General features: G+C 36.3%; 1 protein-coding gene across 1 annotated transcript; it reads left to right on the top strand.

Moving 5' to 3' along the window:
* The first annotated feature begins 18,703 nt into the window (after positions 1–18,703).
* Positions 18,704–65,344, top strand: LOC126367096 (uncharacterized). Its single transcript, XM_050010501.1, has 5 exons — positions 18,704–18,885; positions 56,562–56,634; positions 62,891–63,075; positions 63,300–63,678; positions 64,223–65,344. Exons 2-5 carry the CDS (start codon positions 56,611–56,613, stop codon positions 64,274–64,276), a joined length of 642 nt encoding a protein of 213 aa, XP_049866458.1. The 5' UTR covers positions 18,704–18,885; positions 56,562–56,610; the 3' UTR covers positions 64,277–65,344.
* Positions 65,345–72,089: the final 6,745 nt, after the last annotated feature.

Here is a 72,089-nt window from a genome sequence, read left to right as displayed (position 1 = left end):
GTGGAGGTGTTACAGTAGCAACCCAAAAATACCAAAGCCTGTGATAGGGTTAGCTACAAATTTCGTCTTATTACAATGACATAAGTATACAGTAGGTAGACAGCGCGGCGTAATGTTACTGCAAAAAAACTTAAAATAGACATTAACGGATTGGTAGTTAATGTAATATTATGTAGTTAGTAATGAATACTAAAGTCAGTAACAACATTGTAAAAGCTCAGCGTATACACTCATACAATCATTGAAATCAATAGCAAATATATTAGCAGGCGGCACGAAAACTACGATGGAGGGGTTGGCAAAATACCTCCACCAACTTGCAATGGTTCAGCGAGGTGGAGTAGGCATGCGTTGCAGCCTTCGGTTGGTTGATTGGAGGTCTGTATCCAGCAGTGGGACGTATGAAAACTAGTTAATATTGTTTCGTAATAAAAAATGCAAATAACTAAAAATTAATATAATTGCTTATACATGTCATCATACATCATATCCGCCTTAGGATTTCTATATCAAATGTGGCTGTGAGTTCTAATACTTACATCATCATCATCTTCCTTAAGACAATCCGTGCTTCGCAAGGCACGTCAAGCTGTTGGTCCCGGTTACTACTTATTGATGTAAGTACGTAATCGTTACATGAGTCATGTCAGGGGCCTTTGGCAGCCCAGTAACCTGACACCAGGGTTGATGAGGTTGGTAATCCACCTCACAACCCACACGATAGAAGAAGAGATCTTCCTTAGCGTTATTCCGATTTCACAGGATTCTGATTGCATTTCTGATATTCCCCGCGAAGAGAAAACCAGGCTAATACAGGCTAGGTCGAACACCTCCGAAACGCGTTTCTCGAGAATGTGGGATTTCTCACATTGATTTTCTTTGCTGCTGAGCATGTGATTCTTCTTATCGTGTGAGTTGTGAGGTGGAATACCAGCCTCATCAACCGTGGTGTCAGGGTTATGATTGAGCCGCCAAAGGCCCCTGGCATGGCTCGTGTAACGACTACTCACTTACATCAGTAAATAGTAACCGGGACCAACGGCTTAACGTGCCTTCCGAAGCACGGATCATCTTACTTTCGGACAATCAGGTGATCAGATCAGCCTGTAATGTCAGCATGTGATAAAAAACAGTTTAGGCCCCCTAGGATTTGCACCAGCAACCTCACTCGAGTCAAGCGTTCTTCCTACCGATCTACCACGGCTCCCTAATTACCTTCTAATACGGCATTTAGATTAACTTCAAAAGCTTTTAAGTAACCTGTAATTTCAAACGATGTCGAACAAAATCTAATCTAAAATACCCATAATATTCAAGAAGACAATTATAGGCAGGAGCTTAACGTTTATCATAAAAGCACCTCGTAAACTCATTCTCTGTGTAATTTATATGCAAACTTGCGATTTGAAAGTAAGGTGCATTACTGTCTAGCGCATTTACAAAGCTAGTTGGTTCAAATTGTGGCTGGGGTTAGTACTAAGCACAGTGGAGCGGAGGCGATGGCGAATGATGAACAATTGAGATAAATATTTGGAAGATAGCCATGGTCTTATGCCATGCCTATCTGTCCTAAGAGTTTGATAACCACGGCATACGACCATATCATGTGTATAATATACGCGCATCATGCGTATATTTTTACCCGACTACGGCGAAGCAAAAAGAGGTTTATATGCTTGAACGGTATGTAGTATATTTAAGAGATAACCGTGGTTATCAAACTCTTAGGACAGATCGGCGTATGACCACGGCTATCTTATAAATATCACTTTAAGGAATAATTGTAGAGAACCAAGATGCTTGGGATGATTGTAGAGAGCAGAAGTGTGAATTTGTTGAATTCTCCTTTGTTGTGTTGTGTTTGTTGTAATTGTCGATTGTTTCTTGTTACATACTTTTTAGCTCGCGATTTTTCCGTAGTCAGGTTAGTTTTTAAACTTATATCTTTTGAAATAAACATGTAAATAACCTTACTTACTTAGACTTGAAAACTGACGAGTGGGTTGGCAATTAACTCAAACACATCCACAGTGGAACAGCATAGTGGAATATGCTCCATATCTCCTACAGTTGGACATTTGCTTGAAATGACATTTGAAGGTGAAAAAACCCATATACCCATTCCCAGTGCATGAACTTAGACTAACTAAATGCGTAGTCTAATACTAGCGAGTAAAATAAGCGCGCCACCTCTTGGTGCTAATCGCGCGCCGAATAAGCGCACTGCCCGCCCGCCGGCTCGCTATCACTCGCCGTAGTTTGTGTTCACTGTATTTTATTTTTTACAATATCCTTTATTTTATGGTTGTGAACCTTCCGATACAATAATTACACAACTAACCAGTGCAAAAGCGTTTTTATTCGAAGGACGGCTATAGGTATTATGTTGGAGTGAAGCGGGTCTCACTGAGCCGATAGTAATAAGCGCTGTAAGAAGGAAAACATTGACCACGCTAGCGGAGTCGGGAGATCCCTGCTATCCGCTATCATTCCGTTCACGGCCTTACTCTTTATCGCGTCTAAAGGCTGGTTGCTTGAAACTAAGGCTATGAGCGGTTGATAACAATAATCATCAACTTGCTAGACATCGGAACGTGGACATTTCGTAGATTGAATAATGATAGACGGCTAGACGCTGGCTGGTGCAACCGAATTCCATAATAGAGCAATAGATCGACTTTAGGTCAGTTGGACATTGATTTGTAAGTTATTAAGGACTTATTAACGGGCTTCGTGGGGAAACGTCTAATAAAAACATTTCGTTGCAAGGTGTGGTGAGAAAATTGCACGATGTATTCACATCGCCTGATTGTCCTAAATAACAGCATGATTCAGATAGCAGATGATTCCGAAGGCACGTTAAGCAGTCAGCTCCTGGTAAGTATGTAGTTGTTACAATATGAGCCATTTCAGGTGACCTTTAGCAGATCTATAATAACCATGTCACCATTGTTGAAGAGGTCAGTTATTGACCACAATCCAAACGAGAGAAGAAGAAGAACGTATTAGGTTTGCATTTTTTTTGGATTCATTATAGGATAATCAGAAATAAAAAAATAAAATAAAAATAAAATCATTTTATTTCAGGCATGTAACCCATATTTACATTAGAAATTAAATTAAAATTACAATTCAAAAATTAAAATTCCAAAATCAACAAAATACAATGGTAAACATTCAAGCACTTTGTTCAATTGAATGAATGTGATCTTTAGTTTTATTCATTCTCACTATTGATTGGCATTTATTAGCATTATTCATCATCCCCCTAGAATAATCCCGTTTTTCACAGGGTCCACTTACCTAACCTGAAGATTTTACAGGTCCAGTTTTTTTACAGAAGCGACTGCCTGTCTGACATTTCGACCTGCAAAGGGAAACCCGCAGGTTTTTTTTTCAATATATTGACAGGTTTTGTTACAGAAGCGATTAATTATAGGACTGCAAAAAAAAATCATTGCGAAAATTAAAACGCTGCTTAAGAACATACTTCGTGACTGATTCAAAAGTGTGGGCAGAATTTTAACTGCCGACTTTGTAATCAGTTCGCGGTTTTGTCCCAAATCTTTTATCGCCATATAAGAGCATATATTTTTGGCTCAAGACATGCTCTGCATTGAATAAGGTATGAACTATGAAGTAATAATTCGCGTAATTCACCGGCAAACGAGGTAATGGGATTATTATAACCTCATTGGAAGTACTGTAATTGAGGATGATTAAGGTAGAAGACCGAATATGACTGCTTAATGGATGGTTGTCTTCCTAATTGATTTGGTTTTTGACTGAAATTGGATTACATAGTAGTAATTAGTTAGAAACCTGCGTACCTATATTGATTCTCGACTGCCTGTTCGTTACGTACAATTGCAATAAATAGGTTGTCGGTTTTTTTATAATTATCTAGACACCTTCGTTTTTAAGGTATGATTAATTACAAGTTATGTTGGAAAAAAGGCACTGATGTATTAAGTAAAATATTTCTTTAAAGGCAATACAGGACGGAAGAGGCAAGTCATAGATGTTGTAACCTGGAATCTGGTAGAGGGCAGTAGTAATCAGAGGCGGAGGACAGGAGTCCTAGTACTGCTTTTAAATAGACTACACTGCCCCATTTTTCCCTAAAAAAGTAGCATGGAGAATGCTACACCGACAAGAGCGTGGCTCTTAAATTAATGATGGTGATGTTTTAGTTAAATACTTATACATGTACAAATTTGTCATAGTTAAGTTTCGGATGGCATTATAATGAGCAATTAGCAAGTCCCGTCGATTTTCATTGATTCAGTGAGGATGGCGCAGGTACCTTTTATACTTCATGTATATGGAATGATCTTTATCTTCTTCTTCTGTATAATATAAATAGCCTAGTCTGCTGGGCACAAGGCTTCCCTTAATCAACTGGAGGGGGTATGGAGTATACTCCACCACGCTGCTTCAGTGCGGGTTGGTGCTAGGGCAAGTAGCCCGCTATTGAGCTTCTTCTGTATATGTGTAAAACTAATGTAATATAAGACATTTTATAGAAATATATACGAATAAGGAAGTATTAAACATAATCACGACTTCTAATGTTAAAAGGTAATCAACGTTATTTTTATGCGCTTAGCACTCAATCACATTTACAATGCATCTAGTTATCATACCTATTAAAATATCTAGACTTACAGACGGTTGAACGTATAAAAATAAATCGATTTTATTCATAGTTAATAGAAGCACATTGTCAGCATGAAATCAGTAGGCGTTATGATTGTCACTGCCAGAGTTGTATATAAACTGTTGCCAATGATATTTATGCATTTACCATTACTAGATTCGCTATGAATCTAATTTAATAATATTGTTTATGAGACGTCATGTATGAGGAGCTCGGTGGCGCAGTTAACGCGCTCGGTCTGCGATTGTTGAAGTAAAGCAACTTTCGCAAAAGGCCGGTCATAGGAGGGGTGACCACAAAAAAAAAAGTTTTCATCTCGAGCTCCTCCGTGCTTCGATAGGCACGTTAAGCCGTTGGTCCCGGCTGCATTAGCAGTCGTTAATAACCATCAATCCGCACTGGGCCCGCGTGATGGTTTAAGGCCCGATCTCCCTATCCATCCATAGGGAATCTTTATCATTTTACCGGCGAAAAGGGTAGAAATAAATATCATAGATTTATTATTTGTGTGTGTGGTTTTTTTCAGATTACATTTCAGTGAGTGTGTTCAGGAATTGCACGAACTGGGGGATTAAAATTGCCACATCAAAGCAATTCATCTAAGAAAGCAATATTGCACTTTGACATTTGCGCATATAAAAGTAAGTGCGCAATGCAAACAACTGTCACACAGCAATATTGCTTTCTTAGATGAATTGATTCGATGTGGCCATTTTAACCCTCCAGATCCCGCCTGCACCATTCCACCATCGAATGACGTGACGCGGGGAGGGATTCTAGCTATGTGGTCGAGATTTCTCCTCTTCAAACCGCTAGATTCGCTTTTTTCTTCAATATGCGAACTGCTAAAGAATGAAATTCTCTTCCTGTGACATTGTTCGTCGATACATATTTGAGGATTTTAAGGCAAGAGTGAATAGGTACTATTTGAGTTTGCGTGCTCCACCTTAGTCCACGTCGCTGCTTAGGACCAGCTTGGATTGTGGTCAAACGCACTTAAATCTTTTAATAAAAAAAACTGTTACTCATGAAAAATAATCTTTTCATTATTTTCGAAAGTAGTGAAAATTTACCGAATTATCATTAATAGAAAAGTACTTACATAGGTTTTGGTGTTGGCCTTTGTTGTAAAATTCAGTATAAAACAATAAATGCTCTTCCTTAGATCATGGTGTGTCGACAAACAAGTATTTAGATCGACCCTGGTCTCACATTATATTTGGATGGTCTTCTATTGATTTAATCATATCCAACAAACAAATGTATTGTAAAATGTATATTAATAACCAGCTTTGTATTGAAACTCATAAGGCGTGACAGTTCCAAGAAGTGTCTCTCTATGAGTTTGCGTCTTTGGTAGTTAAAGCTTATTGACGAACATTAAATGGGAGGCTACAATTTGCCTGTTATTATTACCTGTCAAATTACCATACAATGACTTAGCTGCCTCCGAAATGCATGGCTGTTAGCGCGAAGGCCACGTGACATCGAAGCTCTCATCCGATTAAAACTCAAGTCCTATGATAATAAATTATTTATTGAAAGCGATCATGATGGCATTTGGCCGTGGCTTTTCTGTTTTGGGGATCATTGCGACACGTCTATTGAATTGAGCATCAGATACGGACTCTTTTGCATGTCATATTTAGCAGATAACCCTCTCAATGAGCATTGTTTATTAACCTTTACAGTATACGGAAGTCTACACTTATTGATCAGTAATTTATTACAACGAATTCGGATTGTTCAATCGCAACATATTATTATTAGATATTTAATGCAGGCTAAAATAATTAATCTTGTATTAGATTGTGTTTTAGATTAGTTTATAAAGAGGTTGGTGCAATCACGATAAGTGATTCAATACATCAAAACAAGTAAATTGATAAAAGGTTTCATTTGTTCTTTAAAGGAACAAAGAGCATTTATTTATGATCATTCTTGTCGTCATGGTAACCAATCATTATGTTGCAATTACAATAAAACATTTTGGCAGCATGTATTACTTGTGTGGTTGTTTGCACTCTATTTCTATGTATTTAATCACTTTATGCCTTGAGTCGCCTATTATAATTAAGAGGTTCTTCAGCTAACAAATCACTTATGCTCTTCAGATGGCGCATAACATAAATTAACTTATAAACGCCGTACTTTGCGGCCCACAGGCTGCCTACAGCCTACTCGTTGCTTCTATAAAATAATTACGTCACATTTAATTAAATTATCTTGCTGGATGGAACCTCGGAGCATGCGATAAATCACAGGTCCTCTGATGTCACCACCAGGTCAACCAGTGAAGGTGTAGAATGCTGCGGTTGGTAGTACCACGCCTAGGCGTTTAACTTGCCAGTTTTGGTTGAACTCTGAATTGTACGTAATAAGAACCTACATGCATATACTACTTTGTGGTACCGCTCGATATTGTGAAATCTAGGAATACTTGGAACGGTGTAATTTCTTTTGAATAAATAATTAGATATATACGTATGTTGTGTGTGTCTATTACAGAAGCGTGCATAAAATTTTTCATTCGAAAGCCTAAAAACCACAAATGCGGAAGTTGAAACTTGTCTTTTTAAATTTTATTCAGCGTAATGCTTTTTTTTCTGTCGCGTGGGTTGTGAGGTGGAGTACCAATCTCATCAACCCTGGTATCAGGGTTACTATTGAGCTGCCAAAGGCCCCTGAAATAGCTCATGTAACGACTACTTACTAACACCAGTAAGTAGTAACCAGGACCAACGCTTTAATGTGCCTAGTTAGCGTAATGATGAAAAACAATACATTCATTAACCACGAAATTAAGCTTGAAATTGAATTAAGTACAGAAATTCCAATGTCAAGCTCAAACAGATACCATAAACATCAACAGACATATATACGTTAGACTGCTGGGCACAAACTTCTCAATGAACCGGAGGGGGTATGGAGCATACTCCACCACGCTGCTCTACTGTGGGTTGGTGGAAAAGACACCAACGCAATATCAATCGAGTTGACCTCAGTTGTACCGTGATTCATCACACCGATTAATAAAAGCATCGGATTGGATTACCAGTAAGTTCAACCTTCAAGGTAGCACTGTCCAGATAGTGACGTATTTGGGTCGCTACGCGTTAGTTTTCGTAAGCATTACTTATTTTCGACAGAAAATTCCTCATGATAAATTGGTAAGCAGTCTCGTAGGTTATAGTTCAGATACGGCTGGCTGTCTTGATTTTGGTAGGTGTCAAAATGATTGACTGCAACCGTAGGAGGGCGCCAAAAGCTGCATAATGTTTCATTGCTCTACTATGAATATGTATCTTTATGACGTGTTGGTATTTTGTCATGAATGCCGAGTGCTTTGTGGAGCGTTTAAATGAAATGTAACACCTTTGAGCATATAATAGACGCTATATATGGGTCTGTACTTAAACATTTGCTTACGTTTGGTTTACTGAGTCTACACCTTTATACAGGCTGTTAGTGACATCGTAACAAATACTGAGGGGGATGATTCAGAGTTAATATTTCCGTCGCAAAATTCATTTTTTTTTTAATATTTTTAAATCTATAATTTTGTGATGGTAAATTCCACTTGATATAAATGTTACGATGTCACTTACAATCCGTACAAACGTACAGGTAGCCATACAAGTACCTATGAGTGCTAGTGACACCGTAACAAATACTAAGGAGGATGATACTGACCACGATTCTGAGTTGATATCAAGTGGAATTTCCTGTCCGAAACCTCATGAAAATTTGTGAGTTTTTTAATTATTTTTAGTTCCATACTTTGCGACGGAAAATTCTGCTTGATATCAACTCAAAATCATGGTCTGGATATATATTATATATATATCTCTCAAAGTTTTCGTTACAATAAACAGCTGAAAATATATCTTTCCGGACATGTCGTAAAAACCGAATGAGATTTGTAGTCTTTCCAGGATGGGCGATGTGTTGATCATCTGTCTCCTTGCGGTTCAACATATCAATCCTAAGATTCTGTAATAAAACGTCAAGATTTGTTCTTATAACATACGGCTCTGCTCACCCCATTTGTGTTACGAGCGCACATTTATGTATGTATGTACGTGGGAGGAGCTCTATCGTGGATACTTACGCCTTCTACAGTATGATATTGTTTTTAACAATCGTAGCGTTACAAACAATAATAATATCATTACCATAGAAATGCTTCCATCATTGACAAATACAATATAACAAACTGTTTACTCTAATGAGTAAGAGAAGAGCCTATTGTTTTCAATCGTTTCCGAGACAATCGTAAATTCTTCCTGCTTTCAATGAACAATTGGAGGAATCATGCTGTGGATATCCATGAAATGTGTAAGGTTATTAATTACCTGTGTTTATAACAATCTACTGTTAGGTACTTGGATGCTAAGACAATGCTCAGAAGACATCCACGTTCGCGCCTCTTAGACCTGACAGATCGGTTGCAAACGATTATGAAAAACGTCAGTTTTTTTTACGTGACTTGTTGATGGCATTAACTACTTGGCCGGACAAATGGGAAATGCTGAAGGTTCGCACCCGGTACAACGTTTAAGACAAAAGGCCTGAGGGTGCCCAGTTGGCCGCGAACCTGGGCTCAGGGCGTCGTCTGCGAGGAAAAATATTTGAAAGAATTAATTGACCCTAGTCGATAGCGATAAGTGCTGATTGAGGGAAATTGTCTACCACGCCAGCGGGGTCGGTATCGGGGTCCTGAAGTGTTCGGTGTCGCGAGCTGATTGGCTGCCTCTATGGCTAGAGTAATCTGGTCGTCGGGATCGTATATTACGTCCTTCGGACGCCGATACTTTTCAGTACCGTCCCAAAGCGGGATGTATTCGGAAGTCGCAACTACCAGGGGATTTGGGTGGTGCGAAGCAGAATCGAAAGACAAACGACAGTGTAATCAAATAAAATGTATAAAAATAACATAAGATGACCTGTCAATCCCATACATTTTATTCGATTCTGAGAGAAGCATATTTGAGAAAAGCGTGTGTTTTATTTAGTAACAGATTCCGCCTATAAAAAGACTGATTAGATTAAATGTTACCCTTTAAAACAGTACTAGTAATCATAATCCGAAATACACAACCTTTCAACAAAATTATACATGCATAGTATATATTTGGCAGTTAAAAAATTTAAATAAAAAATCTATTACTAAATCACTTTTTCACGGTTTCTGCATAATACAAGAGGAAACATTAGCGCCTCAAGGAATGATCTGTTAACATTCACCTTGGGTACTCATTGCCTTCATTCATCGGATTTAGTCCATCAATATGAACCGACTGGTTTTAAATTGTATTTGTGTTGAAGAGTGTATTACTCTACAACGGTTGTAAATCTAGGTTTATTGGACTTTCTGTGGTAATATTTCAATATGAAATCACGATAATAAATATTGTGATTTATTTTACTGAAATTTAGTAGGCATATAGAAAAGAGGCCAAACATTTTTCCAAAGGTTTAAAGAGATTAAAAATTTCGAAACTGTTTGTTTGCTTTATATATTTTATGACGAGTTATTTCTATTCTAGCTTCTGATTGTCTATTTAATTTGGCGTGAAAAGCTTGTGTAAAAACGTATTATTATTTAAGAAGTGGTTGTTCAATAGTAAAGTTTAAGTGACAAGACAGCCACAGACAGACCTATGATGCACTTATCGATTCCACCTGACGTGAATTGTAAGTCGTTTGTTTTGACAATTCAGGCATAATGAACAGCACAGTGTGACGGTACATTTGTTTTCTTTTTTGCAGACCATAATGTACGTCAAATTGTGCAAAACAAGACCATTTCAACCTTTATCCGTTATCGCTAGTGGTTAACCAAACAAAATATCAGGTGTAGGTGGCGAACCATTTAGCTCATTGTAGAGTAGTCGAATTATACAAGCCGACAAGTCAAGCTGTAAATGAGGAAGTCAAAACTCGAGCGATTTATTTAAAGAGTATTCAGTTTGCTGATAAATTATTCATTGTAGAGAGGACATAGTGCAATGATATATATTAACCTGTTTTGCTTTATTTGGAAAAAAGATTTTGACTTATAAGTATTATAATTACTTGGCTCGTATTACGGAGGCTGACTAATACCATTTATTAAATGCGAATGACGAAGCTAAACTCAGTTCTTTGTAACGGTTACTGATAGGTATTCTTGTAATAGCTGCTTGGAACATTACATAGATTGTCCTTAAAATCTTCATCCATCAATATTTCATTCTTATGAAGTACTTAATATCAACATACAACAATATAGCAGAGATTATGGAATTCGGTTAGCTTCGATCCTGACACACTTCTCTTGCTTCCTCCACATTCATCAATTGTTTCATACACGCACGGTTCAGAGTAGATCGTACTGAACCTTTCCTAAGGACATCTCCAATGTGGTCAATGTTCGTCCTTCTAGGACTTAATATCAAAAATATTAATGTAGTATGTAGTAAGTCTTAGTATGTTGATCTATTTTGAGCTAAAATGGAACACCTTCGTTTGCGGTCAGTTCTTTTAGGTATTAGTAATGTGTTTTTAAGAGTTGTATAAATTATCATTTTATATTTTGTATATCACACAAATTCATCTGCTAAATCAGGCAATCCTACGCTGTACGGGTATCACCTAATTAATCAAATAGAGTGACAGCAAATAAATATTTATGACAAATATTTATCAATTACAACACTTTATTCTGAATATGGCGTGGGCTGCATTAATAACTTACTTAACTTTGTTACTCAAAAATATTTTTAGGACGGGATATAATGTGGTGGCAAGTGAATTACATCCTACATTCTTCTAAATACTTTGGCCTACAGATATAATACAGAAAATTGGATGATAATGGGAGAGTTATGCACACTGCTAAGGAGTGGAATTCTCTGCCGTCTTCTGTATTTCCGAATGTATATAACCCGGGTGCTTTCAAGGCCAAAGTGAACAGGCACCTTCTGGGCGAGCTCGCTCCATCTTAGGCCTCGTCAATGCCTTCGGGCAAGTCTGGGGCCAAGAGCAAGCCCATTTAAGGTTAAAAAAAAGTTCATCATAGTTTTCAGCCTAAGATGGTTAATAATTTTATGTTTACGTATAAAACCTCGTCCAAAAGTTGGGAACCACTATGTAAACAAACATATACTAGGTATTCGCGCGGACTTCGGTTATCCCGCCCAGCACGTTTTTTCATTCCCTTTTCATCCTCTAAGGGGGTGTTTCCGGAATAAAAACTATCTTGTGTACTTTTCTAGGTCTTAAACTATCTCCATATTTCACCTAACTACAAAAAAAGAAAAGGTTACAAACAGACAGAGTCACTTTCGCAGTTAGAATACTAATGTGGATAATAATTAAAAGCTTTGGTTTTGTTTCTTTGAAAAATTGTTTTGTATATTTATACGCTAGTTATTAAGTATACACAAATCGTGAATGCGGAATATACTCGGATGAAAGTAGAATGAAAATCGATCCGATGGTTCTCAAGTAATCGGAAGAGTAAATAAGAGACGCACATTACATACTATTGGGTAAGCCCTTAAAGCCCCGGTTTGGTCACGGTTCTAGCTTATAATGTTTAGCCAGAATTCAAATACGAAAACGTATTGCAGTTAACAACATTAAAGAAAAATATTCAGTACAATCATGCAATTGTAGGTTCAAAGCAGGTTTTCAATGCCTGACAAATTTTTAAATACTAATATTTCGTGATATTGCTCAACTTCGGTTATTGATCCTAATTTGTTTTGATGGTCATAACGCAACAAATACTCCGTCCCAAAATGTCAGATTTCAACAAACACTAGGTATAAACTTTTACGATTAGTTTCTAAACATACCACTTAATACGCGGTTGATTTTGAAACAAAGTTTTTCAAATCGTTTTATCGACGTTTCGTCAGACTATTATAGTCTTGGGGGGCCAATTTTTGAAATCACTCAACGGTATAGTTGAATTAAATGGTTGAATTGAATGAATGGATTCGGTTTATAGAAAAATTACTACAAAATCGTTGAGCCAATGCTTATTATTTTATAGTGACGAGTACACGCTCTGTTTTCTGAAATAGATTGAACGCTCTTGCCTTTCTGGTTTTTAGATAATCTTTGGCAAATTTTCCAAGTTACTATTGAAATATAATTATGCCCAGAAAATGTTAGCAACGCCTTAAGTAGAGATAACCCTGCTAGAGTTATTAAGGGGAACTTCGTGCTTCATAAGTCATAGGGGATCATTATTTTTAGTCCTAAGAGGGTTTTAAAAGAGCTTTCGTAGGGTTCCTCTGGAGGACCAATTTGTCTGGTCTTCCATTCAAGCGACCAATAGTCATGATAATATGTGTTATGACAAAGCACTGTAGTTATGTCGAAAATGTAACAAAACTAGCGGCATGTTATGGCAGCTTCAATGTTGGTCCTGCACTCGTCAAGTTTCGTGTTAATTAATATCTACGTTAGGAGCAAATACCTATACTTTATTGCGTTCATCAAGTCTCGTATTAATTTATATCTATACTGACGGAGCGAATTGGTGCACTTTATTACGTCAACACGGCCATATTAGTGTACTTCTGGTTTAACTTGCGGCATGGCATGTCTTTGTGGGATAATGTCGCAGCGCATATAGGCAAAAAACAAAAGAAGTGTTATCCCAATGGGATTTTACTATTACGTCTCATTTACGTGTTCGCGAAAAGTACACATTTTCCGGAAAGAAAGTAAAATCGAGTAGTCATTATCAAAATTATCGATATTTACGATTTCGCTCGTTCAAATTGTAATTAATTATTAACCAACGCACGCAGTACTTAGTTTAGCAAACTCGTACGTGCGTTTCACGTTACGAAAATGCTAAATCCGTTCCCTCTTTTATGCGGAACGTAATTAGTGCTGTTTCTAACAGCCTACAGCTTTGTAATTAAATCTGTTATTACAACTTATTATGTTTTTAATGTGCATTTTACGGTACAGCACACTAGCTAAACTCACATGAAAGATATTTGGCAACTGATACGGAGCCTCAGTTTTTCAAGAGTTGGTTGTAATACGAGACAGACAGACAGCACATTAATAATTGACGTTAGTTGTGTGCTACGTGATTAAATAATTATACATAACTACATTTTTTTCTAATCTTCTTATCGTGTGGGATGTGAGGTGGAATACCAACCGCATCAACCATGGTGTCAGGGTTATTATTGAGCCGCCAAAGGCCCCTGACATGGCTCATGTAATTATTACTCACGTAAATAGTAACCGGGACCAACGGCTTAACGTGTCTTCGTGCGTGATCAGCCTGTAATGTCCTAATCAAACTAGGTTTTTTTCTAATAGGATGGGGTATTTTGTTTAGATGTCTCAAAGACGTTGTGAGAACCTGCAGTAGTTTTAGGCGGATGAGACGTTCGTTCGTAAAAAATGACGATTCAATATGTAATTATATTACCTACTGAATAAAGATATTTTTGAACTCGAATTTCAGAAAGAAAAAATATGGAAATTCTTTAAAAGTAGCTACGTGTTGTATGAGTATATTTAATTATAAATTTTTGTATCGGGTGAGAGATTTCGCAAGGTGTTATGGCTGAGGAGAAGAAATGACAAGAAACTGCAACAGCAACACATCTTTTAAAAACCAATGAGGATATACATTACAAGTTATTTAATATCTAGAGGAACACATTCAATACCAGACCAGACATTTTTATCATTTAGGTAGTCATTAATCTTATAATAAGCTTTTTTACATAAAGTAAGCTTCACATGAGCTTTAAATTTATTTTTTGACAAATTTAACATATTTTGCTCGAAGCATTTGTTTGGCCAAATATTTAATGTCATTTGCGGAAAATCTACAATAAGTCACATCAAAAGCGTGAGTTTGGGTATGTACTTACGTCAAAATATTTACGAACGCATTAAACTCGAGAACGGACGTCGTATATCCTTAAGGGGCATCGATCGGTCTTGTTTTTGCCATTTACTTTTAGAGTTACTACAAAAACAACTCCTCATATTTCCGTAAACAAAGAAGACATTGTTTTTCAAAACAAATGAGAGTAAAACGAGATCGAAAGGCTTGACTGAGGTAATTATTTTGTTTATTACGGTATCTATCATACAGTTTCTTTTCCTGGAAATAAAATGGACTTACTTACTTGATTCGTCGTAATGGAAGCAGTTTTAATTCGTCATCATACTTGCAAATAACATAACATAGCATGAGGCCTGTATGTCCGAAGAGGCAGGTAGAGACGTATAGAAATACACCCGACGACCCGATTGGTCCCGACGATTACTCTAGCCTTAGAGGCAGCCAATCAGCTCGCGACACCAAACACTTCAGGACCCCGATTCCGACCCCGCCGGCGTGGACGACGACGCCCTGAGCCGAGGTTCGCGCCCAACTGGGCACCCTCAGGCCTGTTGTACCGGGTGAGTGCCTACAGCGCTCCACATTTGTCCGGCCAAGTAGTTAATGCCATCTGCGTCAAATCTACAATAAGTCACGTCAAAAAAAAAAAGAAAAAGTATAGCAATACACCCACTTTTCGCCAACTATTGTCCCATAAGTAATATAAGTCCTATGTAATACTTATAATAGGTACTTACTTCGATATTTTTTTACTTTTTGCTGTACTTACTTGGATTAGTGTTACACAGAATATGCTGTGTACGCATATAATTGGCAAGAATATATACCGTCTTTCTTTTTATAATACTGTCTGTAAAAGTTTTATATGTATTGCTGTGTGTGTACTTAAATATATAAAAAAAAACAGAACCTGTTCAATCTTTTAATCGCAATCTTAATTCATTAGCATTTAAATCGGAATATTTATTTTCTTGTTAGCCGGTCACTGTCTGCGCCGGTCTCGATAGGTTTCTACTTAATTATCTTCCAATAGGTTGAGTCACAACTGTAGTCCTCATAGGGATAAGCAGCGACATAGGTTGTCTACCGTGGACTTTATAGCAATTGTGTTTTCGTGTGATAAACAAGTTCGTGACAGGTGACCAGCGCATTATCTATTAATAGATATCACAATCGTGTTAGATAGGGTATGAATTGTCGCGACAAGCATTTTTTTTTTCATTAAAAAAATGAGTGCGTTTGACCATGATCCAGTTTGGTCTAAAGCAGCGATGTGGTCTAAGATCTCTTCTTCTATCGTGTGGATTGTGAGGTGGAGTACCAACCCCATCAACCCTGGTGTCAGGGTTATTACTCAGCCGCCATAGGCCCCTGACATGACTCACGATGATGATGACGATGATGGTCTAAGATGGAGCACGCAAACACAAATAGTGCCTATTCACTCTTGTCGTGAAAATTCCCAAATTGTATGTAGAGGAACACTAACGTAGAAAAAGAATCCATTCTTTAGTGTTTTAGCAGTAGTTTGTATATGATTAAATATGAAAATTGTAGTTACCTAGACTAAAGATAATTCGTGGGTCATTCTCAACAAAAGTTTTTGATTACTTACCGGTAAGATCTGTAGACAAATTGTAACTTATTTATGGAAATAAATTCATTTTTATTATGATTATCATCCTTAGAAAGGAAACTGTTGTTAGCAGCTCAAGACATTTACACCTGCCATTTTTATAATACCATGACCGCCAATCAGTCACCTACTCTATCTGACCTATACATTTTGTCTTAACATTTTTAAACACGCTTGGATAGTTGGATGCTTTCAATACACACTTTACAAGGCCAATTGGAACGAATTAAATGTCATGTAAACAGCCTCCGTGGTCTAGTGGTTAGAGCGTAAGGCTCACGATCTGGAGGTCCGGGTTCGATTCCCGATGGGGACATTGTCGAAATCACTTTGTGAGACTGTCCTTTGTTTGGTAAGGACTTTTCAGGCTTGAATCACCTGATTGGCCGAAAAAGTAAGATGATTCCGTGCTTCGGAGGGCACGTTAAGCCTTTTTTTTTTTTTTTTTTTTTTTTGACGTGTCTTATTGTAGATTTGCCGCAGATGGCATTAACTACTTGGCCGGACAAATGGGGAGCGCTGAAGGCTCTCACCCGGTACAACGTTTAAGACAACAGGCCTGAGGGTGCCCAGTTGGGCGCGAACCTCGGCTCAGGGCGTCGTCTGAGAGGAAAAATATTTGAAAGAATTAATCGACCCTAGTGGGTCGATAGCGATAAGCGCTGAATGAGGGAAATCGTCGACCACGCCGGCGGGGTCGGTATCGGGGTCCTGCACGTTAAGCCGTTGGTCCCGGCTATTAGCCGTAAAAACACCTTCACCAACTCGCAGTGGAGCAGCGTGGTGGAGTATGCTCCATACCCCCTCCGGTTGATTGAGGGGAGGCCTGTGCCCAGCAGTGGGACGTATATAGGCTGTTTACGTACGTTACGTAAATGTCATGTACACATTCATCTGAAATGGCACAAAATTGCATCAATTACTAATGCAAAAAGTTATTTATTGGACACGTGCAACTTTAAATTGATATTAATTACGTTTACTTGATCACGGTTGTAAATCTGTCCAAAACGAAAATGTTTGCGATTCCGGTTGGTTACTTTGAAATTATTTCCAATGCTTTGATGTATGATATACGTACTTAGCGGACATGAAGGGAAGTTGTAATTGTGTACTTAGGCCGCTTAGCCATTGCGATGATCGGCCAAGCTGCAAACTTGTTTTTGACATGACTTTTTGTAGATTTGTATTGAATGGCTTTACTTTTTATGAAAAAAAACCTACTTACTTCGGTATATTTCCATCGTGCTCTGATTGTACGTGCGTAGCCTACCGTACTGTGTACTCGAATGATTGAATCAGCTTATGTTTCTGTCTTCAGTATTACTTACTCTTAAATTACTTTATATTCTTATTTTTATTTTATTTAATAAATGTCCTTTAATAATTTAATGAATGATAAAATGAATGAATGATAAATGAATTTAGAGGAAGCAAGAGAAGTGTATCAGGATCGAAGCAAATGGAATCCCATAGCCGCTGCTTGCTCCGATGGGAAATGAGCGTCATTTTTATTTTTATTTTTTTGACGTGACTTATTGTAGATTTGCCGCAGATGGCATTAACTACTTGGCCGGACAAATGGGGAGCGCTGAAGGCTCTCACCCGATACAACGTTGAAGACAACAGGCCTGAGGGTGCCCAGTTGGGCGCGAACCTCGGCTCAGGGCGTCGTCTGAGAGGAAAAATATTTGAAAGAATTAATCGACCCTAGCGGGTCGATAGCGATAAGCGTTGAATGAGGGAAATCGTCGACCACGCCGGCGGGGTCGGTATCGGGGTCCTGAAGTGTTTGGTGTCGCGAGCTGATTAGCTGTAAATGAGCGTCAGTTTATGTATGTAAGTACTGAATATAAAAAGATTGCTCCTTTCGCTATTAAAACGCTAAAACGCCTGATGGTTTCCTCTGCGTATCGTTACGTACAAATTAGTAAACGTAATTTGAATGTCAAATCTGATTGCAAGTTTGCAACTTGTGATTATTGCATCTGCTTCCAATTTTGTCTGGGTATTAGGTGACGAAATCTTAGTTTAGTTTAGGTTATAGGTAGAATCGAATAGGTAAGTATTAGTTATTATAACATTGGAAATGTAACAATGATTTTCTTGCAGTTGTTAGATTAGTGATTTTTCTATTCACAACAAGACTTTTGTTAATATAGGTACCAAAATTGATTAAGTACTCGTACACTTAGAACTATGGAACTTTAGTTATTATCGTATTACGTGTTGACAATACCTTATGTTATTGTTTTGATAAAAATACTGAGCCAGACAAATTAAATGAGGATCGCTCAGAGTTCTTATTCTGAACAACTTTTTATTTATTTATTTTCTTCTGTTTTCATCGTGAGGTAAAAAAAAACCTATCTATTGTGAAGATTTATCCACACTTTTTTAATTCCAATTGTGACGTCACATAGTTTGTCGTATTCACTTCTACCTATTCCCGTCCCGTTCCCGCGGCACTTTTTCCACATGTTTATAAAGAGACTACAATTATTTTCGTCCACGGTTGCCTATCGGTTATCAGGCGACGCTTGGAGGTGCGCGCGCGCAGCGGAGGAACAGTTGATGTTCGTGCGTTGAAAGGAAGAGACATCCGCTAGTAACACTAGTGCGCGGAGTGCCTACAGTGATAAATATTTACGAGTGCCTTTTGTATCAAAAACTTTGGAGTGCTTATGCGACGGTGCTTGATATAAGAGGGTGCGTTTGTGTTTTGTTTTACCTATAGTTTTTTTATGAAGGTTTTTTTATAGAGGCATGCTGCGGTCGATTTTTTGTTGTAGATGTGGCTTGAGATCGCGTCTTATATGGATGCTCTGTATGCGGTTTTGATCTATGTGGGTTGTATGAAACAAAGGTAAATAAAGAGTACAGGTATTGTAGGTTTTTTAAAGAACAACTGGTTTGCTCGGTTCAAAAAGTACTTCATGGAATTCGAGTAAGTTTAAAAGCTCTATGACTTGTTGTTCGTTATATATTATAAATTATGCGCTGATAGACTAAATTTGTTATTTTTTTAAATTTATTACTCAAAACATTCTACAACATTTTAAAAAAAATAAAAAAAAATATATACACTGTATTAATTTCGGTTTTACACTAGAAGTTCTTAATGCTGCGAATATATGTATAAGATAAACTAAATTATGCAACAATAAATTAAGATGAGGCATAAATGTATGAAACTTTCTCTACGTAACAAATGCGTATATACTAATGTTAATCATTGTCCATGACGAGAATTTAATGTACAATTTCATAATCTGCATATGATAACTATATCCCTTTGGATGTAATATATCTTTCTATCAGTGATGTCAGTGGCGGCCCTAGCGAGAATTCAAATTCAAATTCAAAAATATCTTTATTCAATAGGTAACATAGTTACACTTTGAATCGTCAATTTTTACATAACGAACGTCTCATGCGCCTAAAACTACTGCAGCTTCTCACAACCTGTATAGCCGGAGACCTCATAATGACACCCCTCAGCCTCTTAAAATACAAAATGTTTCGATTAGTTTACGGTCACTGTAATTTACCTATTTAAATCTTTTAAAAATGTTGTTTACGGCCACCCGGTATGAGTTTCAATGTGGCTGCAATATAACCCGATAAACTTAGTTTGCGGCCAGGGTGAACCAGTCTTGGTTGATTCCCTTATTTCGGCACACCTCGCACCGCCCTAGCGCCCTAAGTGATGTACCGTTCCCGGAAAAGATCCCAAAGAATGGTTCAGAAAAGTTTCCAGAAAAAGTTCCTAGGGAATTTTAAATTAAGTTAAATTAGTCTTCTACTCGTCTCTGTACGGTAAATAGGGCAAAAAGAAAGCTTTAAAATGACAACTTACACTTACACTTATATTCGCACTTGGTACCTATATGGGGTTACATGAACCATGACCCCAAACTACTGAGCTTGTCACCACATAGTTCATCATACATCGCCTAACATGATGGTCATCAATTCATCATGTTTGCCGAGCAGTCGACGTCGACCGGGATGATATGCGAAGAAATCAAGTTAAAAAAAAATACTTATTTTAAAATAAATTAGTATTATAGATTAAATATGATATTTTTTACGACTATTGAAAAATAATATTATTGTTGACAATGATAATCATTAAGTTATGACATAATAATCGGCCGCCATATTGATAATTCACTTGAGTCGCGCATTTTATGTGTTCCACTGATCTTTATCAAAATTAATGATAATTTGTAGAGTAGTTGACTAATCAGAATATATGAATATCTTACTATATGACAACATTATCGTTGTAGGATTGCCTCAGATGGCTATTCACTTTACTTCAATGGATGGTATTCACTTGGCCATCAAATGGAGAGCACCGAGGGGTCTCTCCAGATAAAAATAAAATGACACAATATGGCCGGGTAGGCGCATCCTTCCGTGAACTCCGGTCGTATTTTGTCTGTATGATATGAATATTTTGGCTGCCATGTCAACACCAGTCGGTACAACGACATAATATATCGTCTAGACTCGATAAAATAACCGTGACTAATAACTTATTGTGCATGTGAGCCCAGCGGGGGCAATGTTTGGGTCAGAGATTTAACCGCAAAATCTTGTGACAGAAACTGCTTCAAGCAATTAAAAATAAATATAACGAAATATGTGATGGAAAAGTTGTCCAGGAGTGGACACCTCTTGGATGCAGAGGTAGAGGCAGACCCAGGAAGCGATGGAGAGACGACCAGGACGCGTTGCAGACGGATCGGAGAGAGATCGCTCAGGACAGGCAGAAATGGAAGTTCAGAGAGGAGGCTTTTGCCCAGCAGTGGGACAATCCAGGCTAACTAAAAATAATATGATGGAATTTAAAAAAAATAAAAAAATGTTCACGCTACATTATTTTAAGAATGAAAAATGATTGAGAGTTTAACTTACATTGGAAAAAGCGAAAAGCACAAGCGCTACCTACTAAGCTTTTTTTCCATAAGTCAAGTCAGTCCCACTATTTCACTACACCGTGATGGTAGGATTAATTTAACTAGAACAATTTTTTTCGCTACATTGCACTCACGAGAATTAACCTTTCGACCTCTCTACTTATTGCACGTCAGAGATTTAACCGCAAAAGCTTGTGGCAGAAACGGCTTCAAGCCATTAAAAAAAATTATAACGAAACATGTGATGGAATGTTCACGCTACATTATTTTAGACAGAGTTGGTAAAAAAAATAATAGTTGGTAATAAGTAAATAATTAGATTTTAAATTAACAATACTAACATAGTTTATTAAGCACAATTCTTATTAACCTACTAATAATCTATGGACTTTTATACATATTTGTGTTGGTCTGAAATAAACGTTATATTATTATTTTATTTAAAAAAATGATTGAGAGTTTAACTTACATTGAAAAAAGTGAAAATCGGTAAAGAATTCAAATCTACATAGACATAATATAATATTTTAAAAGAGCAGGCTTCCATAGTTATGTGACGTCAGCCTGGCCCATTCTAGACATCTGAAAATATGCCGTAGGATGTTTGACCAACAGATCAGAGATACGGTATACCTGCGTATCCTTATATGATGAAATTCAAATCCCAAAGGACAAAATAAATCACGTTTGACAGTGCAGTGGAACTGAAACTAACAACCTTATGCTTATTATGCTTAGTACGCATGCGTCAGTAATTAAGATGTTTACGCCCGCGGCACGAGCTCCGCACCGCCCGTGGCGCGAATTTATATCAAGGGCTTCGACTAATAGCCGTACGTCGTTTATCCATGTAGATAGCATGCGCTGCGTCTATTGGTCAAAATATAAATCGCGGAATCTGTGCCGCTCTTGCTGATGTAAATCCACTAGCTAAAATATTGTCTAAGACTATTCATGTAACTACATAGTTAAATTTGTATAATCCAATTAGTCTCGTATGTAGTATCTACATTACATACGGAATAGCACATAAACTATATTCGAAATTGCTAGGTCTCCAACTAACAAAATTTTAATTACTAGGTCACGATCCGCGAAAACAGATTCGGTGGTAGATTTTGTGTGTTACTAACATTGTTTACCGACACAACACTACCGTATTTACGTAAAGATGAACTCAATAGTCATAGATAAAGGATTACCTCAAGTTTTTGTTAGTTACTACTCGTAAAAAACTTTATTACTGGTTTTTAAAGTCGTTTTTATGTGACCGTAGAGCATGAAATACTCATAGACGTTTAAATGGCCTTGAAGAAGTAAAGAGTAGTGAATGACCGACAGCAATGTCAATTATATAATATCGTCACTGGAAAGGCAAAATTACGTAAGCGCCAAAATAGGTATTTTGGGTTTTTTATATATTCGGAATCAGCGTTTCATTCTGCGTCGATCTGTCTGGGTAGCATTGCGATACGAGCACTTTTTTGGCGCTTACGTAAATTTGAAAATAGTTGACTTTTTTCAATTCCAGTTTCTTAAACGACAAGATTTTGGTGTTTTTTTCGTGACTGGTGTATAAGTAATATTGTGGTCCTATATAATAACTACATATTAACTTTAAGTAAATTTGGCATTCTATAGTTTGAAAAGTATAATTTTATTAGTAATTTTGGACTACTGAAAATAAAAAATAGACTATGTATAAGTCATTTTTATTTACAGCTTTTAAAATAAGTAAGGCGTATAAGAAAAAAATGTCTTAGCATGTTTATGCAGTGAATGGCGTATAAGTAATTTTGACTTACAGTATTTAGAATAAGTAAGGCGTGTACGTAAATTTGCCTTCGCATTTTTATGCTGTTATTAAGCAAGTTTGTCGGCTAGCAGTAAGTTTCCCAGGAAGTTTTTTTTTAACAATAGATCTAAAAGTAAAACTATTTTAGAATTGATTTTATAATTTATTAGCGACCCGGCTTCGCTCGGATGCAATGCTGAGGAAAAATTAAATTATTTACGACATCACATTAAAATCCTCAAAAATAACAGTATTTCTACACTATTTATTGGATGTTATTATACATACCTATAAACTTTCCTCTTGAATCACTCTATCTACTAAAGAAAATTGCATCAAAATCCGTTGCGCAATTTTAAAGATTTAAGCGTACATAGGGATATAGGGACAGAAAAAGCGACTTTGTTATACTTTTTAAGTTCTGTCGTTTGCATATTTAGCGCCAATTTTGAATTGAGAACTCAAAATTCAAATTTGTTGGAATTTCGAATATCAAAACAATTGAAAGCATTAGGATTAATGCAATTGTTTAGTCACAGCGTTGGTTTGAATCTGTCAGGTCACGTCCGAAAATGAATCTTACAAAGAAAAATTTTCTATAACTTTCGAAGAGGCCTACTGCGACTTCAGTGTTTCAAACAGTTAAAATCTCTATTCCACGATGAAGTGCCATGTCTGCGAACCATCGAACGCTGGTACCTATTTAGAATTCGAGCGTGGACATCCGCCTTCACTGAAGATAATATCGTTGCTGTGAGACAACTAATCCTCAAAAATCGTCATGTGACATACCGAGAATAGAGGCGTTATTAGGCGTTTCAGGGACAACCATTTAAACGATATTGAATGAGGCTCTTGGTGTGAGAAAACTAGTTTGCCGTTGCATCCCGCATTTTCTGACGATCATAAGGTAGCCCGCGTCAGATGGTGTAAGAAAACTCTTCAGAGGTTCAACCGAGGAGAGTCAAATCACGTGTACGACATCATCAGTGGTGATGAATCTTGGATTTATGCTATTATCCTGATTCCAAACAACAATCCACAGTTTGGGTCTTCCAAAACGAGTCAAAGTTGTTCGCTCTCGAAGCACTTCAAAGAAGATGGTGGCTACCTTCGTGGAGAAAATCGGTCATGTTGCGACAATTGCACTTGAAGATCGTAGGACGGTTAATGCAGATTGGTATACCACAAGTCATCGCCGAACTTCGAAAATATAACCCAAAGCGACGCATGATGACGCGCAGGAGTGCAGGATGCTGCACCATGACAACGCAAGCTCACACACCGCTCGTCAAACGATTATTTGAAGCAGGAAAACGTAGAAATTCTTGACCATCCTCCATACAGTCCTGACCTAAGCTCCAATGATTTCTTTACATTTCCTAAAATTAAAAAAGAAACTCTTCGCGGTCAAAGGTTCCAGTGCGGTGAAGAAGCGGCCAACGCTTTCAAGTCAGCCATTTCGAACACTTCTACTTTGGAGTGGAATAAATGTTAAATAACACCTGGTTCGAGCGAATGGAAAAGTGTATTAAACTTCGTGGTAAATACTCTTAAAAACAATAAGGGGAATTATTGTGGAATTAAAAAGACTTGACCCTTCCAGAGACTTGACTCGACTTAGAGCCACGTATGCTTGTCCTAATTCAAACAATTTTGAGCCCAAATATACTACTGCATGGTCGACTGTGCTGCCCTGCATATGTTATGTTATGTTAGTGGGCTCTGTTTTCCGCATTTAGACTCTAAGGTGGCCCATTATGCGTGTAATTGTTGACTACGTAAGCCAACCTATCTCCTTCCAGAAGCTCAGAAGCCTCCTGGGGATTTCACAGGCTTCGCGGAGCGACCCCACCCAGCGATCCACTGTGCTGCCCTGCATATTATGGACGGTGGATGACAATGACAAAATTAAGGGCAACATCCTTCTTTCAGTCATTTTGTAATATCGTCCATCTTGGATTTGAAATTTTGACATAATGACAGTATTCTACTAGTGTAGTCCTATCTTTGATACCCATATTGAGGGGGTTGTGGAAAAATATGTACCTAGTCCGCTATTTTGGAACGGCAGCCATCTTGGATTTTAAATTTTGACATAATCACAGTATTCTACTTGTGTAGCTATTTCATTTGATACCCATATTGAGGGGGTTTGGAAAAATATGTAATCCCCCATTATGTACATCGGAATTAAAGGTGCGTACCAAATTTCAGATCAATCTGACAACAGGAAGGTACTTAAATTGCAATATCTAATTTTGATACAAATATACCGTACGGGTTTAGCTAAATAAAACCGTTTAACCCTTTCACGGACAGAGACCATGGGTCATTGGTGGTTCATAATAGGTAGTATGGCACCTTGGAATCGGAACGTCCGTATACGTTCTGTCTTTGAAAGTGTTAAAAAGAAACTTTTACAAACAGATAACGGGTTGTACGCTATTATTTATATTTTATGAAACTTTATTTCTGGCACTTCAGTATTTTAATAGCCATTTTTATAAATCAATTGAAGTAATAAGTAGTTTAAGGAGGTATTAAGAATAATTATTTGTCTCTTACGTCTTTTTACCCATGTAAGATATTACAAAAACTTACTTTAAAGAATTTTTGGTGAACTGACATAATCAATCGATCACTTTTTAGGCAATTTTTACATAATGAGAGCAGATGTGTAAAAGTCGTTACAGTAACTTTTACTCCGCTAACATTACAGTATTATTATATTTAAAGAAATATTGTCGTTCTCGTATGCATTGTTTTAAGAGCTGTAAGTAATTTTGCTTCCAAATAATATTTTAACCAGATGGCGGTTAAGTAAATTTGCTTTACTGTAAACTGAAGTCATTTTTACGTAAGCGCCACTATATCCTAAAATAGCAATCCAACAGTTATAATATGTATTGCTGGACATAGAAAATTAAAAAACAATGTAACCTTACCTTGACATCATCTAAATTGGATAATTGGGTAAAAAGTTATGATAAAAAAACGAAAAAATGAAACTTTAAACGGCTTTTTCTCGAAATGGCCTTTTGGCGCTTACGTAATTTTGCCTTTCCAGTGACGATATCTAAGTATATCTATACAAATCGAGTGCGTAATTATCCATTGGTGCATCAGCATCAGTTCCTGCACACACCATTTTATTTTAAGTTATACCTGTCATTTTCTTATCCACTGAAAAAGAAAGAGACAGGTAATCGACATGCATAAAATTTATGGAACACACGTCGATTTAAGCAGAAACCTAAAACAACCGACTAAACATTTTACATCGACCAATAACCCAACAGAATTAAGTTGACAGCACACGTCAAACGGTTTGCATACCAGCGAGATACCTTTTTGATTCGCCCGGGTTATTCATTAATTTACTCATTCTTCCTAAAATATACGACTGTCAATCATCCGTCTCTTTTCTTTTCGGCGAATAAGAAGATGATAGGTATAACTGAAAGTAAAATTAGGAGGTGTCTGCAGGAATCGGGGCCAATATTTGTCTTATCAACATAACAAACTTCGCCATCGCCGATTGATAATTTGATACAAATAATCATGCAAACGTATTTTTTCTGGCTTCGCGATACTTTGCTTAGTATGGAGATCATCGTATTTTATTATCAGGTTAATTGTAATTAGTCTAAGCCTACACATGATCATTGTACACATTTTGAGACGAAGAAAGTCGAAATATGAAAAGTGTATTTTCTTCTATTAATGATTGAAAATAACTCTGATAGGTGTTTTGAAAAAGTCAGTAAGTAATAAGTTTTTAAATTCTCTCATTCTAACATTTTTAAGTAACAGTTGCATAGGTATATAACAGAAAAAATGAAATAGGAAATTAAAATATTAAATACCCATCTAAAAAAATGTTTATGGTCATAACTGTAATAGCGTTTTTATAATTAATTATTGGGAAACTGACATTGACGGCTCGTCTTAAAAAAATAACCATCATTTTACTTAAAATATAGTTTTTTACTGTTTTTCTAAGGTATATATCAACAGCCTCCGTGGTCTAGTGGTTAGAGCGTTAGGCTCACGATCTGGAGGTCCGGGTTCGGTTGCCGATGGGGACATTGTCGAAATCACTTTGTGAGACTGTCCTTTGTTTGGTATGGAGTTTTCAGGCTTGAATCACCTGATTGTCCGAAAAAGTAAGATGATTCCGTGCTTCGGAGGGCACGTTAAGCCGTTGGTCCCGGCTATTAGCCGTAAAAACACCTCCACCAACCCGCATTGGAGCAGCGTAGTGGAGTATGCTCCATACCCCCTCCGGTTAATTGTGCCCAGCAGTGGGACGTATATAGGCTGTTTATGTTATGTATGTATGTTAAGTGTTTTTATTATTTTTTTTCCAAGGAATTTATTTACGTGGCTTGCCGTTAGCTACACATACTGTTATTACCTTACACATGATTAAACAGAGTTAACTGATTCTTTGTTATGAATCGGTTCAGCATTGAAAAGTGTAAACATATCGTTTTCCGGAACCATGAATCAATTAGAACATTGATTGACTCATGGGCTGTTGAACACTACCAACACATCACTCTTTTCCTATTATGTGTATATTATTATCCAATTTTGCAGATACTAATCGAACACTTTTTAAGATGTTACGCATATTGCGTACGATACTTGTAACTTCCGATACTTACAAAGCAGCGGAATTGAATTTAGAGATTTCACGCTTACTTGTTGAAGTAATTAATCAATTATAATTATATCTGTTTATTTATAATTAGGCAACGTAATAAACAACATAAGCTGCTTGCGACTTGCATATAATTATGATAAATGCATGTTAGTAATTTATGCTTAAAAATATTTATAAAATTGGCATGCGTTTGACCACAATCTCACGGTAAGTAAAGATGTGGTCTAAGGTGGTACACGCTAACCTACTAAATGCCTATTCACTTTAGTTTTGAAGGTTCCAAGATAGCAGTGACAGGGACCCTCAGATAACGTTGGGTCATTTATTCCATAGCCGGTGTTATAAGGATCGAAAATACGAAAAATTTCGTGCGGATTGTGGGGATATTGACAATTTACTGGTGAAATCAGTGGCGACCCTAGCAAAATATTTTGGTGGTGCGATATCTCAAAGTAGCACCCCTCAGGCCGTTAAACTACAATATTTTTCGTATCATTTACGGCCACCGAAATTTACCTATTTAAATCTTGTGTTTTTTTTAATATATTTATTTATTTTTTTAAGCGGTTTTATATGTAGATATAATTATTATAATATTTTTCATATATTGCACCTCTTTTTGTTCTCCCACAGATATTGTTTTTACTCAGGGTTGGCTGGAAGAGATCTCTCTTAGAGATAAGTTCTCCCTTGTAAACGTCCATTTCATTGTGATGTAACTAGTTGTTAAGTGCAATAAAGTATATTATTATTATTAAAAATGTTGTTTATAGCCCGGTATAAGTTTTATGTGGCTGCAGTCTAACCCGATGAAGTTAGTTTACGGCTAGGGTAAACCAGTCTTGGTTGATTTTGATGAACCACATTTCGGCGCCCTGTGCGGTGGCACACCTCACACCGCCCTAGGGCCGCTACTGGGTGAAATGTGGACGTAATTATCCCTAGACGCCTATGGATGTTTTTAAAAAGATACCTTATACGTATGACCTTGGCATTAACACCTTGCTTATATAAATGAAAGAGCAGTACTAAATAATGTTTGCCAACCCGATCATCGAACTTTAACTTAACTCTACCGACTACTATAATAATTGTACTTCAAGCCCATGGGATTTTAGAGGTAATGAATCGTTTCCATAATGAGTTCTAATGGTACAAAAAAAACAATTTTGACCCCGAGTAAGGCTACGCTCAAGAACTCAGCAATTTAACATGTAGTTTTTCCATTATTTTTTTATAAGAAAACAATACAAAAACACCTTTGTATTCAGCGAAGCGTATTACCGCATTTATATACAGATTAAATCTGAAAATAGCTAAATTAATTACTTATTTATGGTTAAAATAGGCAGATGTAAATATCCAGTTTTTATTGCTGTTTTTGTAACTGGTACAATACAAATCGAATGCGTGTTAATTATGCTTCGCAAAGAATAGTGATATATTTGCGTAGGTACGTTACGTATATATATGTGTTATTCAATGCGATATTTTGATAGTTTCTTTAGCTATGAAAATGAAAAATTTAACGAAACGAAAGGCACATTATAAATATGACCAAACGAACAAAGGTTCCCAAACTAGGCGGAGCCTGTACCTTGGAAACCCGTACAAAAAGGGGTACATTTACATGTACCCCTCCAAATGTCACCCACATTGTCACCCCATTCACCCGTAAGGGTGACATAGTTTAAGAAAACATAACAACAAATAGGAAATTTAAAGTTAAACTTACGTCTAAGTGTTAGAGTGAAAGCCTGACACGCCTGTTATAATAGATTTTAATAAAGGAATATAAAACCTTTTTAGTCTAAAAAAACATATTATTAATGCATTCAACTGCTTATCATCCGGTTGGACAATAGAATATTAACTAATAAGCATATTGGGACAGATTATGAGCCAAAGCAAATTGTCCAACTACTATATCTAATATACATATTAAATTATATCTAAATATTGAAATTATGAGACGAATATAGTCATATTTTATTTTCGTTGATTGAGGGGAAGCCTGTGCCCAGCAGTGGGACGTATATAGGCTGTTTATGTTATGTTATGTTAATTGTACAATGGAGATTATTAGGGGCTAAATATGTATCTGGTCATAAGCTTGCTAACACGGATATGATCTAATAAACGTTTCAATTAAAATGCATAGCTGCAGAGAGTAAGTAGAAAGCTTGTTAGGAACCGCATTATATAAATTGAACACGCAAATTGTTCACACTTTATTAGCAAAATAATTAATTATTCCTATCCAACAGAGGGGAAAATATTGTAACACAGTTGTAATTCTTAATACTTGTGCATAATCTTTTATGGATAATTTTATGATTATAAAATGCGATAAATTCAATTCTAACCATTCGGCTATGCAATAAAGCCATAAATTATTTATATCATAATTTATAAGTTATGTTATGCTAGGGTAGATGAAAATAAATATAAAATTGCATAAAAATAACTATAAATTTGTTTTGAATACGCATCTTCAGAATAATTACGTTTTGAAGCTATAGGTACTTACTTTATAACCTTTTATTATTTGGAATGGCAGTTCAGAGGTTCAGCCAAGTTGCAAACGATTATGTCTGGCTTATAGATTGACTTAAACATGTCGATTCCACATAATATTTTTATCAACGTCACTGTTGCTCGATCGTGATAATTGTTTGCAACTTGGCTGTACATTTATAATTTAATGATTTGTATCCTACGTCTAAATACATCATAAAAATCACATTTACTGCACTTATTTTAAGACACAATTAATACCTGAGCCGTAACCGCTACAAATTATTTTGAACGTCTTGTTTTATAAGCGCAACTCCATAATGGTTCTATTAGAGAATATGAAAGTACATTTGGCGTCTATTCAAATATTGATTTCCATACAGTGGACAATATTGAAAGTGTATGCCCTTTACTGACTCTATCTACATCTGACACGGCTATTTCCTTTCTGTTTAAGGCATTCAGAGCTTTTCACTGCATCTGTTATGTCGCCAATATGTTTAATAGTCATGTTATTCAATTGACAGAATGTTTAGGTTCTCAATAAGTTAGGTTTGGAGCTGGCTCTTATAACTTACATTGTATTGTTGCGAATGTTCAGGAAATCACTTTGAAAATAAATGTGATGAAGTTTCGAAATCGACATAAAGATATGATCTGTGCCGTGAACCATTTTTATTTAGCAGACAAAGTGAATGATAGTAAATTATGATGAATAGCAAATGTTGTGCGTACAAGTATTGACGCGTGTCTTTTGATCGATGCTTTAAATTGTCTTGTGTGTTATGTAGTATCTATGTGTGTGAGCGAATCCTAGTAGTGTAAGGTCTTGAGGGGGGCATTTCTAGGGTCTTTTTTTATTATATAACACCGGCGCAGTTATAAAACAATGCGCGCTGTATTCTTGTTGCACAGGAAGAGAATTACAAAAACGAGTTACCACCTTAAGAATCTAATATTTTAGTTTTTGTTGCCGACAGTGTGTTTTATGCTTGTTGTTAAGCCCTTTCATAAAAAACGTTTTTTTCTTTATTTCTTTCAATCCGCAAACACTTTTTAAAACTGAATCTTAAAATAAAATAATATTAGGTGATTTATCATGAGACAGGTGCTAGAGCTGCTAATCAATCAAAGCATCTTCTCACGACCATTTTTGCAACATCCCGATGTCATTATAAAGTGATATAAGAGCATGACAAATGTAAATTATAAAATTGCAATTTGAGGCTTTGTTCTTGTAATTAGACCGTTCACGGGTATTAAATAAGTAGTTGAAATTAAATGCAGTGTTGTGTTGAAATGGTAATATTGCTAATCGTTTCAAGAGGTAATTTAAACGTACCAAAATAAACTTGTTTTATTATTGGAATCACAGCAAAATTCTAACCTATATTTGTTGCATTGTAAATTTATCTATATTTTATCTATTCTATTCAATCCCACTGCTGGGGAAAGTCCTCCCTTGATTTTTCCACGCCTCTCGGTTGAACGATCTCCGACCAATCCCTTCTTTAAGCATTGAGGTCGTCACATCATTATAATAGGCACCTACTATTTATTGCTGGTTTGTGCAATATTACAGAAAATTTTAAATATACCTAATTCATTTACACAAACATGTACTAGCTACTCGAACCAGCTTCACTTGTGTGTTTTTACCCTAAATGTCTTCTTAGACAAATGCAGATTACAATAAGTAAATACCGCATGAATATCTATTATGTGATTCTTGAGATTAGCCCGAACATTCACAGGACTATTTTTATACTATTTAACCAAATAATATTCGGTTTATTTGTATGCAAAGTTTAAACAGATGCATGTTTAGTTTAGCTAAACTTGTGTTACAGTTTTAAGTCTTTAGAGCTATCAAAGTTTCTTAGGTTTCATCAGAACACTTCGCCACCTAATTTATAATATTAAACTAGAATGGAACACACCTAGTTCGTATTTCAAAGCTACAGGCTAGATCAGACCTTTCAGTGCGGTTGCTTCATCTAATTTAGCTTTAGTTGCTTTAACTAATTTATTTTCGATTTCGATTTTCTAAGGAATAATTCGTTCTTTGAATATGTATCTTGCTAGTGACACTACTTTATCTTCTAAATACACTCGAATAAACAGCTTATTTTGTAAGCATCAACGATCATGGCGACCAGTTTTGTCACTTCGGATTCACAGCAAAAGTCACGTCAAGCAAACCTGATGATTGTCATTTCACAGAATGACTAAAAAAAAAATAAAAAAAAAATCGTCTGTTAATAACTCGAATAAATAATACAAAAAAAATGCTGTGAAATTAAAGGAAATCTTCTCTTAATAACTCGAATAAACAGTAAAAAATAAAAAAGTTTGAAAACTAAACTTTGTCTTGTTTCTTAATTTTCAGAACGCGTTATTTCCATAGTCGGGTTCTAGTTTCTAAACTTTATTTTTATTGATATTATTTTTTTATTTATTAAGATAACGTGCTTTCATGTGTTTTATGCAAAAGTTGGAGATAAATACTAATCGGTGCATGTCCGAGCAGTTGTTATCAATTAAATGTAATTATCGCGTAAATACAAGCAAACTCGCGGATAAAGACTAATGATATATATTTGAAATCTGCACCCTTTCATATTGATACCCATTATATTATAATATATTTAGAAAAAAAAATCGTTTTCAGTTTATGTCCTCTAGAGGGCGCCACGTTGTTTTTTATGCAACGTCACATAGCCTATAACTACCGGATGATTAAGGCGCTTTTAGTGACACCGCGTTTGTTAAATTCTGACAGGTGGTTTAGAAGTTCGGTGGTAACAGACGTGCATACCCACATACATACATAGCGGTCAAACACATGACCCTCCTTTTTGCTTTGCCGCAGTCGGGTAAAACATTAAATGTTCATCCTCCGTTGTTTTTCCCCAGCGATCACAATCAATGTCGACGTGTCGAAACACATATATGATAGTATTTCTTAGCATCTTTTTTACATTCTAGCTACGATTGCCAAATGATATCGGATATTGGACTAATGTAGGGATGACCTTCGTATACATTACTTCATCGGATATTCTATCCATTTCAATATAAATGCGTTTCTAGAGGTCGATTATGATACTAATGGTATTGATTACTAATATTACTAGGTAATACCTCGACTCATAAACATCTGCATCAAGATGTGTTTTATATTCATTGGATTACAATTATTTATTCAAATGGTAAATTCATAAAACTAGGCTAATTCCTTACAAACAGGCTGTATAAACATAACCTATTTCAACTTTTGTGGTTTATGTATTCGCTTCTTTTTAGTCGCCGTCTATGTGGAATAATTAATACATAAAATAATTTTGTTAATATTGTAAAAGCACAAAATGTTAAGCGTATTACCTCTGGGTCCCTTATAACCGCATCATATAAGGAAAGTAAGCATAATTTCCAGATTAAAATAAACATAAACCTTACTAATAGGCCTGTAGTAAAATTCTTACCGGTATAATTTACTATAATAAAGGAGTTTCTTTGGGTAACTAAGTAATTTCCTGGGAGTAACTGGATATTTAGCCAGGTATTCATTCTGTGTAAGGAACATAATAACATAATGCGACTGCTGACATTATCTAATGAGTTCATAATTTAGATTCAAAGAAACATAGTCATTCGCAGAATCTCAACTCAAATGCAATTTCGTTCATAGGAAATAATGTCTTAGAGTAGTCTTAATATGTCGCCTGGGGATATTCATGCCACAACGTGCCAAAGACAATAAAGTTTAGGAAAATCACACAGCTAATACTAATTCACAGAATCCTCAACGGGTAGGAATATTCCAATAACAACTGTTCAACCAATTACATGCGATAATAGGTGTAGTACTTTACCTAATAGCACCCGCAGACCATAGCTCGTAGATTCAGTAGTAAAGGTTTTTGGACACTGTTGTAGGAATTTATGCAATATTGCACGATTATGGTATTCATCTCTGAGTTAGCACTTTGTATATTTGCTTTTAAAATTTCAACATTTCAACCGAGAAATCCTAGTCATCTGCCATGACATTGTTTCGATTCGCTACTAAGTGGGTAACACAGGATTACTTAACAGTGTAACAACTTGTTCTAATTCCTTCGTTGCACACACGCCGCTCCGAGTACTATTATATGCTAATTGGAAGACGACACGCAAAATTGCTTAAACTTTGAAAGTACATTTTTGAACGTAACAATTTAATTTGCGATCCGTCTTAAAGCAGTGGCCCAACAATGCTTCCTTCTTTCAGCATCTGATTAGACGGAATGAGTGATAAGCATTTCGACACATCGATTGTAGATCCAATTGAATTAGATGTTGCAGTTTACGTAAGAAGAGTCGTGTTCGTGTCGCGCGTATTTTGCGGGATCTTGCGTCAATGAGCATTATTTGGAGCGTGGTTCCATCGACAAATTTGGAAACAAAGTCTTCGACCGGTGTACATCGTGTTTGCTGTATAGTCGATGTTACCTCATAGCGTTGCAGTAAAATGAAGGATGGACGCGGCGTGCATGCGAAGATGCGCATTGGCATTATACTCACGACCGGTCCGCGCTGCTGCTTTCGTATTTCGAAGATTATCGACCCCAATTTCAACTGCAACCTGCAGTGAAAGTTTATTATATTCCTTCATTTTACAACACCTCTTGTAATTTATTACTCCTTGCGGTTTCCACCTTTTGTCTGTTAGTTTCCACAATTCAATCGTGATAGGTTTGTGATGAGTTGCGGTTGGTACACCCACATAATTCTCTTGTACATAAATAATTTCCTACTTCTGCAAGTTATTTCGAAATATAAAAGGCGGCAAATTTAGAAGGCTCGGTTAGCCAACGCATGTAAATACCGTATAAATAATTTTCTTCTAATTACGGCGGGTGAAATGAGATGAGCCGACGGGCAGCAATTAGGTATTGTACGTGCTTGTCAGTTCGGGTTAAATAATAAATATTCGTGACCGGCGCGGGCGCACGTAACGCACTCTCTTGACCTCCATCAAAACTTGTGCAACTGATATGGGCAACCTATAGAGGTTTCCCATAACAATGAAGAAGACAATACGTCTCTCATAACCGATTAGATAACCTGACAGTAATTCACAAAGAAGATTTTGTAAAAAACTAGGTCTTGTATGCCATTATATCTATCATGTAACCGGCTGCCTTCAAGACCAAAAACAGATGTGATTATTATTGTTAGCCGGTTTTGGGAACCACTTATTCACGTAGAATTATCTCGGTCAACTACCGCGGCTTACCAGCGCTAATTCTATTTCAAGACATATCTCATACTGCATAAGATATTATGAATGAACTTTTGACCCTACATTTTACTTAACTGCAAGTAAAGTAACAAATCTTATTGAATATTCAAATTGAATATTCATTGGGTACGGATTATGCATCTTAAATATTATTATGATTTAATAGACGATAAAAGCTTGCTCGTAATTAAGTCTCATAAGCTCATAACTCAGTGGTCGTGTATTCGGCAATCTTTGGTTATTTTCGCGGTGCATTCGACAGAGTTCGGGTCGGCTCCGATCTTCTGCGCTTACGCATTGCGCAACAGCTGACCGTGAACTCGTCAAGTGCCATTGGCCTAATAATTTCTACGTGTTTAATTGACGCCTTCCCGCTATTGTCTGTAGATTTATTATTTGTTTTGTATTGTTGTTTAGAAAAATCTTTAGGCTTAAAATAGTAATACCTACATGAGATACACTAATACTTATTAGTATAAACAGTATTAGTATAAGTATACTTAGTGTAAATACATCAGTAAAAATGTACTTAGTCGAAATAATAGTGACGTTTAGTTTGTATAGTTGGTAATAAAAATATTAGTTTCATTTATATTTTGGAGTTGTTTTATTGAATTTGCTATCCGGACAAGTATTTAATGCTATTTGCGGCAAATCTATAATAAGTCAAGTTAAATAAAAATTATAAATTAAATTTAAAATAGCCTAAAGTAACCGGTAGTCACCTATTAGTAGTATCACTAGCAACGTTATAACTGCACAGCCTATCCATTACATCATAAATAACATGTCGAGTCTCGAACATACTTTATCTTAATTAGTGAGTATGCCACAAGCGTCTCGTAATATAAGGTGCATTAAAAACCATATTTACTCGTAAAATAATACCAGTAATGGCTACATACACGCCGGCGGTATGCCAGCAAGTAAACGCTGCCCAGCCCTCGCGATATGGCAACTGCGTCGCGCGCGGCTCGAATTATGTCGAGGGGTTTGACCAATAGCCATACCACATCTATCTATATAGATAGCATTCGCTATGATTCGGGCCATGATTCTGAGTGATATCAGGTGGAATTTTCCGTCGCAAAAGTATGGAACGAAAAATACATAAAAAAAAGAAAAAAGGTTTCATGAATTTTTCAAAAAGAAATTCCACTTGTCATCAACTGAGAATCATGGTCTGACCCATACCCCTCAGTATTCGTTACAGTGTTACTAACACTCTGTATTCGCGTCGCTCGCAGCTCTGTTGTCATGCAGAGCCTGCTGGGCACTTCTTACACTTAATTATTGACACTTAGTAGTACGGCTATAAGTTTTAAACGATTTTACTTGCGATAAATATGAGTAAGTTATTTATATTGTCCTTGGGGGAGGCCTATGCCCAGCAGTGGGCGTCGTACGGCTGATGATCATGATGATGATTTATATTGTACAGGTCATATGGAATACCATACATACATACACTTACGTCCTTATACGTAGTATTATTCTTCATTACATGCCCGTAGTCCTCAAAGCCGGACAGTCATTATGTAATCAAGGGCCTTAGCAAAGTTGCAAATGATTATGACAATCGATAAGATGACATTTATGCAGTGTCTGCCTACCCCAATGGGAAATAAGCGTAATCATATGTATTTGTGTGTACAGTATTAATAAGCTGCTTAGCATTGTATATTAGATCAAGGCTTTTCTAAACAGGCGTTTAATTCCAAGTATAAAAGTATAAAGCCTTAGCAATGACATTGAGTCGTATGTTCGCGGTTATAACAATTATTCGGCTGCTCTAGCTTTGCAAGTATAAAGTTTCCTTACTAAACAGCATCAGATGGACATAGATGATAATTACTTCCGTGTTGTTTTTATTCTTTTAATTGTTATTCGCTACAAATAAAACAATGGCTTGTTATAAAAACAATAACAACTTCTATGGTAAGTCGTTGATTGTTTTAATTAACGCGTATAAATATATGTATATGTAGAGTTATTGTGGATCATTTCGTGGAATTGTCTTAACTACAGGATGATGATGTTTGAATATCTTGTTTTTTTTTGTCCCTTTTTTGCGCGCAATCTATCGCCCTTGGATAATAAGCACTTCTTGCGGTGTATAGGTATCATTTTAGGTAAGCGACCAGTGTCGCTACCTATTTTGGGCCTTAGTTGGCTAGATCCTGTGGCAGCCTCCTTCTTAGTCTTAGTTGTGTGTGCTCATCCATGAGCGGCCTGGCCAGAATATTAGAATATCTAAATGCATTATCATATAAAAAAGGCCGTTCATGAAAAACCTACGATAGAAGACCAAGTTAGAGAGATAAAGATGCAAATCTTCGTCTACTTTAGGTACTTATATAGGTATTAGATAAATAAATAATCACGTTGACGGGTATAGTGGCACGTTAAGGTGATGCGTTTCAGTCAGCTAGGTAACGCTGCGTCAGTAGATGGCGTTACTTCTGCAGTTTTCGTATTTTTTTCCATTTATTCGTTTAGTGTTGAGTTCTGACCCAGTGAAATGTTAGGTGGCGAAATCTTACATACATTATCTTTAAGTTAAGCTACAATTTTGAAGTATTTACTGAAGATATCATATTGAAACATTGCATCAAAAGTTGGTGTCATTTCAATTTGTGTACAAACACGAAGCTGTCACACACACATGCGAACTAGGTTAGCTATTAAAAGAGATGCATAATTTGAAGTCTATTTCTAACTTCTAAATGGCGCATTTGGTAAAGCAGTAGCCGCCATTCTTAAGGTTCACGGTTCAAACCCAACTGCATGTTTTAATTGTTTTTACTTTTTGTATTTTTTTTTACAATTGAATTTGGCGAACCCGTCTATTTGTTACGGAATTTTCAAAAAGTATCACTTTTACCAATAATATTATAATTAAGTATACAATAATTTACTTTGCACTAAAGTACCTTCCGTAATTTCCGTATTTTTTATTTTGTAAAATTCTAACAGGCATTAATCACATCAGTGAACATGCGGCTAACTAAAAAACTACTGAACGGATTTTCATACGGTTTTCACCAATGAGTAGAGTGATTCATGGGCGTGCTTTAGGGTATATAATTTATACAAGTATTTTTTTTGTATAAAATGGTTCAAAAATGATGATGAATGTCAAACATAATTATCGTTACAAATATAGCCGACTTGGAGCTTTCGGCGAAAACGCTGCCTGAGCCCATTGAGATATAACAAAACAACGTATGGTTGAATTGTTCCTTTTTTGTAGGTATACCGAAAAGTCCACAATATGTCATAATAATTATATTGTGTATAAAGAATTGTGTATATGTATTGTATGATTTTACAAATAACGATCACAGTACAGTACCTAATAATAAGGTAGATTTTTCCTAAATTGCGTAGGTTCAAACTTTGTCGCATCGCGTTTGAAAGATGTAATAGCGCTTCAGGACGTCCCGCAAGCACGGCGCTGATGTCGCAGTATCCGCATATAATTATTATGACTTGTCATTTAGTTCCAATAAAATCCGCGGGACTTCATACGTATGTCAGTGACAGCTGGTGATAGCATGCGGGACACTTAGCAGCTAATCGAATTCTATGTTGTTTTCGCGCCCAGTCCAGACGACTCACAGCGCATTTCTGGACATATATTTACGCGTGGTGTTTATTGTTAGGTTAGTTAGTTCAGGTTAGGACGTCTTTTTATAACGAGGACGTTAAAAAAAGACGAGGCTGGGACGTATTGAAGTAGTATTTCCATAATACGCAGCCTGAAATGGGCTGTTTCGGGGACCTGAACTGGTTGCTGTCGAACTTATTATCACGTTTTCTTGATTAAAATTCATAAATAAGTCAAATAGAAAAAAGAAAAAAGATTTTATTTAGTTTTAGATCTGTCATGATCAATCAATCAATCAATCAATCAATAATACTTTATTGCACAACAACATATACAAAGGACATAAACATACGAATAAAACATAAGCACAATAGGCGGCCTTATTGCTAAACAGCAATTTCTGCCAGGCAACCTTAGGGTGAAAGAAGATGATGATGATGTCTGTGATGTTTGTTTATTATACATAAGAATTTCAAAATTTATCTTATTTTTTTTCCCAAAGGGCAAGGCAAAGGGAACTATGCCCATACAGCCATGTCTTGTGTTTTTTTTCTTGATGATGATTAATGAAATGATGAAACCTAAGCCCCCACCCTCGGAGCAGACTCCTACTCCGAACCCCAAACGAAGTAAGCGGCTTGTTGGCGCAAAGCGAAAATAGATAGGTACACTTTGTTTATTGAAGATTCCGATTTAATAATACTATCGGGAATATTTTCCGACTAATGTGATCATTAACCACAAAACACCACTTCGTATTGATTATTTAGATTATTCAATGAAGAAAGCAACCTTCCCGTTCCCGGTCCCACCAAAAAGTCCGCGGCAAAGAGAATATAAATAAATCTGTATGTTGGATGGAAAAACAATTAATTATAAATGACTACTATTTAGGCCGGCAAATGCAACAACTTCTTTTTTGATTTGGTTTTCCCCGAAGGGTAAGGCAAAGGGAACTATGCCCATACAGCCATTTCATTTTATGTATTGATTTTTTATTATAATATATGTCCTCTTTTAAAATACGGTATTTACCCATTATTTAAAAATGTTTAAATAATATACGTTATTACAAAAATATTTTTCCAATATTCCTTTTCTCAGATTGTAGTATTTTTAGTTTTTTATTTATATTTATTCTCTTCATACAAAATCTCTTTATAAATTGTCACTGACATTCTATTACACTTGTCAAGTAGTCAAAGCCTTTAGAAAAAAAAAAACTATCACGCACACAAACTAACATTGACACCTCTACACGCTCAGCAAATACACTGTAATCTGCACCACTACAAATGTAGAATTGATCAAAATTGAGGGTCTGAAATATGGTACTTCTCGTATTCGGACCCTAAATTTTTGTTAGTTTGCGAAAATAATACACCAAAATATTACTATTTATCGGTTTTATAACAATATTCCTCTATCCGTTTTCCTGTAGCACTGCATCAACTTTTGTATGGAAAACGAATCACCTTAAGCCGTTGGTCTCGGTTACTACTTACGTACTGTTGTAAGTAAGTAGTCGTTACATGAGCCATGTCAGGGACCTTCGACAGCTCAATAGGAACCCTCACACCAGGGTTGATTAGGTTGCTACTCCACCTCACAACCCACACGATAGAAGACAAGAATAAATAAAGGATATTAATTCTTATCCTCAAACTGAATAATTCTTAATTGAATTCATTAAAATAGGAATCAAATAATTGCTTCTATTCTGGGAGCAAATAAAAAACATAGAACACGTTCAGCTGCTTGTCTTCCCGGTATGTCGTAAAAACCGACAGAGGGATTGTGTCCTCTAACATGATGGACTAATGTTATGGGCGATAGGCTGATCCAGCTTACGACATCATATCAAGAGTGTCTGCAAGTTGTCTTTGATTACTTGTGGCTCTGCCCACCCTATTAGGGATTACGTGCGAGTTTATGTATGTATTTATATATGTATGTAGGAATCAAATAAGGAATCTTATTTAGGCCAAGAAAAAATTGATAGAACTCTGTTGCTTTTAAGAGTCTAAAAGCGCATTTGGATTCGATTAATTTTTTATCGATTTGATTCAAGTTAAAAGCCGTTTTAAAACATTGATAAACATTTATGACTACATTCATGGAGCTATTCACACATAATAACATAAATCAGATAGAACATTTTAACATAATTATACATGTATGCTGGACTACTGCCTTCTTTAGGTAATCAAACTCAACGACAGAAACCGTCGACTTAACACGGGCAATCAATAACATGGTATTGATTTGTATCATAGCTATGTTCGTAATATAGGCGCTTAATATACATAATGTGCGGTGCACTAATGTTTACACACTTTAGTCTTGAGTTACGTCACTTTATAATGCCGTAGTGTAGTGTGTAGACCCGTGGTAACCCATTTGGTAGAACGCTTGCCTCACACTTTGAGGTCGCAGGTTAGAGTCCAGCACAGGCATCAATGATTATCGAATTTGTTTTCGAATTCATGTTTGAATCACAAATGATTTTAACGTGCTCAGCGGTGAAGGAACATATCGTGAAACGCGTTTTCGGAGGTATGTGACCCAACCTGTATGGGCTGGTTTTCCCTTCGCGGGTTGGAAGGTCAGTCGCTTCTATAAAAATCCGAAGCTGTCAAATCTTCAGGTTAAGTAAGCGGACCCTGTGAAAAACGGGATAATGCTAGGGAGATGATGACGTCGCCTTAAAGTGAAGACGCAAGCGCCTTTTTATAAAATCACATTGTCAACAAAACCACGAATTCATTTCAATTCGGGTAAAAACAACAAATACTTACATTATTGCACAAACAGGAAATACAAATTAAAAAAAACATAGAAAGAGTACAATAACTAACTAAGAGTATTATTAACAAACAATGTGTAAACAATGGACATATATATGTAATATGTACATACATACAACCCACTGCTGGGCACAGGCCTCCTCTCAATCAACCGGAGAGGGTATGGAGCATACTCCACCACGCTGCTCCACTGCGGGTTGGTGGAGGTGTTTTTACGGCCAATAGTCGGGACCAACGGCTTAACGTGCCCTCCGAAGCACGGAATCAACTTACTTTTTCGGACAATCAGGTGATTCAAGCCTGAAAAGTCATTACCAAACAAAGGACAGTCTCACAAAGTGATTTCGACAATGTCCCCATCGGGAATCGAACCCGGACCTCCAGATCGTGAGCCTAACGCTCTTACCACTAGACCACGGAGGCTGTTGTAATATGTAAAAGAAATAAATCAAGAAATAAGTAAATTGTAGAGGTAAATACCTACGAATAACAATAAAAAGTGTATTGAATCCATAGGGTAATTTTTATTTTAACTTAGCGTCTCTATAATTTGTACTAAACCCACGATAAAAAAAAAGTGAGGGTGTGTGTCTGTTTGTTTGTCCGTCTTTAATGGTAAAACGGAGCGACGAATTGACGAGATTTTCAAATGGAGAAAGAAAAAAGAAACGGATATTGAGATAGGCTGCTTTTTGTCCCTTCTAACCCCCCACTTCACTAAAAGGGGGGATGGAAATTTGTTTGGAGAATTCAGCAATTTTCAAGATAGAAAGCTAAAAATTAGAACATTAAGAAAGGGGAACCGTATTTAACGCGAGCGAAGCCGCGGGCAAAAGCAAGTATTAAGCAATTTCTCAATCTAGCCCGGTTTTATACAGAGATTGTCGCATGATCTATAGAAATGCTATGTAGTAGCTCATATGAAAACTTTATGTTCTGTAACCCTTATCAGGCTTTATACAAGGTGGACGACCGTAATGATAATATCTCATATTTGCATTTTATTATAGGAGATGATAAATATTAATAATGGTTTATTTTGTGTAGCACAAAGTATGGCAAGGCTTGGCAATAGAGGGATAATAGATTATTATAAGTTTATAACGTTTTTAAAGTTGATAAAGGCTCGGGTAATTTTAATTAAATCAATTATTCAATCGATATTTTATATTATTTAAGAGCGTAAAACATTGGTTGAAGATGGTCAGCACAGATCAACTAATTCGCATGACTGAAGAAAAAAGGCCGATGATTCAAATCAAATCAAATCAAATATACTTTATTGCACAGAACTAGAATTTCAACAATCAGACATAACACATGAATACAGTACAATTATGAATCAAGAAGATATTATTTGAAATATAAAAATATATTTGTTCGGGATTTAATCCTTATCTGTCTGCCTGTGGAGACAACATTTATTTACAACACAACGCATAACATAATATAAAATTAAGAGATCGTAACGAAAACTTTGAGGGTTGGTTCAGACCACAGAAGCGGATTTTCCGTCACAAAAAGTATGGAACTGAAAATAATTTAAAAAAACAAACATTTTTTTTTTGACGGAAAATTCCACTTGATATCAACTCAGAATCAAGGTCTAAATCATCCCCCTCAACATTCGTTACGATGTCACTAACACCCTGTTTAGGGCACAAATCCCGGAAACCACGTGATGTCTTTACACATGTATAAGTAATGCGCGATCTCCACTCAAGAATTAATAAGCATCTTCGAATGTTGTATGGTCACACTTCCAATACAGATTGGTTGTAGTTGCCCTATCTAGTCTATCTTACGTAGTTGTAAATACCGTTAAAGGAAAGATATGTCCGTCAAGAAACTTCGCGTGTCTATTAGTTTAGCGGGTGTAAGAGTATCTTCTTTATATAGTTTTAATCATTAATATTTATAAGTAACTAGCATAACTGCAGCGAGTCTTTAAAAGTAATAAGTAATGTATCATAGACAGCCTCCGTGGTCCAGTGGTTGAGCGTTGGGCTCACAGAGTTCCCGGGTTCGAAACTGGATATATATTACAAAAATAACTTTGTGATCCCTAGCTTGCTCAGGACAATACAGGCTTATCCCCCGATTGTTCGAAAGTATGATGATCTGTGCTTCGAAGGGCACGTTCAACAGACGCCTTCAATATCCGGCAGAGGTAGACATTTCCGATCTAATTTTCTCTTCGTGCTACAGAAGCAAAATGAACGAGACAAAAATAATAACACATTAAAAGTGGTAACCACTTTAAAGGTCTCAGCTATTACTGACTCTTAATATCTTCTGATTGCGTAATATTTGTTAACTTGCATACATTGTCGCCCTCAGCTGTGAATGGAGGAGATGACCTTGTCCTATGAGGTTTACGATGTCATTTGACAAATTGACAGACTAACCACACTTATAAATTATGTGGATAGCTTAGTTTGCAACGAAACTTGGGATAATTGCGTTAAAACTGCATTAGTAAAGTTAAAGCGGCCAAGTATTGAGCGCGATAAGTATTTTTACGATAGGTAGGTATAATGTTTACATTGAAAACGTTAAATTTTAGTGTACCTATTCTTTGATTTAAATTTATCTACTGCTCGGTACAGAGCGTCGTATAAGTTCGTGTACTAGGTTCAATATAAATTATGAAATTCTGATTACTAAATAAAGACAGTAGGCTGAGCTGTAGGCCATCTACGGGGTCCACAGGTGGCGGATAGTGGAACGGCCATCAGATGTGATGGTTAGCTGCGAATATTGAAATAAGCAGTCCCCGACCAAACAGCGACAGGATTAACAGAACGTAGTGGATAGCTCACTGGGACGGGCTAACCTATAAAATGCTACTTAGGTTCTATGATGATCTTGTGACGTAGCGAGTAGGCGCCGCTACTTCAAAAGCGCACCCCTGATGCCGGGCAGCAGCGGTATCAGTACTGGTTGGAGGCCGAGGAAATGGATTCTGGTAGGGCTCTAGCTAAAACATCACCGATTGAGAAACTGGTCGGTGTACTGCGGAACGGAAGGCGATTGGGGCAACCACCGTTCTACACGCCCTATCTATGGAGTAATGAAGGCGATTACTCCACCGACAAGAGCGCAGCTCTTAAATAAAGAAAGAAGAAGAAGAAGAAATAAAGACAGATCTTAAAGTTACGAAAAACATTTTCTTTTTTCTATTTGACTTATTTATGAATTTTAATGAATAAAAACGTAATAATAAGTCAGACATTTTATCATGTTTCTCTATGACGTCACAGTGTGCTTTTTCATACAAATTCCATAGTAATTTCGTGTTTGGACGTTTAGTAAAAAGTAACCGATTTGAGTGGGTCGATAGCGATAAGCGCTAAATGAGAAAAACGTAGACTGCGGCGGGGCCGTATCGGGGTCCTGTATACTGTCTAAAGAGTAAAGATAGATAACTTATGTTGTGAATTGATAAAACAATAGAGAGATTGTATGTAGTAGGCACCACGCGAACGAAGCCTGAGGCGATCTCTAGTTAGAACATAAAAGATTGCCTTACTTATCTTGTTATTATAAGTGCTTACTTGCTATTATTACAAGTAATTCTGTTACGGATTAGTTAGCGTTTGAATGATCCATTCATAAAATTTTCCTAACATTTAACTACAAATGAGAAGATTGTTACCATAAGATGTTATTATTGTTACAATCCGTTATAATATAATAAATTACAACAGTTCTTTTATATGCTCAGTCGTCAAAGTAATTGATTACTTTAAAGAAGGTCAGAATTAAATACAACATTGAGTTGATACACTCATCTTTTTTGACGCGACTTACTGTTGTTTATCCGCATATGAAATACTATGAAATTGGTATACACATGGTCAACTTATATAAGTCAAATAGAAAAATGTGATTGCCACTTTATAATTTTGGCGTAGCTTCTTTTTCAATTTATCTTCTTTAGCATTTATACTTGACCCAGTCACCAAATTATTTTGCATACTTAAATGAATTGTGAATTAGACATGAAACATTTTATACTCGCTGTCCACAAGAGTCACAAGAAACAGAAGGAAAAGCGGGATTGCCCCACATTCTCTGGTCTGTACTGTACAAGCTGGCATTAAAATTTCATGTTCATTCTAACTTCATGCATAACCGAACCAAGCAGGAAATGCAACGGATTATCATAATGCTAATATCTTACATATAACAATTAAACTTGCATAACATGTAAATTGTTCCACACAAATCGTCCTTGAGTGCCTACAGCGGTATTACTAATGTTCATTACCAATGGTTTACAGTAATTGCTGTCAACAAGGGACTATAAATATTGAAATGAGAAAAGCGAAAGGGCGCACGCGCAATGTGCAGAGACAAGTGTGCCCTTCCTGATCTCTCACAGTACGGTACAACTTGCCGATTACGTATGTGTTACGTGTTAGAATTAGCTCATTTGTAGATATATCGGACTTCAGTGATATGGGTTAATATATGGAGCTGCAATCGGAACATTACATTGATGTGGGTCTCTGTTTTATATGGAATTATATATTAGAACGCCTTTATACTTTAGTACCTATTAATATGCCTTATAATGATCTAAATTAAATGCACATCTTAACAGAAAATATGTCATAAGCTTGAAAAACATAGCATAAGCTCACGACAGACGTACATGCTCTCTCTCTCTACTAACAATAACAATTATTTCTTACACCTACTTAGTGTCTTTTTGTTTATTTTATTTGTATAACCTCTTCTATGAAGGAGCGGAGTTTCCTGGCACAGACATTACTATGCTTAAAAGGAAACTCCAGCTACTAGTTCTAAATGTATACTATTGTTAATGCAAATAAAATATTTTACTATATTTTTATTATTTACTATAACCCAATTGGCGGAAGTAAATTTATCGATGAACTAACTCCCGCTTCACCGAGCTTTCTGTTAGACCAACACAATAGGTGGGCCGTGTGAGTCTATTAATAATGGTCGAGACAACTGTGCTAGTGAACATTGCACCTAATATAAATGAATAAGTCATTGCAAGTCCGATTTAAACACAACTTCTTAATTTCAAGTATCGTCTTATATAATGAATTATTATTCCAGTGATAGTTGTTTTCAAATTCACGTTTGGATAGTAAATGATTATCACGTACTCAGCGGTGAAGGAAAACATCGTGAGGAAACCCATATTCCCGAGAAATGTTTTTTCGGAGGTATCTGACCTAACCTGTATTGGGCTGGTTTTCCCTTCGCGGATTGGATGGTCAGACAGGCAGTCGCTTCTGTAAAAAAACGGACTTGTCAAATCTTCAGGTTAGGTAAGCGGATCTTGTGAAAAAACGTGATAATACTAGGGGGATGATGACTTATAATAATGAATTAAAATATTAACCATATTGTTTATGAACACTTGTAATGGAAACCGGACACCAAAAATTAAAATCTATAGTATATATATTAAAATATTCATAAAGTAAAGTAAATATTTTTTAATGTAATTGCCTATTTTAAATATTCGCTAATAATATATGTTATAAAATATAACGGTATCACCACACGTTCCACGTGTGAGACTACTATTATTTTAGCATCCGAAGCAAATATCTACGTTCTTTACCTTTTGCAATTACATCACTTTATCCTGCATTATCGAAAGTGACAATTACACATAACAAATCTAGTCATCAGAAACGATTTGATTATACTCGTACTTGCGCCTGAGTGGGCAGGGTGATTTACATAGCTTGTTCTGAGTAATAGTGCTTATAATATAGTCTTTTGTCATTTGACGCATTGTCAAGGCACGCGCCAAGGGGACAAAGCTGATTATGTTTGCTTGTGTTTGCGCATAAGTCGCAGTTTCCATTGAAATATTAGGTTTATGCCTCAAGGTGTTTGAACAATGTACAATGTTGATCAAATAGGACATTGACCACACAATCTACACGAGAGAGAAAGAAAAATACACAATATATTATACTTGATGAACACAAGTTAGATAGATCCGTCGATATCTCTGATCACCAATATCTCATACGGTACGTGATGATAGAATTTGTATCAAGAGTAGCTGCATGATATCGTCTGATTACTTGAGGCTCTGTCCACCCCATTAAGGATTACTGGCGTAATTTTATGCATGTTTGAAAGTGTAACATATAACACAATATAACCCCTGTATGAAAAATATTGAATAATGCTTTTTTTTTAACGTGACTTATTGTAGATTTGCCGCAGATGGCATTAACTACTTGACCGGACAAATGGGGAGCGCTGAAGGCTCTCACCCGGTACAACGTTTAAGACAACACGCCTGAGGGTGCCCCATTGGGCGCGAACCTCGGCTCAGGGCGTCGTCTGAGAGGAAAAATATTTGAAAGAATTAATCGACCCTAGTGGGTCGATAGCGATAAGCGCTGAATGAGGGAAATCATCGACGGGTCGGTATCGGGGCGCCGGCGGGGTCGGTATCGGGGCGCCGGCGGGGTCGGTATCGGGGATCAAATAATGCACAACCTGTTTATCTACAGTAACTTATATTAAGTCGACAAAAAGTCGCTCAGCAAACCTCGATGTATAGAAAAAGGTGAGATATATATTCGTGAGCATATAGATAATTATACCAATTACAACATGTCATAGTGAAAACAAAACACTTGCAACATAGACATATTATTATAATATAGAAGCTATTAGACATGAATAATGTGTAGTAACAAAGAACCAATCGCAGTCTTGTGTAGTGATTGTAAATAGCTGACATCGTAGCCTAGTTACACTTATTGAAAATTATAACAGAGATAAGCTAGTTACGGCATGGTCAATTATAGGATCAGTGACTCAGTTCCACTTTGAGGGTGTAAATACGAGAGTGAAGACTACTTATGCTTTACAGCAGATATTGGCAAATTCTGCCTCAAATTCTTTCAAGGGGGTTAAAAATGCCACATCGAAACAATTCACCTAAAAAAGCAATATTGCTATTTGACATTTGTTTGCATTACGCACTTACTTTTGTATGCGCAAATATTAAATTGCAATATTACTTTTTTAGATGACTTGCTGCGATATAGCCTTTTAAACCCCCCAGAGGCTAATCAACAGAAATCTGATTTTTATCACTGTCACTGTCAATTGTGCTTAAGCAGGACACTGATGATTTTCCTCATTAATTAAGGTCGATTCATTCTTTCAAATATTATCCTCTCAGATTCGCGCCCAACTGGGTACCCTGGGTAACTCAGGCCTGTAGTCCATTGTACCGAACAACAGGCCTCCCCATGAGTCCGGCCAAGTAGTGAATGCCATTTGAGGTAAATCTACAATAAGTTACGTCAAAAAAAAACTGTTGATTGTCATCGTCTCCAACTTGCCAAACCCTCCAGATATTTCCCAAGACCCAGTAGAGTATGATCCATACTTTTTGATGAGAATTATGTATATTTTCGATTGAATGTTGAACTGTTGTGTGATCTTCCAAAAACAACATTACAATCGTAATAATTACGTGCTTATCTTTAACTCATCAATTATAAAGTCTGTACCGCTCTACTGGATAGGTATTATAAGGCTTCCCCTTAATCAGACTGAAAGACTTAATAACTCACTCTTAGAAAATTTCAAACGCAACTCCCTAGTCCTACGCGTAATTGCGTACAATTCAACGTGAGGCGAATCCAAACACTACATAATAGCAAGTGATAAATAAGCCTTTAGAAAAGCATTCAACATCACAGCAGCATTGTAAATGAGGGCCGCCGATTGCCAGATTATTACATACGCACAGTTGTAAATTAACCCGAGTTGGCAGCAAAAAAGCCTTTCGAAATAGGCACATAAGGAGGCAGGCGCGTTCCTGATTTATTACCCGGCAAGAATGCAGTGGTAGCCAGTTTATGACAAATTCTCTCACACGTTTAGGGAAATCTAACGCCCAACTTGGTAACAAACTGCAGCCATATCTAATTTAATTTATTACTAGTCGCCGCCGATTGACGTCCGCTGTCGAATCGCTCAGCAACTTCGAAGTGAAGTCTGATTCCTTGACGCCAAATTCCTTTGAGGACTGGCTGTTCTTGCATTATGTAGTATAGTGGTTTTCAATGTGCAACCATTATCGCAAGTGAAGGTGCAACGCTAGTATTCGAGCTAAATATTCATAAAGGTCCATTTATTTTGAATAATTTGACATCTGTCAAGATCCATTATTTTTGTCTATATTTTACCGTGACATTGTACCGTGATATTGTTTATAAAAAAAGAATAACGGAGTTTGTTATATAACTTTACCTACGCTGATTATTAGCATTAATGACTTTGCAGATTACTGTAATCTAACACTGTCGTGACAGATTGATGACCAGTACTTACCTATATTATGATCCTTACTTAAGAGTTATGTCATTTTATACAGCAAAGTATTGTTCCGTCAATGTCAGCACAGTCGTTGTTATTAAATAAAAAAATATATAAAAAAAATACACTTATAAGTACTTAAATATAGTCCGCCCCTTAATCTCTATTTGGATTATGATAACTAGTAGGAGCATGTGTCTACACTCAGCGGGATCCCCTGTCTGGGAGACATAAGAGTGATGCAGAGAATTAGATCTGAATTTGTTCTACTGAATTATCCTGAAAACAGAATTTGTTCCGTTAAAAAAACGGAAATACAAAGTTTTCTAACCGACCTCCAGCCAGCGGGATATTTCCCAAAGTTAAGTCTGATGAAGTATAAATTGGTATTAACTTTTAGATCTGTATTTATTCTGTTCAACAAAACAAAAAAACTACTTCTGACGTCCTTACTTCAGCTACAATAAAGCTGCAATGAAACCTCCAGTCAGCGGACTTTTTCTCTCAATGACATTCTTTTGTAACTTTTACACTAATCTAATAAAAAATTACCTATTTACGACTATAATTTCACTTAAATTACCTATTCGTACATCTAGTGCTTAAATTAAAAAGTATAGAATTTGAACGATATTATTTTAGTGTAAAAGTTACCAAAGGAATGTCATTGAGAGAAAAAGTCCGCTGACTGGAGGTTTCATTGCAGCTTGATTGTAGCTGAAGTAAGGACGTCAGAAGTATTTTTTTTGTTTTGTTGAACAGAATAAATACAGATCTAAAAGTTAATATCAATTTTTAGTTCATCAGACATAACTTTGGAAAATATCCCGCTGACTGGAGGTTTCATTGCAGCTTGATTGTAGCTGAAGTAAGGACGTCAGAAGTAGTTTTATTGTTTTGTTGAACAGAATAAATACAGATCTAAAAGTTAATACCAATTTATACTTCATCAGACTTAACTTTGGGAAATATCCCGCTGGCTGGAGGTCGGTTAGAAAACTTTGTATTTCCGTTTTTTTAACGGAACAAATTCTGTTTTCAGGATAATTCAGTAGAACAAATTCAGATCTAATTCTCTGCATCACTCTTATGTCTTCCAGACAGGGGATCCCGCTGAGTGTAGACACATAGTAGGAGCCTTAGCCTAGTTGCAAACGACTATGTCAATCGACAGTGACAGTGATAAAAATGCATGGGATTGACATAAAGTGACATAGAAAGGTAAGAAAAAATAGGTAAGGGAGGTAAGTGGTGAGGTTGTAAGTTGTGTTATTTCGTGTTTTGTTTATCTGTTACTGTGGTGTCCCTTTATAATAAACGTTTCTTCTTTCTTCCTTTCTTTCATAGGACGTCATGTCAATCCCATACATTTCAATCCCACCACTGTCCCAGACATAAGCCGAAACTTTCCGACACACGTAATCCAAATTACTCGTAGAAATATTTCGATATAAAGTTCACAGCGATGGGCGAAATAATTCGTGTTTACTTAACATTTGCCCTTTCTTACGAAAACTTTGACCCGGCATTGCCAAACTTGAGGAATAAGATAGAAACTGTGTTTGCTTAACAATATTTAACACTTAATTATAGTTATTCAGATTGAAGTTCATTGCTTCCGACGGTTACTACAGACATGAGCGGAGCGTGGAAGTAAGTGCAAGTAAATTACAAGTATCATTTAATCATTTATACCTTTTGTAAAAAAAATTATAAAAGGCAGTGCAAGTAAACACGAGAAGTCTATTAGGTTAGGTTATTATTACGTCCAAATGTGTATCAAACTCAGTGTTGTATGTGTCATTAAATTACAAAAAACCTTTAGTTTTATAAATTAGCTAAGTTTAGTCTTGAGGCATATGTACTTTTTTTTATTATATGGGCTCGCGTTCGATTACGATCTCACCTGACGGTAAGTGACAATGTGGTATAGGGTGGGTGACGTATCTAGCAAATTGAATAGTTTGTGACCCGCAGAGATAAAATATTTTATTAAATTATACCTTAAATTTCTTTACAAACGTCGCTTACCGCCTTCGCCCATTTTCTATGACCATAGTCATTGTAATTACCGAATCGAAACGGATTATTTTAGGTTCAGACCTGTCACGCAACACTGATAAAAATTACGAGATAAGATAAGATATTTATAGCATTCCTGATGTTTTACATAAGTCTTAAAAGTAGAGGAAAGTACAATCAGGAACCCTGGGCATACAACAACAATGCCCTTACAGGGTTCCTGTTTGTAACCTTGTAAAATTATACACAATGAAAATAGAAAACCAAGAATAATAAAAATAATAAAGATTAAGTTAAAAAAGAGCATGTCTATTTGTTCATTGTAGTTGACCTGTGACCTCTTTTATGTCTTCAACCAGTTTGGGTTTGGAGGAAGGAGGCAAACCCACCATTTAATATCTGGTCTGCGGACGAGTATATTTTTTTTTTTGTTGTTTACTCGTTTGAATGGTTTCTTGAGGCTAGACCAGTTTACTTCGGACTAATAATGAAACGACCTTTTCATTCCCTTTATTATTATTTATTTAATAAGTGAGCCGCCATTTTTAATACATTATAATATTATTTTCACTGGCCACATCTTTCAGAATTACACCTACATGTAAATAAAGTTGTAACTTTGTGATTGGTTCAGTAATGGGAGTAAAGTTTTACTGCTGATTGTTCCTGTTCCTGTTGTATTTTATAAACCGTTTTGCTTCTAAAGAGTTATTTAATCTTTGCATCTTCATTAAGTCGAGATTTTTTATATTGGTATTTTTGTGTGAACAGCGTGTATACAAACTGGGTCATGCAAAAAAAGTTTTGATCGCTACGTTTTTTTTAACGTGACTAATTGTTCGGTTTACCGCAGATGGCTTTAACTATGTAACCGGATCTACCAGTATCGTCTCTGTAGGCTTAAATGTTAAAAAAGGTGATTTTTCAGAAACACGATTTTGCAACTAATTAAAATTAAATTACCTACACGTAACATCAATCACTCAAAAAGTTAGTGTAATCTATAATTTACCTACTGTAGCGATAAAGAAGAGGAGTCGCTAACAATTAAATAAATTTAATAGGAAATGCAATTTAAGTAATTTAAATTATTATAGATTAACAAGAACATAGTTAAAAGGTAACAACGGTAAAAAAGGATCGAACTTCACCTACCTCCGTTGATCAACGAAAGTTTTAAATATTATGCCGAAAGGTATACCAAACACTGAAACAATGCCGCACGGTGCTTTAAGAATTTTGAAAAGGCTTCCTAAATAAATATTAACAAATAGCGGAAATAATATTTAAAAAAAACGTTCAGGAATATAAAAAGGAACACAAAAGCAATTTGGTTCTTCGCAGCCGTAGTTATTCCGTCGATCCGTCCGTCTTGTAGGGACCGTTGAAGCGATACAGCTTCGGGTCAGGAAACGGGTAACGGCAAGTGACAGGAACCGCAGAGTCAGAGCGATCGTAGCGACTTCGCAGTCGCAACTCGAATCATATATAGGATCCGTGGGGATGGGGCGGCTTCGCACACGATGTAGCTCCAGGTAAAAACCAAAACCCAAGGGGATTTCCCTTATCTACAAAGATAAATAATAAAATAGAAAAGAGGAATCAAAGAAAAAGAAGAAAGAAGAGCAAACCAACACGAACTTACCAGGGAAAATGAAATACTATAATTATATCACCAGAAATTACGTTTTACGCTTCACAATTAAAACAGCACATTTAATAACACATACAGAACATTAAATTAGATTTTCCAGATAAAATACAAGAAAACCAATAGTCAGCCACAAAGAATATCTCTCAAATGTCAAGAAACAAACAAACAAACCATGGAGACAAATTCATATTTCAAATTTTAAATATAGCATACGTCCAAAAAGCCAGAAAAAGAAAACTTGATAAGCAAAAAGATTGCGCTGCAGCAAAATTACGCTGCACTACATAGAGTGCAATTTCGTGTTTTTCTACTCCATTTGTTATGAAAACATTTAAATGGTGCATTACGGATTGGGTGCGATTGCAAAAAAATAATTTTGCGATCACTTTGTGTAACCATGGTAATATCTGGCCGAGTAGTGAGAATTTCGTCCGCGGCAAATCTGCAATAAGTCACGCCATAAGAAAGGTAATACTTATTTTATATAAAGTATGACTTAAATCTGATATAAAAAATGGATTTCCATTAAATCAATGTTTTAAGTTTATGCAATTGTTTCGTAAAAAGATGTACTTGATAAGGATTGTGTGTCTTGAATGAATAGTAATCTACCAATCATATAATAATAAATCACTTAAATACCACATGATGATAATTTCAAATAAAGCTATTAATTTGTCTTCATAACATAAGCTGACGACATAAAAATTATATCTCAATTGGGATAGTCAGAAGTTTGTCCATCGCAAAATGACCTAAGTACTCACCCCTCACCGAGCTTTCTGTTAGGCCAACGTGATAGGTGGTGAGCCGTGCCGCCGCGCGCCGTTGTAATGATCGAGGTTCGATCATTACAACGGCGGTAAGCGGACCCTGTCAAAAAAGGGATAATGCTAGGAAGATGATGATGATGAAGAGAACCCTACATCATAATCTATTCATCATCATCTCCCTAGCATTATCCCGTTTTTCACAGGGTTCGCTTACCTAATTTGAAGCTTTTGACAGGTCCGGTTTTTTACAGAAGCGACTGCCTGTCAAACCTTCCAACCTGCGCAAAAGAAAAACCAGCCCAATACAGGTTAGGTCACCTCCGAAAATGCATTTCTCGGGAATGTGGGTTTCCTTACGGTGTTTTTCTTCACCACTGAGCACGTGATAATTGTTTATGATCCAAACATGAATTCGAAAACAAATTCGACAATCATTGGTTTAGGCCTGTGCTGGATTAGAACCTGCGACTTCAAAATGAGAAGCAAGCATTCTATCACGGCTCGGTCACCTCGGCTCGGGTGGGTTACCAGACCTCTTCATCTTTAGAAATAAAAATAGATTTTCTTTGTTATGGGATGACATACGCTTTATGTACCGTGCTCTAGACTACAAACGCGGGGTACCGTTTCTAATGGAAAAAGTCTGTTTCTAGAAACAAATTGAGTAACATCTAAAAAAAAAACAACAAACAATTCCGGCGTATATGACTGTTACCGATGCAACACAGAGTGATCACATTCGTATTTATGCAACGCATTCTAAATCTGAGCAATATTTATGTAAATGGTTCCACTGTGCAGTACGTTTAATGTGCTTTTAATTTCAGATTTGTGTATGTAGTAGGTATATCGTTCTAGCTATGGGTGTTGTTTCAGAATACGTAGGTAATTAGAAAAAGAATGATCCAAAAATACGGCTACGTACAGATGTTGCTGCTAATGCTGCTATCTACTAAGGCTAGTTTCCAACTAGTCAAATCAGTTACATTTTACTAAACGTGAAAACGCGAAATTACTATAATAGAATTTGCACGAAAAAGCACACTGTGACGTCACAGCAAAACGTGATCAAATGTCGGACTTATTATTACGGTTTTCTTGATTAAAATTCGTAAATAAGTTAAATAGCAAAAAAAGTGTTTTGTTAGTTTTAGATCTGTCTTTATTTAGTAATCAGAATTTAATAATTTTTGAACCTAGTAGACGACCCAATTGTACACGTATGCTTAAGTTAAAATAATTGTTTTGACAACTGAAACATAAAAATACCTTTTAAAAAAAGTTATAAAAAATATTAATTCTTTACAAAAATAAAATTATTAATTAAAAAAGTAAAGAATTAATATTTTTATAACTTTTTTTAAAAAAGGTATTTTTATGTGCAATTGTCAACAAATTGGGTTAAAGAGACAATTTTGACTTACAACAATAGGATTGCTGCAAGTGATAAGCATTTGGAACTAGAGCAGTCCTATTCCTCATGAAGACTGGTTTGTCCAACATCTATGCCATCTCTAAATGCCTGTAATAACATGCGTTACAAAATCAACCAAACGAGCCGCGTCACTATCTAGTAGCATTTGTAACCAAATGTCAGGCTCTATTAACTTGGAGCATTGTGATGCGTGAGCGAGATAGGTGAGTGGTTCACCTTTCTTCTCGATTTCATAACACTGTACTCTCCTCTTGTAGCCAGCGTTATTAATGGACATTACTGTCAGATAATGCACCTCATAAACATTAAACTGAGGGCAATAAAGTACCATACAGACAGCGCAATTTCGGAGATCCTTTTTTATCGCCAAAATTTCCGAATACTGACAAGACTTTTCATAATTACCGCAATTAGTATCCTTAAACAGCGCGATATTTAAATCAATGTTGCCAAAAGAATCAGTGGAGCATGCGGCATTTTAACAAGCCCAATCGATTAACGTACACGATTGACTTTAATTGGATTTTTTGTTTCAGATAATTTATCGCGTGATAAGGTAGACAACCGGCATATACAACGGGAAAGATGAAATTTTCGTTGAGGTTACAGGTATGTAATTAATTAATTTTATGAAGTAACTGTATTTTGATTGTTTCCGAGTTATGTTGTTTGTATGTAGTTCCTTCAAAAGAGAAAATAATAATACTACTATTAGGTATAATATTAATTATACACGCGGATTGTTCAAAGGAGAATACCTAGAATTTTTCCAGAATTCATTTTTCCATTTTACTTACTCAAACCCCCACCTTAAAATTCATCCTACGAGCGTTTTGCTTAAAATTCTGTTTAAATCTCGAAATAAAAACTTTCGCATATTATGTTATGTTTATGTTTTATTATAACAACACAACAAAACATCACGCGTATATCCGCGGAGGGGTAGGCTGGTGTCATCATCATCACTAATTTGTCGGTGTAGCATCCTTCATGCTACTTTTTAGGGAAAAATAAAGCAGTGGTTTCCCTCTTGCCTTCTGCCCCGCAGTACTCAGTCTGACGCGAGTGGGATGGCGCCCAGAGTGGTCTATTTCAAAGCCATACTAGGCTGTCAGTTTGTAGTATATATACCTGTCCTTTACCCACTTTCCTTTTTTATCAATTTATTTATTTACTAAATATGAATTAGCATGTACACATAAACTCACGCCTATTTCCAAGCAGAGACTATAGAATTCCATTTGCTTCGATCCTGACACACTTCTCTTGCTTCCTGCTTCCTCCACATTCATCACTCGCTTCTTACACGCACGTCGGTTCAGAGTAGATCGTATTAAACCTTTTTTTAAGGATATCTCCAATTTGGTTAAAGTAAGTCCTTCTCGGCAATTAGCATGTACAATTAGAATAAATAAACCCATTTCTTTCGCAATAATGCATTACTTTAATGAAAACATTGTAAGCGACTTTCAACCGTTTGGAAATTCCAAAGAAACCCCGGCAGAGTGTACTAGTTTTTTTTATTTACACATTTCAAATCTTAGATTACAAAATTTGGATGTGCTAAGTCCACGTAAACAATAGCCCGTAGTAATGTGAGTTACGAATAGTGATGGGCAGGGAAAGAAAAAATTGGGTGGGAAAGAAAAAATATCGGGAAAATATGGGAAAATAAAATAAACACCCGAAAAATTCCCGAATCATGGGAAAATATTTTTTATTTAATTATTTTTAATCTTATTATTATTTGTATGTCGTTTCCATGTCTCGGGTCGGGTCTGTCATGGAGTCCCGGACTTTTGGAAGGCGTGGGTGGGGCCGAAGCCAACACGTAGAGGCCCCTTAAGACAATTTACTCTAAATGTGTTGTGACACCAACCGGCGATTATCCCTGTATGCACTTTGGGAGTGCACCCAAAGACAATCCCTGGTTCGTAGTCCTACGACTATTGCAGATTATGGGAACAAAAGGAATTGGGCTATTGGGTTGGGGGTTAGTGAACCTATATACTGGGGCTACTGCGCCTGCTCGACCAATGTTAATAACAGAGATACATTGGGCAGGCGGTGACTCGTCACTCACTGGTTGGACCACCTATCTAGCCGACGCGACTGGATGGCAAGACAGCAACATGGTTGTGAGCATCTCAGGGTGTCAAGAGGTGTACACCGCTTTCTGCGAGGCGGTTTACCCGCCTTACCAACTCGCGACTTATGCATCTTTCACTTCCACCCTGCGAGCGTATAGCTCTAACGCCCCACTCTGGCTGGCCAATGAAGGCAAGCCAGAGGTGAGAGTCCTGCGGCCCCCGCTAAGGTCCACTCCGGCCAGCCAGTACTGTCACCATCTTTGTTGCTCTTCTTTGGACTCTCTAGTAGTGCAATGTCCTTCCGATAGTAAAGTCTCCATATTTGAAACCCATGTTCTAACAGCGGTCTGACGTAAGTAAGTTTTGTAAAGCCTAAGAAACAATTCCGTATCTATATGATAAAAAGCTTTTCTAATTATGTATAAAAGGGAGTTATCCTTCTTAGTGATTCCAATAATGTGTTCGTCCCACTTTAGATTATGTGTTATCGTTATGCCAAAGTCCTTTTGTTTTTTAACACACTCGAGAGGTTTTGAGTCAATGGTGTAACTCAACGTGGGGTGGTTACTTGCCAATGTGATTAGCCAATCTCGGGTCCAAGCAATTACTCTATCAAGATCATCTTGGATTATATTATAGCTAATAAGTGGATTCCCCGTTATTTTCGTATCATCTGCAAAGAGTGATATATCAGACATGATACCATGTTTAAGATATGTAAGGTAGATACTGAATAAAATAGGTCCTAACACCGATCCCTGCGGCACACCGCTGAGGACTTTTCTGGGAACAGAGTATGATTCTCCGATGCGCACAGAGAATGTGCGATTTGACAGGAAGTCTTCAATCCACTTCACGACATTGCCTCTGATTCCAAAGGGCTCTAATTTAGCAATCAATGGTGTGACAGAAACTCGATCAAAAGCTTTTTCATAGTCCAAGTAAATAATATCTGTAGGTATTCGTGCCTCCCAATTTCTTGCACAAAACCATTTTTGCTCCTCGATGATGACATTCTCTCGTGCCAAAAGCATCCTATATATCCTATAATATGTAGATATCTTTGCATGGAATTATTAAAATCGAACATTCCATTCAAAATATATTACAAAGGAGATCATCAGCTTTCCATACTTTGGCCGGCCCAAATTTGAAAGTGCCGGTCAGAGAAAAAAATGTGTCAAACCGTTCGAGTAGATTGTTCTGAACATTTTTTACTATGACACCAGACGTGTATGACCATTAGTTTGGCTTTAATTGGATTTTAAAAATCTCGACTTTTCATACATTTTGTAAAAAATAATATATGTCCGTTGGGAAAAAAAGGTATACAGGCGTATTACAAAGGACCATTTATTAGTATGGCGCCAAACTTCTATGACCATTATTTGGACTTTCAGTTTTGGTTAATATGTTAAAATGCCGGCCATCGAAAAAAATACGTCGAATCTGTCTAATAGTTGCTTCTCAATATTTTTTAATAACACCAAACATCTATGACCATTATTTTGACATTATTTTTGGAATTTACGTTTTAGTTTAAATATGAAAAATGCCGACCAGCAAAAATATCATGTTGAGAGTATCGAGTAGATGTATGACCATTAGTTTGGCTTTTAGTGTATTTTAAAATTTTTGTTTCTTATTTATTTTGTATGAAAATAAAGTGCTTTGGGTAAAAAATGCGGTACGGCGGATTACAAAGGACCTTTAGAACATTTAATAATCTGGCGCAAAACATTTTTGACCGTTATCTTGACTTTTTATTCGTCTCTCTTTCCGTTGTATACACTTTTCTTTAAAAACAGTAGTTTCTTAAGCGTGTATCACCATCAGGTAAGGTAGTGGTCAAACGCAAACCTATTTTTCAAAAGACGACCACCATATTACGCCTTTAGCAAGATAGTTCCATTATCACTAGATAAAACTTTTTTTTGATTTTTGGAAAATCGAATTAAGTTCAAAATATTGGTCATAGTCGTTTAATGCCATAGTAATAAATATTCTGACGATTCTTTAAATAACGCGCCTGTTATATTTTATTTTTATACAAAATGAATCAAAAATCAAGTTTTTTTAAATCCAACAAAAGCCAAACTAATTAATGGTCATACACGTTTTTGTCATAGTGAATAATGTTTACAGGTATCTTCTCGATAGCTTTGACATGTGTTTTTTGCTGACCGGCACTTTTCACACAGAAACTATAACGTAAAGTCCAACAAAAGTCAAAATAATGGTCATAGATGTTTGGTGCCCTAATAATAAATGGTCAAATGGATAAGTTCTAACGGGATATACAAATATTGTTTCATGGCCGGCACTTTACATTTTCACCAAAAATGTATGAAAAATACAGTTTTTTAAAATCGAATAAAACCGAAGATATTGACCCTACAGCTTTGGTGCCATAGTAATAAATGCTCATATGGATAAGATCTAACGGAATATAGCAAAATTATTTTTTGGCCGGCACTTTGACTTCTGGGCCGAAATCCGATGATCTCTTTTAAGTTTTTTAAGAGTTCATACGACACTACGACAGAAGATAAATTGGGCATAAGTAGGCATACATTATATTTAAATGGTCTTTGTTGGAAATCCTTACTTTTAATACAAATATATGCGATAAAAAATATTTTCCCTTGAAATGGGAATTTTTCGGGTTTTTTCCCTCAGAATTGGGAAAATTCCCAAATCGCGGGAATTTTCCGGGTAAGAACCCAACACTAGTTACGAAGCATCAAATAACAAAATTTTAGAGCAAAAGCTAGTTTAAATGTTGCCTTTTGTGAAGATGTGGTATGATTTACTAATTAAAAAAAAAAGTTTTGTTAGGTATATCTGGAGTGAAAACTATTTTCTTTTATAGGTATATATTCAGAATTATATAAATGTTTGACTATAATTTCTCCAGTGGGGTTAGCCAAGTAGCAAAAGATTACGATAATCAAGAGTGACAGTGATAAAAATATATGGGATCGAAATAAGGTTACATGTCAATCTTATATATTTTAATCACTGACATTGCTGATTGTCATGATCAGCATTGTCATAATAACGACCTCCGTGGTCCAGTGGTTGAGCGTTGGGGCTCACGATCCGGAGGTCCCGGGTTCGTATCCCGGTAAGTAATTTTTATGGTATGTCCTACCACAAAAATTACTTTGTGATCCCTAGTTTGGTTAGGACGTTACAGGCTGATCACCTTATTGTCTGAAAGTAAGATGATCCGTGCTACTTACTGATATAATTACGTAGTCGTTACATGAGCGGTTCGGCGGCTCAATAATAACCTTGACACCAGGGTTGATGAGGTTGGTAGTCCACCTCACAACCCACACGATAGAAGAAGAAGATTGTCATAATTAATAACAACCCTGTTGGTAAGTGACTATGTACTTACCTGGCAAATGCATGTTCATTCAACTTTAGCCTTGAATTCTCCAAGATTATAATGTTCAATAAACAGACTGCTAGGCTGTTCCAGTCCTTACATTTTACAAAACACAATCTATAGTTTGAAGAGATACGTGTGAAAAAAAAGGATGTGCTTCACTGACAAAACAAACGTTTAATTTTGGGAGAAAACATTATTTTTTCCCATGACCATTCCGATTCTATCTTTGTTAACCTAACAGATGTGTGAAATACATAGCAATAGTTCAAGAGCAATACGATTCTTCAGTTTTACGACGATAGAGTTCCCATGAGATGGTTGTGTTTTGTATACTTACGTGTTTATCTAATCACACACAAGAGATGTTACGTGGGAATGAACTATGCAACCACTCCAAGGCCACAGAAGATTCTTATAATGCTTAATCTTGATTGAATTTTAATTAATTCAAACCCACTGGTACGGAAAACGGATGCTTTTATTTCTAGCCTGGGAACCGCACTGTTTTCGCAACCGGACTATATTTTTCTTTTTCTTCAGTGGTAACACATTTGGCAATAAGTTTTGCTAGGCCTTAATGCGTATTTTATCTGATAATGTGAAGCAATAAGAACAGAAAGAAGCTACAATTCAATACTCTAATTTAAGGTGCTTAAGTACTTAAGTCGTTTTTTAATTACGGGATTTTTACGAACAGCAATGCAACAAAATAGTAAGAATAGACAATAATTCGATTTTGGTACAAGCTACGGTAATGATTATACATTCATAGTTACACAAAGAATACATGTTTTATGCTATGTCATGCTTATTACAAATACATGACTTTAATTGAAGGAGTATATTTTGTAGATACAAAACATAAATTGGATAATTTAAGGTCATTGATGGCACGAATATGTAGGAAATAATTTATTATTTGGGTTCATTATTGTTTTAATGTGAGTAATATTTTTGTTTGGAGGTTTTTATTAATAAGATAGATAGAATTTTATAGTCTAAGTATTTCTTGAATAATAAGAGACATGAAGATAAACTTGTTTATAAGTAGAAATTTATGTAACAAATCAGAGGCATGTGAAGTCCCCCATTTGTCTGGCCAAGTAGTTAATCCCACTTGCGGCAAATCTATAATAAGTCACGTCAAAAAAAGAAGTCGGAAAGTACCTGTTAGAAGTTTTAAGAAAGTAATACGCGGTTGGTAATGCGATAGGTAAATGCGTCGATAAAAAAAAATGTCGCGTAGCCAATAGAGTTCGTGTATCTATTTATCTACTACTATTAAAATACAACATAAAAGTAGGAATTTCAGTCATATAACATTATTATAAACTCACGACGATATCCAAATAACTTTTAAATTTTTGTTACTCAGCTGCTGACTTGCCTGGTGCTGTACGCGTCATGCGCACACGCAATCATGGTGAAGTTCGGTACAAAGGGCGGGCCCATTGAGCCGCCACCGCCGGAACCGCCGCTGCCGGCGCCGCAGCCGAGCCGTGTTCCGGCGCCTGTTTGGGAGGAACGACTTAACGACAATCCTGACCCCAATGCTCAATGGTGAGTCTCGATTTTTCATACCACTTCTGGATCGCCCTAATCCAGATCTATCCAGATCAATTTTACGTTTATTGCTTTCGTGTTTACGAATATTATTGGATTCTGCATTACTGACTCATATGAAAAAACCAATCTATTTCAAGAGTTCGGAAATGAAACATACCCTCAATCTTCCACAGAACTTATTGCAAAACCATACTTTAACGTGACTTTTTTTTTGATAGGCGACCCCAACTCTTCATACCTCAACCACGCTACACCCAAATCGTGTTCAACAACGAAGTGCCTATCAACAACGCTCAACGATTTGTCAACTCCTACGTCCCGCGACATCAACCTATCCAGGCTCCTCCAACCACCAACTACTTCACTCCTTCTCAAATCCTCAGTTCCCAAAGCCTACCTGGATTCGGTATTCGATACTTCCTTCCTGCGTACGTCAACGACCTTCAACAGAGGAAGCAAGAGTTCAGACAAGCAGACGCGAAACATAATGAAATTGAAACCAATGACGTCGTTGGTGCGAGTGTGGAATCTCCAAGTGACGCTCAGTGGAAGTATGAGAAGGAAGCTACGAAAAGGACTGTAAGACATCCGCAACCGGTAAGCAAATACATATTTAATTATGATAATGTAATGAGTTCGTTTGGACCAGGTCAAACCCAGAACACTTAAGCGTCTAGTTGGATGTGACGAAGTTACGTATGTTTCTGATTATTTGACATATTGTATTCTTTTATATATATTATTATGATAAAAAAATAATAATATGAGCGATTTACCAATAAGTGTTACAGGTGTCTCATTGAAAAACAAATATTTTTATGAAAGAACCAGTGTAGCAAAGTATACTCCATAATAGTTTTCGGGTGAATGGCATAAAGCCTGTGCCTTGTAGTTGCGTTATAGTAATATCTTCAATGTATATGTGTATGATTTTATAACAAATTGCCCCTTAAGTTAAGCCAATGGATTTGTCCTTGCTTTATAATACATCTGATAAAAAGCTACTTCACGCGTTCGCCGTTGAGGTCCGTCATAAAAGTTTTATGTCGTCCGGTTTTTCAATTTACTACTTTAATTTAATAGATTTGTTCAAATCAAAATTTTATCGCTTGTTAATTTGATATGTTTTCTCAATTTGCAGCCAACCCCATACCCGTATCAGTTTCCAGCCTACATCCCGAGACGACAGCAGTAACTCAGTAAACAGTTTCTCACTATCATCGCAGTTCAAACGAACACCTTGAGAACTTTGTATAGTACCTAACTTAATACTGTGATGTCGTTAAATATAGGTCAGTCACCGAATGATGACGATTTTGATAAACGTACAAACAATAGTAGATATAAAATGTGTGCGTCAAAATATAATTAACATTTTTATAATAGTGAACATAAACACAAAGTCGTCATTAATCGGCGGCAGAGCTTTAGATAGTAATTTAGTTTAAGATAAAAGTGCCAGATGATAAAATATTATTACGACATAAATTAAACCTTTTATAGGCAGGCTGAAGATTGTTCAGATAAATGGTGTTGGCGGTTGTTTACCACGAGCATAGCGAATTCCTAAAAAGCCCAGTTTTGAAAATAATCGTGATGAATGGAACATAATGTGTTGCATTATTCATTGTGTGTGAAGTATTAGGTATATGTGGAAAGCCGAATGTTAACATCAATTACTAAAAGTGTCCTTCTACGCTTCGGCAGCTCGACTTGCAGTCATTCGTAATTTTTTTCATAGTTCCTTTCGAATTTCAACCGTGATTTGTTTGAAATACAATTACTTAGAAAGTAATTACTTTGTAAATTATATCTTTTGTTTTACTTTGCATTTCTTTTTGTTTAGATTTTTTGTTTCCCAAAAGAAAATAATGTAGAGAAAGTGATTTTGGTAGTTTTCGTGCAAAACATAGTCTACAGATAAACTATTACGTATTCAGTCACCGTGACCGGACGTTTTTGTCCACAATTGTCTATAATATTTTCTTTCTTACTTTGTAAATTACTTCTAATTATCTAGAGAAGAGAGTATTGTTGTTATTTCGAATTTACTTTTTCCATGCGAATTTGTAAAGTTATTTTCATTAAAACTATGTCATTGTTGTTTTTTAATACGTAATTCCTATGAAAACGACTGTTTTCTTTTCATGTGAATTATGTTGTCTATACAAACAATATATTTTATTATTCCCTTAAGCCCTAAGTTCTATGGCTGTAATTATAATGCTTGTAAATATGTAAAATAAACAAACATACAATTTTATTTGTGTTAAATCTTTATGTTGTACCTATCCTTCACTAAATAAATACATATTTTTTTGTGTTAAGTCTATTTCTCCAGGTTGATATTCTAATAACACAGAGAATTATAAACTTAAATACTTTAAAAAGATTCTTATACTTTTTTTATTGTGGACTTTTTGTAGATTTGCCGCAGATGGCATTTGGCCGGACAAATGGGCAGCACTGAGGGCAACTTGTATTTACACAGTTTTGAATAAAAGTCACCTAAATACTTAGATAAGAACCAACATAAAAATCAACAACAAACAACATAAAAATACAACTTAATTTTACAACAGAATTTCCTTGACACGTGGCAAATTACCTGCAATTTTATTGTAAAGTCGATAATATACGTTTGATAATATATATTTTGTATGTTTGATAGAATTACAAATTATGCCTCGAGTTCTATGCCCTTGTTCAATAATTTGTTGGAGTAGTGACATTTTACGGCCGACCCAGCTTATTTGCAGTAATATTTATTGCAGCTTATGTAGGTAAGTACTTATTTTATCATTTATATATACAAACTTAAAAGGTTATTGACACGTGTCAGTAGTTGAAAAGCAAGTAAGAGCTGTGATTTTAGGCGGCTTAAAATCTTAGCCAAATAGTTAACTATTGACTTCTTTAAATATGACCTCATCACCATGCATAGAAGTAGCGAGTTGAGTGTGTTCCATACCTTGATTGAAGTTTTCAGTTATTAAAAGTTCAGATAAATTAAAAAGCCAATCTAGCCTTAGCCAAGTGACTAAAAAAACAAAAATTGTTTTGATATCTTGTATCGTGTTGGTAAGAGCCGTGGTAGCCCAGTTGGTAGAACGCTTGCCTCTCACTTTAAGGTCGCAAGTTCGAATCCAGATCAGGCCTAAACCAATGATTGTCGAATTTGTTTTCGAATTTATGTTTGGATCATAAATGATTATCACGTGCTCAGCGGTGAAGGAAAACATCGCGAGGAAACCCACATTCCCGTGAAATGCATTTTCGGAGGTATGTGACCTAACCTATATTGGGGAGATGATGATGATCTGAGGAGCTTGGTGGCGCAGCGGTAAACGCGCTCGGTCTGCGATTGTTGAAGTTAAGCAACTTTCGCAAAGGCCGGTCATAGGATGAGTGACCACAAAAAAAAAGTTTTCATCTCGAGCTCCTCCGTGCTTCGGAAGGCACGTTAAGCCGTTGGTCCCGGCTGCATTAGCAGTCGTTAATAACCACCAATCCGCACTGGGCCCGCGTGGTGGTTTAAGGCCCGTTCTCCCTCTCCATCCATAGGGAAGGCCCGTGCCCCAGCAGTGGGGACGTTAATGGGCTGGTGATGATGATGATGATGATCTTGTATCTACTGTGAACCGATGTGCGTGTTTGGAACGAAAAAAAGAGCTTGAAATTGAGAAATTGCAGTATAGCAATAATACCGCCTATTATGCTTATTTTATCCGTTTGTACCTGTCCTATTGTTATTTGTGATGTAAAGTATTATTGATTGATTGATTGAAATGATGCTATTGATATTGATGAATGTTGAGGAATCAAGGGTAGTATGTCAGGATTCTTCTCTCATGTGGGTTGTGAAGTCAGTGACGTCATCAATCCTGGTGTTAAGGTTACTATTGAGCTATTGTCAGGATTGCAGCAAAGTGAATTCCACAATCTATGCTTAACCCGGTGGAAGAAAAACGTGAGTACAATCTTAAGTAAAGTCATAAGCAATATCATGTACCGACTTTAGAACTCTGTCGCTCTATCATATTTGACATTTATTGAGACTTACCGTTTAATTTGTCAAAAAAGTTAATGTGACATGGTTTCATGGCTTCATTTGTTTTTTTCTTTTTGACGTGACTTATTGTAGATTTGCCGCAGATGGCATTAACTACTTGGTTGGATAAATGGGGAGCGCTGAGGGCTCTCACCCGGTACAAAATTCAAGACAACAGGCCTGAGGGTGCCCAGTTGGGCGCGAACCTCGGCTCAGGGCGTCGTCTGAGAGGAAGAATATTTAAAAGAATTAATCGACCATAGTGGGTCGATAGCAATAAGCGCTGAATGAGGGAAATCGTCGACCACACCGGCGGGGTCGGTATCGGGGTCGAGGTTTCAAAGTGTAGACATATTAGTACACCGTACGTAAGTTATAGCAAACCAGCATGAATATGTAATAGGTTAAAGAACTAGCTAATCCAACTATATTGACTTTATAAAATCTAATGTAATACTGAAGTATGAAGAAAACACAATTCAAAATTGCAGTTCACAATACAAGTGCGACTACAAACAAAAGGGGCCGGGCCTATTGCGATATAACTTTTCGAAGTACCAAGATTGCTATTAAACCCTTTTACTTCGTAATTACAAATGACCCGTAAGTATAGGTTTGCCATTAATATCTCCAGCTAAATACCATATTACTGTAACCTAAGAAACGAGTAGGGCAAAGTAGATTTAGTTTAGTGAAGAGAATCGAGATTTTCGCGCATCGCAATAAGCGATGCCGATAATAAACAAAATTTAACGTGTTGTAATATATTTACATTTTTGAATGGATTATTTATTGGTTTTGCAAACCGTGAAAGAAAAATTGAATTATTATAAGATTTGGCCTAAGATACGGCCTCTGTGGTCCAGTGGTTGAGCGTTGGGTTCACAATCCGGAGGTCCCGGGTTCGAATCCCGGTGGGGACATATCACAAAAATCACTTTGTGATCCCTAGTTTGGTTAGGACATTACAGGCTGACCACCTGATTGTCCAAAAAGTAAGATGATCCGTGCTTCGGAAGGCACGTTAAGCCGTTGGTCCCGGTTACTACTTACTGATGTAAGTAACTAGTCCTTACATGACCCATGTCAATAGTAACCTTGACACCAGGGTTGATGAGTTTGGTACTCCACCTCACAACTCACACGATAGAAGAAGTTTATAAGATTTTTTAGAATCATTTTGGAGTAGATTGTAAACCCTCCACAGAGGTCTTAGCCAAGTTACAATCGATTATGACATTCGACAGTGACAGTGATAAAAATATATGGCAAAGACATGTCACCTTATGCCGCCTTATGTACATACACATACATACATAAACTCATGCCTATTATTTTTGGTATTTCTGCCTTATGTGACAGTGATAAAAATATAATATAGGATAGACATGTCACATTATGCCGCCTTAGTGACAGTGATAAATATATATGGCATAGACATGTCACCTTATGCCGCCTTATGTCAATCCGATACATTTTTACCACTATCACTGTGGATTGTCATAATTGTTTGCAAATTGGCTAATACCCCAGTATTCTCAAATGTCCAGTGGTAGAGAAAAGTGGGCAAAAGAAGCTGCAGAAAAACCTCGGCACAGGTTCTTAGACGTTCTTTTTTTAAAATATTGTAATACAATTTAGTAATTTGAAAACGAATTCACAGTATCTACGAATAAAGGACGTTACCTAGATATTATACCATAATACACGTCATATTTTGCTGATGATAATAAGATCTGTGGTGGTGTGTGGTTATCGGTCATCTCTGCCTACCTCGCAAAGGTATCGTGAAGTGAGTTATTACGATAGATGACTATCGCCGTAGCCACAGAAGCGTTCAAATGCCTAACATCCTCTTAATTGGCGCCCCGCAGGCTATTATATCTTTAGAGTGCAGATTTCTTCCTTAATAAGTCCATCAATGGTTTCGGAATCCGCAATTTATTAGCGCATTTTTTAGAATTATACACGACATACAAGTATAAGATTTGTTGGATTTCATGAGACGTGGTCAATGTGCTAATTGGCCTACATTCTGAAGAATAAGGATTCCGTGTCTACTAACAATTTTTTATGTGGGAAAATTTATCTTGGGCCTTGTATCTTAGCGATTATCTATAACATAAATAGGTACTAGGTTCTTAGTCGCTGTACGAAACTTGTAAAATGTGGTAGAAGTTGTTTTTTTATGATCCAAAGGTAATGGTGATAATGATTCTATATGTTCTCGAAAATAAGTTGATAGTGCCACATGATGCATAATGGTAAAACCATGTTTTGGGCCTTATAAAGTCTAAAGCATCTTGACACCATTCCATCTAAGTATTGGTACAATGATCAGTTCATGTCTGTATTAAATAAAAATGAGCGTGCAAAACGAAATAGAGTAAAATTATCGCTTTTTAAATAAAAAAAAAACCGCCCTCAAAAATCATAAAATACAAAACAAACACAAGAAAAACACGCAGAAGCTAAAAACCAATAAATAATTTTACATTTACATTTATGTAAAAATATGATACAACAAAACACAAATATTACTTACTTAATTAAATATCTGCAACCATTTTCAGAAAAGAGAGTATTTTTTTTTATTTATGTGCAAAATTTAACACAAAAAACTAATTTCATTAATCAATTATTTTTGGAGTCGGTTCCGTAGTAATTTATAGTTGCGCTGGCACTTCTTTTTTTGAAGTCGGTTAAAAATATAAGGTACTTATACATTTTTTTACATTTACTATTTAAGAATGGTAAATCTATAGCTATTTCGCCAGTTGCAGACCGCGAGCTAAGTTAGTTCAGCTTAGGTCGCATAGCTGACGAAACTCTCCATAGCGTTTGCATAGTTTGCAGTCTGCACACATGGATCGTCAGTGGTTCGACAGCTTCTTAGCTGCGAGCTAAGCTTAAACTAACTATGCTTATCTCGCAGTCTGCAACCAGCATTTAAGTTTTGGTAAAGTAAGATCATTTATACACACACCTATTTATGGACTGAGACCGAAACAAGTACAACTCAATTTCAACAGATTGGTACTATATTACACGCGCTTAACATGGATTTGTGACAAGTATTTTCTTCTTAATAAATTCAATAGGCAAATTATGAGAATATTTACTATTTCCATCAGAATGTACATTGATTTAACCTATTTACTATGCAAAATGACACTGTAAATATTTATAGGATGAAGTTACTCAATAGTTGTGCTAAAAAACTAAATAAATAGGGATCAGATTAGGCGTTAGGCTCACGATCTGGAGGTCTGGGTCCGATTCCCGATGGGGATATTGTCAAAATCACTTTGTGAGACTGTCCTTTATTTGGTAAGGACTTTTCAAACTTAAATCACCTGATTGTCCGAAAAAGTAAGATGATTTCGTGCTTCAGAGGGTACGTTAAGCCGTTGGTCCCGGCTATTAGACGTAAAAACACCTCCACCATCCCGCAGTGGATCAGCGTGGTGGAGTATAATCCATACCCCCTCCGGTTGATTAACGGGAGGCCTGTGCCAGCAGTGGGACGTATATAGGTAGTTTATGTTTATGTATGTGTGTGCTCGAGCATCATCAGTATCCATCTCCTGCAAAAACCCACGTCTTCATAAAGAATTCGAAATTCAAATAAACCGACCATAAACTATCCGACGGCCAGTAGCACACATCACAGAAGTGAAGTAAGTATGTATTGTACTCGTACTAATAGACGGTCTAAAGTACAATTATTCACCAACGTGCTTGTGTAAATACGACGGTAAAGTTGGAAGTGGCGCAAGATATATGCGAGGTTTGTCAATGATGCAAATATTACTAAGTATTTATTGATATGGGTTTAGTTTTTATTATTCCGTACTCGAAGGGTAAAAACACGGACCATATTACTAAGACTTCGCTGTCTGTCTGTCACCAGGCTGTATCTCAAGAACTGCGATAAAAAAAACACAAATTGTGTATTTTTATTGCCGCTATAACACCAAATATTAAAAACAAAACAAAATCAATATTTTATGGGGACTCTTATGCAACAAGCTACTTTTTTTTTGCTTTATTGCTTGATATAAATAATGGCAACAAGTAGGCAATAGGAAATTAGTATGCCTACTGTTTTGTGCGCGAGTCCAACTCGCACTTGCCTGGATTTTTTTTTCATAAAACGAAATAGTAGGAAATTAAACTATTATAGTTTATCACTGTTTGTCTATTACTGTTTATCATAAACACTGTTACCTACCACCATCATAAGCTAGTCCGTCTACTGAAGACCATTCAAGTAGTGTCTGCGAGGCATTCCAGATTTTTACCTATAAGTAATATTTCTTTTCTTTTCTTTAAACTAGTTTGGCATTATTGATCTTTTCTCAATTACGGCTGCTATTTACAGCTAAGACTCATATCAGGACATTGAGCGGTTCAATAGTAAACCTACTCGTATAATACCAACCCTAAGGGTTGTTGAGGTAGGTCAATCCGATACAATAGATGACAAATTGTTTTTTTTATTACTTTATTTTCTCTACTTTTTGTTTCCAAGCTACAGAGAATATGCGATGCAAGAAATGCCACTGTTCTTTCAAAAAGTATGAATTTTAAACAAATTAACATTCTTCAACCTCTGACATTTGCCGACCACTTTACTTAAACGCTGATCACTTTGTTATACTCGAGTGCGTTCTTAAATTATTGTAATGTAATCAACTTCCGCACAGTGCCATGAAAAATGTTGTCAGACAGGCTACATGCTTGCTACGTGCAATTACATGGAACCGGTTTTCATTTTCCTCGCTTGTTGCTATTTTTTTTCATAATTGATGTCTATATATAGTACAATTAGACAATGCGGTCTGCATAAATCTGAGGCACGATGGGTGAGGATGGAGTCCCAACGTGTCGGTAGAGTAGTGGGATTATTGGTAATAACGACGACAAAATAACGTTTTAAATGCAACAGAAACAC

Source organism: Pectinophora gossypiella, chromosome 5 (assembly GCF_024362695.1).
Source record: "Pectinophora gossypiella chromosome 5, ilPecGoss1.1, whole genome shotgun sequence".
Classification (NCBI taxonomy): Eukaryota; Metazoa; Arthropoda; class Insecta; order Lepidoptera; family Gelechiidae; genus Pectinophora; species Pectinophora gossypiella.
This window is presented reverse-complemented; position numbering and strand designations above follow the sequence as displayed.

What these genes read in the sequence shown, in the direction of transcription:
- LOC126367096 (XM_050010501.1), top strand. Translation starts at nt 56,611, where the DNA reads ATGAAATTTTCGTTGAGGTTACAG. An exon ending in CCTGACCCCAATGCTCAATG is followed by an intron (nt 63,076 to 63,299) that starts GTGAGTCTCGAT and finishes TTTTTTTGATAG; the next exon opens with GCGACCCCAACTCTTCATAC. An exon ending in CTGTAAGACATCCGCAACCG is followed by an intron (nt 63,679 to 64,222) that starts GTAAGCAAATAC and finishes CTCAATTTGCAG; the next exon opens with CCAACCCCATACCCGTATCA.